The sequence below is a fragment of the Eucyclogobius newberryi genome, unplaced genomic scaffold (assembly GCF_026437365.1).
Source record: "Eucyclogobius newberryi isolate DKJ021-1_F unplaced genomic scaffold, fEucNew1.0.hap1 SCAF_11, whole genome shotgun sequence".
NCBI lineage: Eukaryota > Metazoa > Chordata > Actinopteri > Gobiiformes > Gobiidae > Eucyclogobius > Eucyclogobius newberryi.
Window position 1 is genome coordinate 31,110,460 of NW_027315735.1, and position 70,641 is coordinate 31,181,100.

The window sequence follows — 70,641 nt, forward strand, 5'->3', positions numbered from 1 at the left end:
AAACACAACAACAAAATAATACATCAACACAAAGGACACACAAATAACAATATGTATGAGAACACAATTCCAACAAGGTTAATGTTTGTTTTCCTCTGGTTTCAGTGTCTAACAAAAGGGTTTCTCTAAACATGACGAGGTTACAGGTTGGATGTATTATATTATTATTATATTATGTTACAGGCGGGAAAGGGCTCAGTCTCAGTCGCATGGGGTCGGGCGCCGCCTGCTGGTTGCGTTCTGAACAGCACTCGGCCTCTGTGGTTGAAAAGGTAGAAAAAAGGAGAGACGTGGGTTTTATTATCGGCGGCGGAGGGATCTGGAGCGGAGAGCTTTCTTTACGTTTGTATACTAAATTATACAATCGTTTAGATCTATAGGTCGATCTTCAGGCTTTGATGAATATAAAAGTAGCTCGTGAGCCAAAAATGTGTGTGCGCCCCTGATCTACAGCATGTCAAGTCATCCACACACCAGTTAATTCACTCTACACAGAATTAAAGTAAACTGTGGTTTAAATGAAATACAACTCATACAGACACGCACTATGCTTGAGCAAATAGTTTTAGAAAGGCCATTTTCCTGTTGTGAGAAGACAATGAAATGTATTAAATGCATGAAAGGTCAAAACTGTGGCTATTTATCAACCTGCTTCACAGGTGGAGTGGACAAATAAAAACAATCTCTGCAGCAACAGAAAAAAACAAGTGCATGTATTTGAAAAATTACTCATTTATAAAATTTAAAAACATATATTTTTTTTAATTATGAAGAGTATGAACAAACAAACAAACAATAGTTGACGAACATGTAAACCATAAATTTAGTTGAGATTTATTGACTGAATTTGTTGTAATTAAAATCCTCGTCCGAATCCTGGTATTTAAAAAAACATGACAAAATGGGATCTTTCCTACACTTTTAGGCGTTAAATAAAGAAACAAAGTGATATTATATTTAGTGAAAATCTACCGTCTTAATTATCTTCTCCAGGGCCTTTCACCTGTCATCAGGAGGGACGTACCAAAAGGGCCTTTCACCTGTCGTCAGGGTAGGATGCCAGAGTGTCAATTCAGGGTGTCCATGCCAGATACTGTGCAGCCACGCCTTCTGTGATGTCGGTCAAGCGGGCCCAGTAATGCAACAATTAGTCCTTTATCAGAGCATAAAATAGTAATCCATTTCTACTGACATTTTTCACCATTCTAATCACCACACTGATTATAAAGACCGTTAGTATTCAAAGGAGACGTTGAATGAAACAAAATTAATGAACTCACCAAGTTCCTCTTGTTTCTTCAAGCTAAGTTGTGACTTGACAATATATCATCGCATGTCATGAAGTATAAATACATTTATCTTCGAAATCAGGTCCAATATTATAAAAACAGCCAAATCTGAATATATTGCTTCAAACGTAAAGTTTGTTTCTTGTAAAACTGATATTGATGACAATAGCAGTACTATTCCAAATGAATATAAAGACGAAATACTTAAGCTAGAAAAACTTTTAATTAAAAAATGTAATACAAACACAGCTGATTTTAGAAAAATCAGGAAAAAAACATCCGACTGGAATGTCTACCTCGAAGAAATTAAAGATTTAGCAGCCAACAGACCTTCTCAAAGTCCAACAAAAGCTAAATCTAAAACAAAGAAAATAAAAACAACATTCAAAGCCAAACCTACAAAAACACCATCCAAAACACCATCAAAGAAAAAATCCAAATCAATGCCTTCAAAAACATCATTAGATTCAGCCCTTAAAGAGACCAACTACATCCATTGTTATGCGTGAAGCAGTCATTTCAATGTTTACCAATGAATGTAATATTCCTGATATTGTTTGGAATTTAGGTTTAAAGAGATCCACAGTCTATAACATTGTTATCCAGCCGCTGCTCCTGAGGGACAAGCTGGAGACAGCTAGTATGACCTGGCATGTTTTGTGACCTTTGTGACCTTAGTGATTTATGGGATCGACCTAATATATACTAGATACTCAACAGTTTGTTTAGCTTTGTGATAAAAATGTTCTGCAATATTTTGTTTTACTTTTGACACATGTTCATTTTACACAAATTACATGCTTTAACCCTTCGGGGTCCGGAAATTCTGTATTTTTAGAGTTCAGTAAACTCCTATTAAAAGCCATTATAACAAAGTCAAATCTTCAAACTCGGGCCCAGAAAAACGACTAAGTCCAGCGTGAAAGCGAGAACGTCCCACTGTGACGAGAACTCACCTTTTTGTCGTAGACGTCCTGCCAGTCGACCGTGTTGAAGTAACTGTGCCGCACCCTTTTCACCGACCAACAAAGCTGTTGTAGAATTTTTATTTGAAAAATACAAGTTTAAAGAAATTCATCTTGCATATGACTTTGTATTGAGTTATCTCAAGTATTATGAAGGCAATGATGCTCTTGTAATTAGCATGTCACACTCATATGTGTTTGAAGCATTTATCAAAGATGATCAAATTGAGTTTTTACAGAAAATACCATTTGGTGCAAGTGATTTGATTAAATACATTAAGCAGTCAATGCTAGTTTTAAAATAAAGCAACAATAATTTTGTGATTGTTGTCATGTCATTGCAGTTAGAAAGAAGAAGCCTTAATACATCAATGTAGTTTGTATCATCCATATACGAGTTGTGCTTATTGTCAGTTATTGAAACATCTTTAAGTTGAGCCAACAGGTCAGATTATATTTGACATGGAGGGATACAAATAAAGACATGAAAAAGACACGAAAGACATTAAATAAATTAATCTTTTATTTAATTGTAGAAAAAGCTTCAGTTGTCGTCATCTGGACTCAGTTAGAAAAAATAGACGTTTCGACTCTCATCCAAGAGTCATTGTCAATAAAAGAATTTAGGTTGAGAACTCCGATATTTATACTATTCTGTGGTAAGTCCAGCCCATTGGGCGGAGCCTTCCTGAAGAGGAAAGAGTTGTTTGTTTCAACAGAAACTTACCCTCTTGGTATCTACCGAGCCTATTCAACCCTTTAATGGGCTATTAGTATCCCCTTTGTCTTTGTGAGACCCTGGCTCACCCACCCCGAGTACCTGATTAGCATCTAAATGTCCTGGTACTAGTCCTCTACCTCTCCAGGGGTTCAGGATCCCATTGCAGACTACAGGAAGATTGAACCTTAGCCCTCCGTTTCTGTTTAAAGAAGGTTTTTCTTTTTTTAACAAAAATAGCTTCCTTAACTCCTCTTTCAAACCATCTTTTCTCCCTGCTTAAAACCTTCACCTCACCGTCTTCAAACGAGTGATTAGAGGCTTCAAGATGGAGATGCACGGCACTCTGAGGTCCTGAACTAGTATTTCTTCTGTGCTGATAAAGCCTCTTGTGTAGAGGCTGTTTCGTCTCACCTATGTACCGTTCTTTACAACTTTCTTCACTGCATTGGATCGAATAAACTACATTGCTCTGTTTTTGAGTCAGCAACTTGTCCTTAGGATGAACCAGTTTTTGTCTTAAAGTGTTTCCTGGTTTAAAATAAACAGGGACTTCGTGTTGTCTAAAAATTCTCTGCAGTTTTTCCGACAGGCCAGACACATAAGGGATAGAAACACCCTTCCTTCTCTGTTCAGTTTCCCTTTTGTCCTGCTTTTTGGTTCTCTTCACTCTGTTGAGAGCCCAAGCGGGGTAACCACAGGCTGAGAGGGCATTTCGGACATGTTTTTCCTCTTTCTTCTTGCCCTCTGAGCTGGTGGGCACACCTTGAGCTCTGTGTTGTAAGGTTCTGATCACACCCAGCTTGTGCTGTAGTGGGTGGTTGGAACCAAAGAGCAGATACTGGTCCGTGTGTGTAGGTTTCCTATATACTTCTATTTGGAGTTTCCCGTCCTCTCCTCTGATCGTGGAACAATCAAGAAAGGCCAAGCGATTCTCCTTAGCGTCTTCTCTTGTAAACCTGATATGTGGGTCCACAGTATTGATGTGATCAGAGAAGGTTTCCAGCTCTTGTTTCTTGATTGTTACAAAAGTATCATCGACATAGCGAAGCCACAGTTTTGGGGCTATGCCTGAGAATGAGGCCAGTGCCTTCTTCTCAAAGTGCTCCATGTACAGGTTGGCCACTATGGGAGAGACGGGCGAGCCCATGGCACAGCCATGAATCTGTCTGTAAAATTGTCCCCGGAATTGAAAGTAAGTGGTGTTCAGACAGATGTCCAACAGTTTACATATGTGTTCAGGTGTCAGTTTGGTCCTTTCCTGTAGGGTGGTGTCTTCCTGCAGTCTGATCCTCACTGCTGCTACTGCATCAGAGGTCGGGATGCAGGTGAACAGGGACACATCATCATATGAAACCATGAGGTCATCTGGGTCCAGTTGGAGCTTTGGAGTTTTATTTAATTAACGTTAATACACTTATCAATACTACATTAAATGTCAATAATAATCCAATAGTGACATAATAAAGCTACATTTTTGTACTGAATATACTAAATAATCCAGTGTCTCTAAATGTGATCTTAAAAATATATTTGAGTAGTCTAAGATATTCTTATACCATGTGAATAAAACTATCACTGCAAGTGTAGCCAAAAACAAACAAAAACTCAAAGCAAGAAAACACAAACCCAAGCATTAAACACGTTATAAATACACATGAAAATAATAAAATTGATAAAAAGCCAAAGAAAAACAACAAAACTAAGTTTATGCAAACAGCAAGTAGCTCATCTGTTAAAAATTCATCTGATAACAATCTGGTAATGTTCCAGAAGTGCACATTGCACTAAATAAAAAGGCCAAAAAGAACAAGAGCGACGCAAAACAAACAATGAAATCAGATGCAATTAAAGACGTGTCAATTCATTCATTCAGAATCTGAGACAGGAGGGAATCGAGATAGACCACGTGAGACCAGATCAACTAAAAAAGAGAAAAATATGGGTACATTTATTTTGTGTTAGACGAACGACTGTTTAGAAAAAAGGGAAATATACCGCAACATAATTATCGCTGGAGGTGAAATTCTTGGACCGGCGCAAGACGGACAAAAGTGAAAGCATTTACCAAGAATGTTTTCATTAATCAAGAACGAAAGTCGGAGGTTCGAAGACGATCAGATACCATGGTCAGTGATGTCTGCAGCCATGTGGAGGTGGTTGTGCTCGTCAGGCCAGAGAATGAGAAGGAGAAATGTGAAAACTTCCGCAAATGTGCGTTAACATTGGTCCGAGAGCGACAAGAAAAGGATACCCGGTGCACAGAGACGATTTGAGAAAGAACAGACTGAAAATGAAAGAAAGAGGAAGGCATCGATTGCGGCATTGATCTCGGCTAACGCTACAAACCTAAAACAACGCAAATGAAATTGAAACTCTTTATCGGCTCGGCTGGATGTGAAATGAATTACTGAGTGTGTTTCTAGTATTATTCAACACTTTTATTGCTGCGGGGATGCGTGCATTTATCAGACCCAAAACCCATGCGGGGTTGCCCCTCGGGCTCCCCGAGTGAGGGCTCGCTTTGGTGACTCTAGATAACCTCGAGCCCAGAGGCAGACGTGTGTGTGAGGGGCCCGAGCTTGAACAAACGCAGTTAAGTTCCGCAAACTGTTGTCAAACACAATGGGTTTCGTAAATAGTGTCAACCTGTGACTGATAAGCAAAAATGTATAAGAGTTTAACCATAAAATTTCAAGAACGTGTCATACCAGTGACTGATTAAGAAATTGGAAAAAAGAAAGAAAGAACACATAAATGACATAGTAATTGGGGTTAGGGTAATGGTATATGTTGGGATAAGCTATCTTGAGTCCAATTGTCTTATAAGTTGGGATATTTCTCATAGTTCTATGGAGACGTTGGAGACATTGGAGACATGTACTCCTCCTTCACATGCTGGTAGGCAGGTGGCAGGGGAGGGGGCCCGATTTCAGTTTGCGTTCCTATGGTTCTGTGGGGAGGAACCCCTCTTTTCGGCAGACCTTGAATCAACTGTTGGGTTGGGTTGGGTTGGTTAAAGTAATATTCAGTTGAAGGCATCTCCCACACGTGTCCATCCTTCTTGGCCAGGTTGGAGAAGTAGGAGATGGAGGAGGTGGGTCAGCTGGGGGGGAGGAAGAGGCACAGGCGGGGGGAGGAGGAGGCGCAGCCAGGGGGAGGAGGAAGAGGGGCAGCCAGGGGGAGGAGGAAGAGGGGCAGCCAGGGGGAGGAGGAAGAGGCGCCACCAGGGGGAGGAGGAGGCCCCGCCGGGGGAGGCATTTGTAAATCTGACTGAAACCTCGCTTGTGGGAGGGGAGTGCAGATGAATTAGCGCGTCACAACATCCACTTCTTTCTTTCACTAAAGCAAATACAGTAAGTACAGTCAGCGCCTTCGCTCTTGCTCCAGGTGGATCACTTGTGCCTGGAGCGTAGTAGTGATTGTGGCTCTTTGGCCGTCCACCTCCTTCTGGAGCGTTTGAACCTGCAGGAGGAGGTGCAGAAGAATTAGCACGTCACACTTCATATCACTCCAGCTACTTCCTGCTAAACAGACCAACACAGGAAATGCCATGATCAGTAATCAAACCTTAATGGCCTCAGTCTCCTGCTCCTTGTTCTGCTGCTGCTGCTTTTCCTTCGAGGAGGCGCAGCCGGAGGGGGAAGAGCCAGGGGGGTGAAGAGGCGCAGCCAGGGGGAGGAGGAGGCGCTGTCGGGGGGGAGGAGGTGGCGCAGTCGGGGGGTGGAGGTGCACAGTCGGGGGGAGGGTCTACTCCGAGCTCCCCCCGTGTGGCCGAGCTCCTCACCTTATCTCTAAGGGAGCGCCCAGCCACAGGGCGGAGGAAACTCATTTCGACCGCTTGTATCCGCGATCTTGTCCTTTCGGTCACTACCCAAAGCTCATGACCATAGGTGAGGGTAGGAACGTAGACCGACCGGTAAATCCAGAGCTTTGTCTTTCGACTCAGCTCTCTCTTCACCACAACGGTCCGATGCAGCGACTGCATCACTGCAGCCGCTGCACCGATCCACCTGTCGATCTCACGCTCCATCCTTCCCTCACTCGTGAACAAGACCCCGAGATACTTGAACTCCTCCACTTGGGGCAAGGACACCCCACCCACCTGAAGAGGGCAAGCCACCTTTTTCCGGTCGAGAACCATGGCCTCGGATTTGGAGGTGCTGATTCTCATCCCAGCCGCTTCACCCTCGGCTGCAAACCGTCCCAGTGCATGTTGCAGGTCCGGGTTTGATGGAGCCATCAGGACAACATCATCTGCAAACAGCAGAGATGGAATCCTGTGGTCCCCAAACCGGACACCCTCGGACCCCCGACTGCGCCTAGAAATTCTGTCCATAAAAATTATGAACAGAACCGGTGACAAAGGGCAGCCCTGGGGAGTCCAACACGCACTGAGAACAGGTCTGACTTACTGCCGGCAATGCGGACACAGCTCCTGCTCCGGTCATACAGGGACCGGACAGCCCTGAGCAAAGGGCCCCGGACCCCATACTCCCGGAGCACCCCCCAAAGGACACCCCGAGGGACACGGTCGAAAGCCTTCTCCAGATCCACAAAGCACATGTGGACTGGTTGGGCAAACTCCCATGAACCCTCGAGCACCCGATGGAGGGTATAGAGCTGGTCCAGTGTTCCACGACCGGGACGAAAACCACTCTGCTCCTCCTGAATCCGAGGTTCGACTATCGGTCGGATTCTCCTCTCCAGTACCTTGGAATAGACCTTACCCGGGAGGCTGAGGAGTGTGATCCCTCTGTAGTTGGAACACACCCTCCGGTCCCCCTTCTTGAACAGAGGGACCACCACCCCGGTCTGCCAGTTCAGAGGCACGGTCCCCGACCGCCACGCGATGTTGCAGAGGCGTGTCAACCAAGACAGTCCTACAACATCCAGATACTTTAGGTTCTCAGGGCGGATCTCATCCACCCCCGGAGCCCTGCCACCGAGGAGTTTGCGAACAACCTCAGTGACTTCAGCTTGGGTGATGGATGAGCCAGCCTCCGAGTCCCCGGTCTCTACTTCCTCTTCGGAAGACGTGACTGAGGGATTAAGGAAATCCTCAAAGTATTCCTTCCACCGTCCGACGACATCCCCAGTCGAGGTCAGCAGGCCTCCATCCGCACCGTAAACGGTGTTTGTGAGGCACTGCTTCCTCCTCCTGAGGCGCCGGACGGTTTGCCAGGATTTCTTTGGTGCCGACCGATAGTCCTCCTCCATGGCCTCCCCAAACTCCTCCCAGGCCCGGGTTTTTGCCTCTGCGACAGCACGAGCTGCGGCTCGCTTGGCCTGCCGATACCCGTCGATGACCTCCGGAGACCCACAAGCCAGAGTGGCCTGATAGGCCTCCTTCTTCAGTCTGACGGCATCCCTTACTTCCGGTGTCCACCACCGGGTTCGGGGGTTGCCGCCACGACAGGCACCGGAGACCTTGCGACCACAACTCCGAGCAGCCGCATCAACAATGGAGGCGGAGAACATGGTCCACTCGGACTCAATGTCCCCAACCTCCCCCGGGTCATGGGAGAAGCTCTCCCGGAGGTGCAAGTTGAATACCCTACTGACAGAGGGCTCCACAAGACGTTCCCAACAGACCCTCACAATGCGCTTGGGTCTGCCAAGTCTGTCCGGCTTCCTCCTCCGCCAGCAGATCCAACTCACCACCAGGTGGTGATCGGTTGACAACTCTGCCCCTCTCTTCACCCGAGTGTCCAAGACACGCGGACGGAGGTCTGATGACACGACAACAAAGTCGATCATTGACCTCCGGCCGAGGGTGTCCTGGTGCCATGTGCACAGATGAACATGGTGTTCGTTATGGACAATCCGTGGCTAGCACAGAAGTCCAATAACTGAACACCGCTCGAGTTCAGATCGGGGAAGCCGTTCTTCCCGATCACCCCTCTCCAGGTGTCACTGTCATTGCCCACGTGGGCGTTGAAGTCCCCCAGTAGAACAACGGAGTCCCCGGTCGGTGCACTGTCCAGTACTCCTCCCAAGGACTCCAAGAAAGCCGGGTACTCTGCACTGCTGTTCGGCCCGTAGGCCGCCACAACAGTGAGAGACCTGTCCCCCACCCGAAGGCGGAGGGACGCGACCCTCTCGTTCACTGGGGTAAACTCCCAACATATGGCGGCTGAGCTGAGGGGCTATCAGCAAGCCCACACCAGCCCGCCGCCTCTCCCCGCGGGCAACACCAGAGAAGTGGAGCGTCCAGCCCCTCTCGAGGAGATGGGTTCCAGAGCCCAAACTGTGCGTGGAGGTGAGGCCGACTATATCTAGTCGGTATCGCTCAACCTCCCGCACAAGCTCAGGCTCTTTACCCCCCAGCGAGGTGACATTCCATGTCCCCAGAGTTAGTCTCTGTGTCTGGAGATCTGGTCGCCAAGGCCCCTGCCGTTGACTGCCGCCCAGATCTCTTTGCACCGGCCCCTTATGGATCCTCCTGCGGGTGGTGGGCCCATGGGAGGGCGGCCCCACGTCGCTCCTTCGGGCTGTGCCCGGCCGGGCCCCGTGGGGTAAGACCCGGGCACCAGGCCCTCGCCATCGAGCACCCATCCCAGGCCTGGCTCCAGGATGGGGCCCCGGTGACGCCGATCCGGGCGACGTAATCAGCCTTGTTTGTGAACTCCTCATAAAGGGCTTCTTTCTTTCTTTCTTTCACTAAAGCAAATACAGTAAGTACAGTCAGCACCTTCGCTCTTGCTCCAGGTGGATCACTTGTGCCTGGAGCGTAGTAGTGATTGTGGCTCTTTGGCCGTCCACCTCCTTCTGGAGCGTTTGAACCTGCAGGAGGAGGTGCAGAAGAATTAGCACGTCACATTTCATATCACGCCAACTACTTCCTGCTAAACAGAGACAAACACAGAGGAAACGCAATGAGCAGTAATCAAACCTTAATGGCTTCAGTCTCCTGCTCCTTGTTCTGCTGCTGCTTTTCCTTCGAGGAGGCGGTGCCAGGGGGAGGAGGCGCTGCCAGGGGGAGCAGGCGCAGCCAGGAGGAGGAGGCGCAGCCGAGAAGAAGCGCAGCCGGGAAGAAGAGCCAGGGGGCAAAGAGGCGCCGCCAGGGGAGGAGGTTCCACCGCCAGGGGGAGGAGGAGGCGCAGCTGGGGGGAGGAGGCGCCGCAGCCGGACTCTGAAACCTCACTTGTGGGAGGGGAGCGTAGATGAATTAGCGCGTCGCAACATCCACTTCTTTCGCTAAAGCAAATACAGTAAGTAAAAGGAACATTAGTAGAATTAGATTGATTTGTCAAAGCCTAAAATACACCCACAAACCTACATTATGTGACCAGCTTTTATAATATTAACCAGTGGCGGCTGGTGGTACAAATTATAGGGGGGGGGGGCTATTGGATATAACCGTGTTTTCTTAATTTTATTTTAAATGTCCAAAATTGAATTAATTATTAAACACACTATTTTATTTCCACTTTTGCTAATGATAATACAATTTCTTGGAGGCAGATTCCATTTGTGAGAAAATACATATGGGCCAAATTTACATTTTACTTTATAAAATGAAAAGATCAAATCAAAAATCTCAGTGATACTGTCACTTATAGTGCAGAGTAGACATTACTACATTAAGAGGAAATAAAAACACAAACAATTGTTGGTGTTTCATAAAACAGCTTTTAAGTGGCATTACTTACATGTGTAACATTTAAATTTGTATATTTAATCACAGACATTATTGCTGTATGGAAATAATAACAAAAGCATGTTTTTATTAATAGAAGTTAAGCAATACTTGCAAGTAATAAACTAAAAAAAACTGTGCGTTTGTTGTCATGGTAATGGAGCACAGGGTTTGACAGATCACATCTTGGCTCGGATTGATACGAAATCAGCCTCTTTCATTTCAACACAAATAAATCCAGCAAACAGTTGAGCAGCTCATTCTGAGTCGTTTTGGACTTACCTTTTGTCACAGACGTCTGTAGATGCAGTTTTAAGACGGAAACACGGCGTGTGTGGCACTTCCACGTAGGCGCGCGCACATGTCTGTGTCGCTAGCGTAAAAAGCATAGCTCCATGGCGTAACTACTACGTTCAAAAGGGCTTTCTGGAGCGCCCCATAGTCACTATTTTCCTATGGAGAAAGCCATAGTGACGTAGTCACTTTTGATTGTGATTTGATTGGCTAAAAATCCCCATTGATTTTCTATGGGGCTCTGGAGCGTTTGAACCTGCAGGAGGAGGTGCTGAAGAATTAGCACGTCACACTTCATATCACGCCAACTACTTCCTGCTAAACAGAGACAAACACAGAGGAAACGCCATGATCAGTAATCAAACCTTAATGGCCTCAGTATCCTGCTCCTTGTTCTTCTGCCGCTTTTCCTTCGGAAGAGGCGCAGCCGGGGGGGAGAGCCAGGGGGAGGAGGAGGCGCTGCCAGGGGGAGGAGGAAGAGGAAGAGGCGCCACCAAGGGGAGGCATTTGTAAATCTGACTGAAACCTCGCTTGTGGGAGGGGAGTGCAGATGAATTAGCGCATCACAACATCCACTTCTTTCTTTCACTAAAGCAAATACAGTAAGTACAGTCAGCGCCTTCGCTCTTGCTCCAGGTGGATCACTTGTGCCTGGAGCGTAGTAGTGATTGTGGCTCTTTGGCCGTCCACCTCCTTCTGGAGCGTTTGAACCTGCATGAGGAGGTGCAGAAGAATTAGCACGTCACACTTCATATCACTCCAGCTACTTCCTGCTAAACAGACCAACACAGGAAACGCCATGATCAGTAATCAAACCTTAATGACTTCAGTCTCCTGCTCCTTGTTCTGCAGCTGCTTTTCCTTCGAGGAGGCGCAGCTGGGAGGAAGAGGCGCAGCCTCGGGGGGAGGCCTTTGTAAATCTGACTGAAACCTCACTTGTGGGAGGGGAGTGCAGATGAATTAGCGCGTCGCAACATCCACTTCTTTCGCTAAAGCAAATACAGTAAGTAAAGGAACATTAGTAGAAATAAATTGATCCGTCAAAGCCTAAAATACACCCACAAACCTACATTATGTGACCAGCTTTATGTATTCCATCTCTGCTGTTTGCAGGATGTATGAAGTAAAAAAGTTTTGTAAAAACACGCATCATTTTAAGAGTACAGAATATATTTGAGTCAGACATTTACATAACATGTTTGAGGTTTATGCTTCTGAAAGTATTTTTATTGTTCAGTGACATACACACGTCTCCTGCTCCTTGATCTGCTTCCGGTGGTTCAGGTGGAGGAGGCGGCACATGGCACCCATGATGTATTATCATATCTGGATAGGGTACGCCCCCTCTGTCTCTGTCTCCAAATTGAGTAGTGGCCACTTCGTAGAATGCAGCCTTTTGGTCGGACCATTTCAGGAGTTCGGCCTCTAAAATTACCAAACATGCTAAATTGTTTTTAGTCTAAAAATAAGAGAAGGAATTTCACTCTTTGACTGTTTCTAAAATAATTTAAAAATACAATTTAACCTCCCGGTGAACGGTGTACGCGCACCGAGCGCGCACGTCACCCTCATGAACGAGCCTCGGGAGAACATCGGTATGATTTTCAGCCAGGTAGGAAATGCGAAGGCGCGGCTTGCGGGGGTTGGTGATCTGCGTGTGAGCCCGTCGGTGGCTTTGTCTGCTATAGCTCCGTGGAAGTTTGTCCCGGCTCCTGTTGATGTTAGCTTGCATGGCAAGCTTAGAGGAGTCGCTGGGAGGGCACCGCAGTTTGCCGTTCAAGCGCTCATCGATAAGCACTCAGGTGATGTGTTTATTTATACCGACGGGTCTAGGGATCCTGAGAGTGGGCGTACTGGCGCCGCTTATTTTGTGCCTGACCTGGGGCTAGCGGTCAAGAAGAGGTTGACAGATCGCCTTTCTGTTTTCACGTCGGAACTTATAGCGATACGGTTGGCGTTGGAATGGGCGGAATCTGCTTTGCAGTGTTGCGGCATTGTGGTGGCCTCTGACAGTCTTTCTGCATTGCAAAGCATTAAATCTGGGAAATCGGATTGCAGACAGGATGTGTTGAATGGCATCTTCTGTCTGATGCTCTCCCTGTCCAGGAAGGATGTGAGGGTTTCCTTCATTTGGGTCCCTGCGCATGTGGGGGTGGATGGTAACGAAATGGCTGATGCACTGGCTAAACGTTCCCTTCGGCGGCCATCAATTGATGTGGCGGTTGAGTTAAGCAAATCTGAAATCAAGCCTGTTATCAAGAGTCATGTGGTCGGCCTTTGGCAGGAATTTTGGAGCCACTGTGTTACTGGACGGCATCTCTATCACATACAGGGTAGTGTGGGTCCTTGCGGGTCTATGGGCAGGAACGCGTGGGAGGAAAGGGCCTTCGCCCGCATGAGGATTGGCCATACTGGACTCAATTGGTCACTAAGTAGGATAGGCAAACATCCGACCGGTCTGTGTGGTCACTGTCGGGTGCCAGAGACTGTCGAGCATGTGCTGATTTGCTGTGAGGCTTATGATAGGGAAAGGGCCGGGTTGGCCTTGTGGTTTCGGAATAATGGGCGGGAGTTCAATCTGCGGAACGTTCTGGCGATCCAGTCACAGGGTTTGTGTCAGGCTGTGGTTGCTTACTTATGTAGCACAGGGCTGGGTAAACGTTTATAGAGGTGGGGGGTGTTGGAGACTGAGCCGAGGATGAGGAGCAAGAGGATGTTCTAACGCGCTTGGACTTCATGGGCCTAGAAACGCCAAAGTGATGGAAGAAGGACTTCTAAAGGATAAAACGACAAAGACGTCCCATGACCTCATGGGCTTTGTAAAACAACAAAGACGTCCCATGATCTCATGGGCTTTGTACTTCCAAAGCACCGAACGTCAAAGAGGGCGAGGAAGGTGAAGAAGAGTCTCCCTGGAATAAAGCCGGTTGGTCTCTGACACAACAACTATTCTAGTCACAAAAACACATCATGACCTCATGGGCTTTGTAACGCCAAAGCGATGGGAGGAGTACTTTTACGGACTACGACAGAGTCTGAGGACTACGAAACGTCTGAGGAATAAAGTCTGGCGGTAATGCAACACTCGGATGCCAACCGCCATAAAACAACAACAACAACAACAACAACAACATGTGACGGAAACTACACAAGCAGAAGAAAGAGACGAGACGAGACGAGACCACGATACACGTAAGTTGTGTTTGAATGTCATTCCTCACGTTTCACACATCGTTCCATATGAAGTGTAAATCAACAATTACACAGTTAACACTAGTTAACACAAGCTAACACAAGCTAACGTTTAGCTACACAAAAAGATGCATTGGAGCTACACGCCGTGATGGCTCGTGCTTCTGCACATAAAGAACTCATTATTATTATAGACAAAAGGTTAAGCACAGATCAAGGAAAACTAAAGGGGAAATTTCCAATTCAAAAACTACCAATAATTCAAATATAACCTGCTGAAATGCGTAATATCTTACATATATAAATGTCAAGTGACAGTCGTGTCTCACAGGGCTGATAAAGACGACATTTGAGGTTTTATTACCCATTTAATAATGAAGTGTGCTGTGTTTAAACAGCAAAGCACACGCTTGTTTTCTATATGAATGTCATGGATTTACTTCCATGGAATATGTAGAGATTTAGCAAACATGTGAATTATGTTCGAACTTCTAAGGTTTAAACTTATGCATACGTAAACAACTTTTGGTTCTAGCTTTAAATCAATGAATGTGAAAGGAGGAACTTTTGTGTTACAGAGCGAAATGTAAATCTGTCAATAACATATTCCAGCTTTTCTCTGTTAGATGTACATAATATATCAATGTTCTAATGAGTATCTTTCTCATCTTCTCCAGAGCGAAGCAGCCGTCCAGAGCAGAGCTGAGCTGACCGTCCTGACCAGTGAGTTTAGTTTGTCTGTGCTGTCCAGAGCTCTACAGGTCACAGCAGGTCACTACAGGTCACAGCAGGTCACTACAGGTCACAGCAGGTCACTACAGGTCACTGCAGACCTAATCACTGCAGACACAGAATCATCTCAAGTAAACTCCTGACGACTCCTCAGCAAAAGGTATTTTAATAATAACTTGTGCCTCGACTAAAAGTAAACTGTGAGTAGAATCAGTACTTTGAATTTATAAAATGTTAGTTTTGTTATGAGCAAAAAAACTAAATGATAATTGTTCTTCAAAAGAGACACTGCTGTGTCACACGTGTCTGTAAAACAGCTTCAGGACAAACATGTGAAGTGTGTGTTATGACTTGTATAATCTAAAGCTGTGACATGTTTGTTTGTCTCTCAGTCAAACGATGGAGCTGAACGGAGGAGTTTACTGAAGTCCTTTTCACCAGAAGACTGCGTAGCCATGGAAACAAAGTCTTGTTAAATACTGAGATATTCAGTATTTAACACAATAATGTCACATTCATGTGCATATAACTGATGTATATGCACAATTCTTATTAGGAAATGAAAGGTTCTGTTTATAAGAGTTCTTCTATTAAGAGTGTTTTTTAAACTTCCTATAAGTTATCTGTCCTTTTCCTCTGTATCTACTGCGTTGCAACAACGAAATTTCCCCATGTGTGGACAATAAAGGAATATCTTATCTTCAGTTTGTTCTATTTGACTTATACAGGTTGTTTTATCATTGTTCATTGTTTTATGTTGCACTGAATCACCAAAGCAAGTTCCATTGTTTGTGTATTCTGTTTTTTGACAATGGAATAAACCTTTTGATTCTAATAATAATGATAATAAAAATAATGAACAGTGCAGACTCAAACTCCTTCATAAGGAGACCATTTTCTTAATAAGGAGACAATTTAACCACATTGTAGCTTTAAAACTCATTGTAGCTTTAAAACTCAACTAAAACTGTGGCTAAAATAAATGTATCATTTGTAGTTATAATCAGATTTACGTTTATTGAACAAGTTCATTATTCTTATTAAATACATTACTAAACAAATGTGTTTTGTATTTATTAAAGATTGACATGATACAAAAACGACACAAAAGGAAAGTGAATATAATTAAATACTGCTTAACTCCATTATGTAACAGAATTGATGATTATGTTTTATATTTCTTCTCATTTGATTAAAAAAAAAAAGCTTATTGGCCAAATTATATTATGTAAATTAATAACTGAAAAGTTAATAACAAAGGACGCGCGGGAGGAGGCTCGTGGGAGAGGAGGCGCAGGGGGAGGGGAGGCGCGTGGGGAGGGGGAGAGGAGGCGCGTGGGGAGGGGGAGAGGAGGCGCGTGGGGAGGGGGAGAGGAGGCGCAGGGGGGAGAGGAGGCGCGTGGGGAGGAGGCGCAGGGGGGGAGGGGGGAGGAGGCGCAGGGGGGGAGGGGGGAGGAGGCGCGGGAGGAGGCTCGTGGAAGAGGAGGCGCAGGGGTGGAGGAGGAGAAAGGACATGTTCAACAGGACTGCAGTAGGCGCAGGTGGAGGCATTTGTAAATCTGACTCTGAAGTTTAGCATGCTAGCAGATTATGTGCAGATTATCATTGTCCGATCTTAACTTCTCCTGTTGCACCTTTAATGAGTCAATTTCATTTTCTCGGTCCTAGAGGATCATTCTCCATTTTCTTAACGATGTTTTACAGTAGTTTTGCATCTCTCCAGCCTCAAACGCAGGTGCGGTGCGTGCTAACATTAGCATGGAGACACGTGCTTGTGTCTCGAGTTTAAGAAACACGAGACAAAACACACATTTTACAAGAAAAGTTCTCAAATACCTGTTTCAACTGCCACGAAATGTGATTTTCAGGCCGTAAAATGTCAAAAAGATGGCAAAAACAGAAAGAAACAATTCTAAACTTCGCAGTTTTCTGTCTCTTCTCCAGTGCCAACACCGCTCTGAATGAAGCCACGCCCTTTTGCGCAGTGCCTTCTGATTGGTTGAGAAAGTACATAGTGGGCCGTCAGGGCCAGCAAGGCCTTCTCTGCTGGCCTAAATATAATCAGAATATTATTAAATATATATATATATATATAGTCCCACAAATAGTAATTAAATTCTTCCTCAGAGTTATACTCTTCATTTCATGGCTTCACTCTTGGTTGCACTGCTGCCAGCCCCAGGTTGAGATTTGGAGGGCTGGTCCAAATCTCAACCTGGACCTTCCTATAAGTTATCTGTTCTTTCCTCTGTTTCTACTCACGTTATAACACCAAAATTTCCACATGTGTGGAAAATAAAGGCCTATCTTATATTTTTTATCCAATCATATTCAGACATCATGTGTTGCCAGGGGTCTAAAATCTGCCCTCAGACCTTCAGAATCAACAGTGTGGGCGCTTGTAGTTTGTAGTGAATGGGAATTAACATTTAGTGTCAACCAATAAGCTTAGAGCTTCATTCAAAACATGTCACTTTACTGACAATGCTTGTGTTTGGAGAATAAAGAGGACTCAAATATTCAAGGATCAAACGTCTAGCAGTAAAATGAGAAGAAACAATTATATGTTTAAAAGCTCCTAAAGGTCAATTTTGTATGTTGGACCACCCCCTGCTTTCGGTTGGAGGGTCCAACACCTGCTCATTTCCACGGAGACACTCTGAACTGACCTGCGTTTCGTTCGGACACACAAATTCACAGGAGTAAAACAAATAACGTGACACACACAAACATGATCAAAATTGCAAATGCCACTTTACTTTTCTGCTAATTATTCAGCACTTTTGGCCTTTTCTAGCTTCACGCAACCAATTTATCACATTTGCAGCAAGTTCTTCAGGGATATACGAAGTAGAACCACAGTTTACAGCCATTTTGTATTTTGTCTTCAAGCACAAAAGGAGACACATCCATAGTAGTAGTAGTAGTAGTAGTAGTAGTAGTAGTAGCAGTACAAGTAGCAGTAGCCCACTTTCACCACACAAAACATAAAACTAACTTTATATATTCTATGTACATACTTACAAAGCATCAAAACAATAAGTTAAATCTTTTCTTACAAATGGCAAAGGAAAAACGGCAAAAAAAAGCACAATAGTTTCAAATGGTCCAGTGCTTGCATTTTCTCACTCCTTTCATTCCATTTAGTTTGAAATAAATCCAAACTTGCACCATCAAAGTCTCTCCAAATAGCAGCTGGGCGTTCCTAGGCCGTCCGACAAGTGACCGATCAAGGTCACTAAAATCTACTTGAAGCAAAGCCGAGGGTCCGGAAGAACAGAGGAACAGTGGCGAGGAGGAGGAGGCGTGTCCATGAGCGTCACTTCGGCGACAGGTCCTGGAGCGAGGCGAAGGGCGAGTTGCTGGAGGAGGAGACGCCTTCCATTTTGCCCGGCGAGTCCGCGGAAGAGCCCAGGCTGCTCAGGCTGCCGTCCAGCAGGTCCGGAGAGTGACTGCGAGAGAGCGACGGGAGAAAGATCTGATCATCTTAACTTTCCTTTTCTCTTGCTTGGTTCTAATAATGTTCAGTTTCACAGCGTCTCAATTCCAATGTTCGCCATTAGCAAAACGCACACACTGAAGTAACACCAGTCCCATTCAGACGAGACCCCATAGTCTAAACACAAATACAAAGTGTGGTTTTGTCCTGAATGTATAGAAGTGACTACAGTACATTTAATCATATTGATATCATCATATCCTAACTAGATATTTCATCAAAAAAATTTCCTTCCTTCCTTACTTTCATTCTCCATTTCACTAAAACAATCACATTATGCAGAAGTAAATCACATTAAAAATGCATAATCCACCACATACGGGGTATACATTTTTATTCAACATTCTTAATTCTATTGTCATCAAAAACTTCCAGTAGATTTTGTTCTGATTTTGTTTAAATCCGTTATAATAAAGTTGTTTTTCTTTTTTAAATGTCCCCACGGTGTGATCCTCTGCTAATCCAGTGGGATCTGTGCATGGATTCAACACTGGAGTGCAGCAGATCCCGTCAGAGTCTGTGTTTTAAATGGCCGTTTGTCATGAAGTGTCTGAAGGAGAAGCCTGTGTTTGTCTTTACCAGGAGCCGATGTCGGACACGTCGGAGGAGAGCATCGTGGTCGTGCCCTGGAACAGTCTTTTGGGTTGGCTCTCCATCTCCATCTCACCTGAAGAGAGAGTCATTTATAGAAAGAAGAGCGAGTCCAACATGGCGACAAACACGACGTTATAAGAGTATAATCTTAACATTGAACAAGTCCTACCTTTGCGTTTGATTGGCCCCAGTATGCTCTGTCTGATGCAGTTGATTGGACTTTGACTTCTTCGACTAATGAACAACATGGGCAGAACATGTTAAGGAATCAAGCACAAAAAATATAATACAAAATCGAATAAATGGGTTTATAATCACAAAAAAGAAAAAAAAAGATGGGATTTTTTATTTTATTTGTGCTATTGAAATAAGCCAAATAGAAAATAGAATTAAAAAATGTAGTAAGAGAATAAGAATAAAATCTCAAAACAGTTTAAATAATTAACTGCAATAATGCTTCAGCCATATTGTGGTACATTTAAAAGCGTATGTGTATTAAAATATGCATTGGTTTCGGCAATAGAAAATCACCATTTGGAATTTTTGTTTTGCCGCTTTGATGCATTTGGAAGAATAGTCTCTTTCATACAGCTCTGTCTTACCTGAATCGTCTGGTGGGGCTGGGGATGGGGCTCGGCGTCAGACCGTTGCTGCTCACGAGGATTTGCAGTGAAGGAGAAAAGCACTGCTGCTCAGAGTGGAAAAGGAAAAAAGATGATTAACAAAACCATTATCAATGCTTGGGCTGGATTTATACACTTTGTTTTTTTTTTCTCAGAACTCAGTTCTGTATAGTTTTATTTCCCAGTCCTAGACCAAAATAAACCAGAACCAAATTACGGCTAAATGAGACGAGTGCCGAGACTAAACCAAATCTAATTAAAGACCATGGACCAGGACAGAACTAGGTTTAAACTAGGATTGAGCAAATTGTACAATCTAGACTAGGATTGAAAAAGGACCAGCTCCAACCATATGGTACAAGCAGGACCAAGAAGGGATCCATAACTAGGTCAGAGACTAAACCAGGAGTAATTTAAGTCTAAACTGGCTCTAACTTACGACTTAAACCTGGTCCAAGCATTACACTAGAGCATTGTGCACAAACAACCTCCGTACACATTCCTCATTACGTCGATTAGCTTGGTGAGCTGCTCCACTTCCTTTTTTAAATCAAATTGCGTTGAGGACAAACGCACCTTTTTTCCGATGCCTCGTGTGGGGGAAGGAGCCGGGGAAACGGGAACAAAGTCGATCCTTTTTGGAGAGCATGATGCGGACTTTTCCAAATCATTGTCGCTCTGGAAACGAGAAAAAGGCATGTCGTTTTAGCATGAATAGATCACGCAGTGGACAGACAGGAAAGGAGATTTGGATTGAGGAAATCTGAAAGTGCTGGATTACATGAGCTCTTAGTAGTCCTCTAGTCTTACTGTGTTCTGGGTCTAAGGTCCTCCATCTTGGCTCTAGTTGAGTCGTCTGCGTTAGTACATCGTCCCCCAAAGTCGAGTTTGTTTAGCTTTCTATTTTTTGGAGAATCTTGTCACAAGTCTAAACCGGAGTCTAAAAGTATTGATACTAACAACAAAAAATCATATAAACAGGACAAACGTGACCGGTCAACAGTTTTAGAATGATCTTAAATCAAAAATAGAATTAGATAAGCTAATTCTTTATTGTCCACACATGGGGAAATTTCATTGTTGCAACGCAGGTAGATACAAAGGAAAAGGACAGATAATATATAGGAAGTTTAAAAAAAAAAAAAAGGACCACAATGATTATTGAGAATGTTTATCCGAGTCGTTCTATAGTCTAATCCCTAATAATCTGAGCCTAGTCCCCAGTCAAGTTTGATTAAAAAGACAAACGTTTTCGCTGGCGCTTCATAATGTTTGTGAATCAATTCTGTCTAAAAAAACATAAGCGTATTAAACATTTAGAAAAGACATGAATCAGTTGTAGTAGTAGCGGTGTTAAATGAACAACAATAGAACTGCATCGATGAAGTGTAGGAGTATTATACTACCGACGCAGCCTGTACTTGACGACTGGCGGCCCTGATAACTCCGTTGTGCTCGTTCACACTTTACTCTAGCATGTTCTCAGGCGTCTGCTCCCACACACGGAGGAGCGCGCAGCCACAATCTGAGGCCAAACATGCAAAAGGGTCAAGGCCATGGGGAGAAACTAAATCAAATGGTGGTTTACCAAACTGAGGCTTTCTTCCCAGGACTGGCTCATTTGCATCGCAGCTTGTACTTCACTGTAAAAAAACAACAAGACAACATTATTACAGAAATGATACAAGAGCAGGGCTATATTTGTGTGACATTTTGTCCACTTGGGCAGAGATCAATTACAAGAATAAACATTTTGAGCAATAATATCAGTTGTTGTTATCACTTTATAATAAGGCATATATTTAGATCATTTATTAAATATGCATTAATCATGGAATAATAATAATTCACTAGGGTTAATAGGGCTAGTTAATGTAGACGATTAGTTTACTTTTGATGATGATTAGTTAAAGACCTGCCTCATGCCCTAATGTATCAGTCAATCTCTATCAAAACCAAGACTAAATCAATGATCATTTTGAATTTTTGAAGAAAAAAGCATTACATTTTTTTTAACTTTAACGTTTTCATTATTAAAAAAAGGAAAAAAAAGTCTGCGATATCTTAAGCAACCCAGATTTGTGTTTGCATTTTGTAGGCAGTACTCAGAAAACATTATATGCAGTTTCCGTGAGGTCTTGTGTCCAAATTCATTAGAACATTTGCTGAAGTGTAAACGCATATGTAATTCTAAGGTAAATCAATACAATACAAATACGCATCTGATCAACTCACCGCTCATGAGCCGTTTCTCTGTTCATCACATCCACCCCTTCCTCCTAAACACACAAATAACACTTTATTTTATACACGTTTTCTAAAGACACAAAAGACAGTCACATCTATTTTAGGTCAAAATCATCAAAAACTTGACTGAACTAAATGTAATGTGTTTTTTTTCTTTTCTTACGATATTAAGAGTATGATATAACCGGTCGGTCATCTCTAGTTGACCAATGACCCCGTGATGGCCCCGGTGACCGTTGCCATGGCCACCTGCATTTACCTCAGAACACGGGCGAGTTTTACCTGTTTTATTTGGTGAAGCCTGGTACTAGGCACTCGGATCGGCGACGACGGGACCTGAGCAGAGGAATGTCAAAGATATATTTCAACATCAAGAGAAACGGTATTAATCTTCCTCACTGTGAATCCCAAGTATAGTTCACCCGCACCATAAAAGATACAAAGATATAAAGTGTATTTTTGGGTGCTATCGCGCTTCTTTTTTGGTCCTAAATTGAGCTTGGTTTGGCCCTGGTTTAGTCCTTCATTTAGTCCCTGGTTTAATCCCGGTTTAGTCCCACTTTTGATGTGGTGAAAGCGCAAACGCACCCTTTAAGTACAATGTTATACCACGTAATACAAACCCCGGAAAGCCCAACGCTTAACCCTTACTACAACATAATTACGTCATCGCATGTACAGTGGAATAAAAAAAAGGGGAAAAAATGAGAAAAAAAAATCTTTGTCACACTTTTTACGGTTTGCTGCATTATTTGTCGGCTAATGGTGTCATTTGGGTCACATCTGCCCCGGGACAGACACACAATCGCGGTGAACAAATGAAGTTTCCATTAATTTCAGGCAAAACGGTGTTGGGAGATTCCTTGACACATTGTAGGGCAAAAAGTTGTACACATTCGTATTGATAAATCACTTTTTTCTTTTTTTTTAGCTTTCTTTCTTATTAAAAAATATATAATTCTTTCCTGAAAACAAAAAAATTGCAATTTAACATGGTGCCTTTCTCTGAACTGCTTTTACTGACAGGATTGGCTGCAGCCATTTTGATTAAAAACAAACAAACAAACGTACCGACGATGATAAATTACTGCATGTTAATTATTAAAATGTATTGCACAGCCCCAACGCGTTCAAATTGAGGTCAACTGTAAGACAGAGTCGAATTATCAAAGTGTGGCCATAAATCTCACCAAACACCACCACTTTTGCGCCTTAACTAATGTAGGAGTTATATACTACCGACTCAGCCTGGGCTTGAAGACTGGTGGCCCTGATAACTCCTTTGAACAGTTTAATCTAGCTTGTTTGTAGCGTCTCCTCCCACAGAGAGAAGAGGAGCGGACGTCAGACGCCCTAAAGCCAAAGCATGCAAACTTATTTGTCAGGTATTTCGCATCGCCGGGGTCTGAACGTAAACGCCACGCACCATGTTGGGCCGGTTGACGACCGTGGTGCTGTTTCTTCGACTTCGTAGCACCTCCCTCTGGAAAACCTGCGAGTTATCACTGCAATGACAAATTGGAAACAAGAAGCACGAGTTAATAAAGAAGCAATTGTGTGGTGGATCCATAATTGTGACGGTTCAATTCACAACATGATAAAAGACCTAAAAAGGAATACAAAGAAAATTCAATCTATATGCCTAAAAGTCTGTTTTTATGATTGTGTACGTCTTTTGTGTCATAAAAGTGGTCACGTACAAGAAACATTTTATCCCATTAGACTTGTTTGGTCATGAATTATCATAAAACATTTCTTCCAACGAAAATCTGGTTAGACATTGGAGAATTGATTGGAGCAGAAATCCAAGAACATTTCAGAATAAGGTAAATATTGCATTAATGTACCTTCAACACACAATCAGTGAATGACAGTAAGACTTTAGATTGACACTCGCCAGGCATGAGAGGAAAACTGTGATATTCATGCAAAATCCTGGGGCAACACAACAAACGTGCCACAAATGCAAATAAGCCACGTTGCACTTTCAAATATTTGAGTCCTTGAGTTTTGGTCCTTTCATTCACACTAGATTTTTGCTGTTGCATGGATTTAAGCCAATAAATTATGAAAATCAAGCCATGGAGACCACTGCTCGTTCATCTCGCCTCACTGAAAAGGGGGAAATGATAAAGATAGTTCTCGGTGGTTGGATCAAGTTAGATTAAATAGAAGGCGTGCGCGATAGTGACAAAAACGAAATATTCAATTATTTTCCCTGCATCATCGCTAACAATATATCCGGATGTGCTCAAATGTGCCTGTAAATGTCTTTGCTGAGGTTTAAATGTGAACGGACCATAAAATTAACCAAACGCATCACATTTTACTCTTGTCTGGGATATTACCCTTTCAGACAATTTTTGAGGTCATTTTAACAGGACTATATACTCCATCCAAATCTCAAACAACTATTGCCACATTATAATTTCCCCCCAAGATACATCTCCCACCTCTACTTCAGTGCAATTGGTTTACACATATGATTTTCAATGCAAACCACATTGCTACTGGTCTGGGTATGGCCTTTGTCACCACCACCACCACCAGGGTCAACTGCAAACTCACAAAACAGCCAAAAACACAGATCAGATTTGACTTATTGTTCGATATGTATGTGAACCACCTCAGGCCGTTGATCATAGGCGCGCTGTTGGCCCTCCTCAGGGGCCCCTCAGTCTGAACCAGCGCGGATGGCATCTCCAGATCAAGCTCCATCTTTTCTTGTTGCATTACAGAGTTGTTCATTTCGACTGCTGCAGCTGTTAATGTCCTCCACAGACTTTCAATGCAAAATGCTCTAGATCTGTGTCGTTTACATTGTTCCTGCTGCAAAAAAATCCTCCGTTTTTCCACTTTTAGATGTTTTTCGTGCACATGATGGTGCGTGCTTAGCCAAATCAACAGCTATCGCAACTCCACAGGCAGAGGCCTTGGTTTGCACAATTCTAACTTTGTTTTTAATAGCATAACAACAATAAAATATCACGTTTACATGTTATACACACATAAACGACTACAACTGACTGGTAAAACCATTGCAAATGGTATTAGAATAGTATTTTTAACTTTGCATTGGTCGTTTAGCCTGCTACACACTGCACAATGCCTGGTAACAGAGAGCTTCCCTCGGATCCATCCACAGCCAAGCACTGCACTTAAGCGCCACAATTCTGCAAAGCTTTGTGCCAATTTAGTCCGGATACAAAATGAACATCGGTCTCAAATTAAAAGTAGACTATGTTAAACTTCACTGCGCCACGGTTGCAGTCGGCATAACACGAGTTAACCCACTTGCTAACACAACAGTGTTGCTAAGCCAAGCTACTGTGAAGCGCTGTGCAGCGTTAGCAGTAAGCTAAGTTAGCGTTGATGCTCCTGGCCTGTTTCGCGTCTTCTACGAGGTCCATCGCACGGTTTACATCTCGGGGCTCCATGAAAAGGCAAAAAGCACTTGTCGTTAAAATATTACAGGTAGCAATCTTGTTTTTTGGGTTCTGTTTGGCCTCGCGGAAAATGAACAGAACTGTCACTACCCAATCTGCGCCGCTAACGCGAATGCATTGAAACTATCTGGACGCTGCCCGGTTTGCGTCGAATAAAAAGTACTCTGCGCATGCGTGAGCCGGTACACCATCTTGACTACGGTGACATGATTAGGACAAAAACCATGATAACATAAATCAAACAAGTTTACGTTTTAAATAAATTATAGGTCAACTATTCAGAATGGGCCATCATCGTTATAGATGATTGGGTTTGTTATTAAACCATTTATATCGTTGTGATTGAACAAAACAATTAACCAAATTGGGTCGCTTTTCGCCCAATGAGTTCTAACCATCAATGTGTGATGTGTAATTTTACATTGTTATTTACCATCACTGCTAGTCACACACCATGTCTCAAGCACATAATAAACAGCAATAACAATGTCTTACCCCCAAAATGTGTCCCGTTAGTGGCGAAATAATCGGGGTTACTTAGCAGTTAGCAGCAAACTTCACGGCCCGTGTGTGTGTCTGTCTTGTCCAATGAAAGAGCTCGGTTCCCCGGTGTGCGGCCGCTGCTCTGGCTCCCGCGGCTCCCGGAGAAACCTTTAGGCCCCTGGATCTTCCTCTCCGTGACCTGAGCTTCCCTCCTAATGCCGCTAAACGCATTTACTGGCCGTGTGCGCGCAGGGTTTGCTGCACTCACATGCGCACGCAAGCCTCGTTTTGAAATTCAACAATGCGGTCATAAATGCAGGCCCTAATGAGCATAATAATGAGCTTATTAACGAGCCATTTGGAACAGTTGGTCCATAGGATTTCTCTGACTCACAGGTGTAAACACATAAACAACGTGAATAATTGAGAACCATAGAGTAGACAATGTATTTATCAATTAGAAGGCTATTCATGGGGCCCAGCTTAGAATTGCCATTACAGAATAAACAATAATTAACTTGTTTTAAATTATGCTGTGGCAACAGCGCTATATTGTCATCACTTTGAAACTTAACTAAAGGCTTACATTTTTTCAGATCAAACAAGATTTTCTGTAAGCGTTTATTTTAAATCCATTTTTATAACGCGGGTACCAGCAGTGTCTGCCATCATACATTTATATATCCATACATTTCCTTCAATTTGTGGAGTTCAAATGTAGCCCTTTAGCTCATCGACTATATTTCATATTTTAGCAGTAATAGTTACTTTATGGTCATAATACAAAGAGCAACCAAGTGTTATGCTTATGTATGTCCCTGGTTATTAGTGGAAGCATTCATAATTGTAGACAATATACTTTAGAATAGTCCAAATGTCCACATCCGTCTAACCAGTGGTTCCAAATAGCGGCAGGTGCCTTCTTCCCTGTTGTTCTTAAATTGTTTTCAGCGGCATCAGCTTGTCGTGGTTGTATATCAACAGTAAAATGAAAACAGAATGGCAATGTATGCATTTAATGTTTGGTTTCACGCATTCCTTCAACAATAAGAGTGTACAGCGGTGGCACCCTTCACTGACATGTTGAGAGACCATTTGAAAAGCAGCATTGATTATATAGAACAGCATTCACATCAGTTTAACGGACATGTGAAGTTGCACTGTAATGACACTTGTACATAGAATAATCTTTTTATGAGGGACATCACCGAATATTTGTGTTCACTTTTACAACTTAGCATTAAACATTGACAATTAATTATACAATAAGTAAAGGTTTTTTGTCCCAAAATATACAAACAGAATTAGAATATAGCACCTGCTTTTTGTTAGATATCGGTACAAGTAAAAAAGAATTACAATAAAATCAATATAAAACGGGTCCTGATACTCTTCTTTATGGTATAGCAGCACTGCACTTAATAAATTATCAATTGCTTCAAAATAATCATTACATTGGGGCAATAAAAGTGTTAGTAAAGTCAGGGCTACGGTGATGTTTCATGCATTTGAAACCTTTTTGTGATTGTGCAAGAGAAAAAGTGTTGTCTCTAAAACTAACTGTAGCTAAGTCGAGGAATAACGGTCTGTTAACACAAAAGTACAAAAGTACAGTCGTAAAATAAAATAGCTGCAAAAGAAAAAAACGGTGAAATGTTGTAAACCCGGTGTCGTCTTCATGCCTTGTACTTCTCCTTCCCCGTTTCACTAATGACACAGATATGCTGAAACAGACAAGAAGCCACACTGAGCCAGTTCATATTATCAAATGTATCAAAAATCAGATGTGTATTGATACTAAAACTAGATTACTGGAGCCATTTGACCTGTAACTCTTTACGTCTAAAACAGATGTTTCTGGTAACAAACAAAACAGCTGCTACTTTAGTTTTTATTTTTCTGCTGCTGCATCATGTGTGCTCCTGAGCTTGCCCCGCCCCCTTCCCTCTAGCCTGACTCCTATTGGATGAGCTGTGCCAGCAGCTTCATCGGTGGCTCTGGATTTCACTCAGGTTTCATTCTTTATGTCCAGATTCAAGCAACACGAGAACCTAAAGTTTCTCAGTTTGAATTGTTTGGTTTGGTCAACTTAACTCCATAGTTCAGCCGGGTTCTAACACCGGGGGCCACAGTGGAGCGGCCGGTGGACGTTGTGTCTTAACTCACTTCGTCTGGTATGAATGTGGTGAGTGTGAGCTGTGGCTACAGTAGTTTACACCACAGAATGTTTTTAGTGTCATGAAAGGCGCTGCCTAAATCCAATCCCATGTAACAACCTGGTTACTTAAAGATACACTATTATTTCCTCATTGTGTGGACAAATAAAGGCTATCTTATCTTACTATGCAACTCGTCTGATGTGGGATTTACTTACGTTTAAATCTCTAAAATACTCGTTGTAGTCAAGTGCATATCCCACCACAAACTTGTCTGGCACTTCAAATCCAACATCTGTAAATAAACAATAAACAGATTAAAGTCCACCGTTTATAATTAGTTAGTATTAAAAGTTCTGAGCTCACAGTCAGGTCTGTAGCCGACGCTTCTCGGTGTCCTCTTCACCAACAAACTACACAGAGGGAGAACAACCATAAGAAACACCACAAAATGCCCAGACACCAATTGTTTAAAACAGTTTTAGTATCATGTATCAACAGTTACAGAGTTATTACATAAATAGGACAAAGTAAGGCCTTTCCTAGAGTTTTATGATGGTCTTAATGAATATAAGACTGAATGAATGAATAAAAGTGTGATTGATTATATTGAGGTGCATTTTCATAAACTGAACGCGTCCAAAGTGCTGCATAAAACACACAAAAATAGCTTTAGCAAGGCCCATAAAGTAATAATCACATTAAAGCCAGAATCAAGGCTTTGCCACAGTGTGACATTTTAGTTTCGTGACAACATTAGTTACTTTATTATAATCTCTTACCTTGCTACTTTAACCATTTTAGGATTGTACTGTTTGAGAAGTTGAAGTAACGTCTTCATCGTCTTCCCCGTGTCAATGATATCCTACAGGAACAAAATGTGTTATGTTTTAATCAAGAACATCTAAACACAACTTAAAAGAACAAAAAACATTTAAACATTTACGTACCTCTACAATCAAAACATTCTGTGTGGAAAAAGAATCAGAAGGTTATTATTAATGAACAAAACTGTGCAAAAAGAGGAACGGCAGTTTAGTGTCAGAATCAGAACCATAAAAGGTTTATTTCCATTGTCAATGCAACATAGGAACAATGAAAAATAAAATAATAATAATAATAGCAACGTTTATAGTCAGATTTGGCTAAGAATGTACTAATAAAATAAGGTAAATAAGGTTTAAAAAAAGGTAAAATTCTTTAGGTCACAATTGCAGATGAAAACCACCAAGCAAAAAAAAAGCTGGATTTTTAAGTAAGAATTATCTTTTGTCAACTTTAAATGTTTAAAGGCATCACGAAAAACCTCAGCTAGTTTTAGAATACCGTATTTTCCCCGGACTATAAGTCGCACCTTTTTTCATAGGTTCGGCTTTATTTGTGATATTATTCGTTATTTTCACACTGACAACCACAAGAGGGCGATCTAGGCTCTAAGCGAAGCAGAAGAAGAATCTGCACTTCCTCTTCCTCTGGAGTTTGTGGAGTTGTTTAGAAGTGACACAGAGGAAGAAGAATTCAATGGATTTAGTGATTTGGGGTAAAACTGATGCTTTGGTAAACTTGTTAGCATGTTCTTTATGCTATAGTTATCTGAAGAACTGTTCATATGTTACGTTAACATACCAGACACTTACCACAGTTCTGTCTGTGCCTCATGTAGCTGAAGGTGTTAGCGTTAGCATACGTACACCTATTCACCATGTTCTCTAATCTCTTATTATTTTAAAATTAAATGTCTGTCCTTGGTCTTGGACTTCAGCAAATACATTTCCCCAAAAATGCGACTTACACTCCAGTGCGACTTATATATGTTTTTTTCTTCTCTCTTATACATTTTTTGGCCGGTGCGATTTATAATCCGGAAAATACAGTACATTTCAGTCTTACTTTTCCAGTCAACGTTGACAGATCGTCTCCACCGATGACTTTGATTTCGCCCGTCGACTGGTCGTTCTGCAAAGACAAAGACAATCTCAATTCAACACTTGTCCTTTCATGTCAATTTCCTCCATACAAACGGTCTCGAGTCGCCTTTTCCTGTGTGTTTTCTAGCGTGTGCTCTGACAGTCGTGTGGTATTTACGTAGTAGCTCTTGAGGCGTATGAAGTCCACGGTCATGGGGATGGAGCGGTCGCTGTTCCGGTTCAGGGCCTTGATGTAGTCGAGCAGGTCGGCGAAGAACTTGTACCCGCCTTTGAGCACGCACAGGGCGACGATGTGGTGGCCGCCCATCTCCTTCATGATCTCCCTCGCCAACCGCTCCGTCCTGCGCGCGGCGAGAGAGGGCACAGGGCACACGTTTTTACGTCTGGAGCGCAAAGGCGTGCGGACTTTGCGTCACCGCGCGACCCCCAACTTTGAGAACGCTGCTGTTGTAACTGAAGGAATTTAGTGCATTATTCTTTCTTTTTTGTATCAACTCTTTACTAACTTCATTCTTTTATTAATTTATTTTCATTTAACTCGGGCCACGTTTAAACGCTCAACAAGCAAGACATTTGAAAATCTGCTCCAAAATGCTTCTATTCATGGATTTAGTTTTAAATTGCTACAGCGACAGTCCTAATTTAGCATTATTTTGTATTTATTTATTTTCTTCTTTTTTTTTAAACTTCAATTTTATAAAAAAGACAAATGGAACAAAACACAAATAGAACAAAACACAAAACGACCAGACAGTACAAAAAAACATCAACTAAACGCACGTACAGACAAAATCACGGCATATTTAAATCAAAATAAAAGTCAAATTTGGTCCAAAAGTGGTCAGATTTGTCCATTTCCAAATTGAGCCTATGAGAGCATTAAGTCATTCACTGCGCAGTAATATTCTCTGTTATTATGTCATTGTTACTACAATGACTCGGCACACGACCAAAGCCTCAGAAAAGACAATTAAAGGCTTGATCCGCAGTTAGTGTTGCCGCGCTGCTATGGTTACGGGGTTTCATGTGACAGAAGTGACGTCATTCACTCCGCCGTTGGTTAGAGTTAATCCCCGCTTGAGTTTTTTTTTAATCTTATGATAAACCGGTGCGTCTAGAAAAGTAATGCAGTTCCTCGTATTGAACCAAACATACTGCATTGCAATAGAAATTGACTTTTAAAAATGCATTATGGGTAAAGTATAGCGATATCTATCAATATCGAATTGCAATATATATTGTATCGAGCCCTGTTTATCGCGATTGTATCATATCGTGACAAAAGTGTCCCAGACTTAACGTGGCCTTATGTTAGTTCTGACCATTTCAAATCTCGTCAGTAAATGCTCAGTTATGTGTTATTACTGTCATTGCTTCCATCGCTCTGGTTTCGACATCAGTTATAGAATCGCTCAGTGTCCGGGCATGGACTTTGCGACCGGGTCTCGGCGACGGCCCCCACCTGTCGAGTATGAGTCCGTGCGGGATGTAGACGCGCTCCAGGTCGGCGGCGTAGTGCTTCGGTATGCAGAAGAGGTCGAGGTCGTAACCCTGCTCCTCGTCGCTGATCTGCAAACACAAAAGCGTGTATTTAATAGCTGCAAAACCCAACGAACCGCTCAACTTTGCAGAGAACTTTCGCGATAACATAAAGCCGCATGCGCAACAACGGCCGGCTCGGATTCGAAACATTATCATCAGAATAAGACACGGCACTGAAAAGCACTGCAGCCGTTATTTAATGCAGTGAAAGTGACACGCGCCTGAACTCAAGACGGTAACGAGTGTCATGTGACGGGAGGGAAGGAGCGGCAGCCTCAGCAAACGCACACGAGCGACTGCAGAGGTTTGAAACGTTCTTTCACGTGCCTATAATGCAGATTTACAAGGTTTTATCTCATGTTTATATATCATTTCTCGCTTTTGAGGTGTTATTATGTAGAGGCGATCAGCACTGAACTCATGCTCGGTTGTAAAAGTGTTAATGAAAGTAAGTTGTGCTCGACATAACTATTTATTTATATGTTTATTACTAGGGATATGCAAATCTCGCGGTACAATATGATGACGGTATTCTTTTGTTTACGGCGATGTTTTAGACACTGTTTTAAGAGTAAATATCCTGAAACACATACAAATAAAACATCCAATGAAACAATCAATAAAATGGACAAATAGCTAAAAACACACAAATACAAAATGGTATAAAAATCGTTACATTTAAAAAGTCTTATCTGCCCTGAAATGGAGCAAAGGATCATGGTCTATGTAGTCCGACTCCTCGTGTTTTTTTTTAGCTCTTGCTGCAACAATTTAAGCATTTAAGTTTATTATAATTGATTGAGACACAGAAAAACGTGTGAACCCAAGGCTCGTCAAAGAATCTAAAATAATCGTCGGTCACTAATTGATCACCGAGCATTAGATACTCATTTAAAGCATCACAAATACTGAAAAAAGTACTTATTGTTTTTGACAGAATTGTATCTTTTGTGAACTGTCGTCGAATGATCTTGAGATTCATCATAAAAAGCTCAAGACCACGTGATAAAATTGAATAAACGACTCTTCCTTTGTGTTGAAATTAGATTCTATTGTTATGGAAATTGATAATAATGGACTAAACGAAAGGTCAAACTTAGACCAAACCCTGATAATGCACACAAAACACTGCGTACGATTATGACCCACGAGAACGTTATTTAATCTTGACCACTTTTTACCAGCACGCACAATCTTTTCAGACCAAAAGTGATCGTTTTCTAATCACTTGTAGATAAGACGCAGCCCTAAAATCTGTTCAAAAATAAATAACACATTCGTCCTCTGCCATACGGCCATTAACACAAAGCGATCTACAACTCCCGAGCGAGCTGTTGAGTAACGAACACCGAGCGGCAGATGTCTCATACATTTGTTCTTTTGTTTGAGCTTGGAAAAGGGGCAAACTGTGGGGAACGTGGCCGGGGGTCAGTCTGAACGTGAGGTTTCGGCGATAACAGAAGTTCATGTTTGACCACTGCAGGCCACAGCGGAGAGATTCGCACCAAACTCGCCGCAGAAAATGACCAAAGTGGGATCGATTTCGACTTAAAACTGTCAAGTTCGCCCCGCAATGTGAGCCTGAGCATGAATCGCGTGCATTTGAGTGTCATAAAAGGGGTATAAAAGGTTTAAGCGAGATTAAACTGCGGACGGAAACAAGTGTCGGGGCTCGTTTCACTCCAGCCACATCCTCTCTCCACAGTCGACACTTCCTCCTTTTGACGAGTGAAATACAGCTTCAGCAATCGACAAAAAACGTAGCATTTGTGGGGTGTTTTCTCTCTCGAATGGGTTGAAGATTAACCGGCCTTGGCCTCGTACGCGCGTGGTCGCTGTGTCCTTGGCGAAGCTCCATAAACAAAAGAGTGATTTCCACCTCCAGATCACGAACGGGCCGACAACGGACCGGGTACGACGTGGCAATCCAGGTCGACATTGCCGCGACAACGTCAAGAGTTTATTTTAAGGTTGGCGCGTTATAAAAAGACGACGGGTCAGTTTTGAATCGCTTTTCAGACACGCTGCAATCGGGAGCGTCAAGATCAAATGCAACACAACACTTATTTATGCCTTTTCTCTCTGCATCTACATGAAAAAATACATTCATAGCTACAAACAACATTTTGGAGGCGAATACTAGTTTGCAATAGTACAATTTCCCATTAAACTGGAGTGAAAACCATCGATACAAACGACACAAACGAGTCAGAATCAACAGCAGTTCACATCTTTTCCCCCCCGGTTGATACTTTAATGTTACTTCCAACACATTTTAATTGATATTACAGTGCATTCAATTATTGTTGGCGTTCTAGAGATTTTTTTATTTATTTAATTTTTTAACTTTTCCACGTTTTGTTTGATATTTGCAGGACCATGTCGAACGTAGAAAGAAATCAAAGAGACGTTCAATTGGTTGTGCCTTTTCTGAACACTCCAAACGGTCATCGATGAACTGATGTTGCCCATAGCGACCGGGAGTAGCACCAATATCTTCTCATAATAGCCTTTTCATCACTTTTTCCTTAGGTGAACCTGAAATTGCATCAGAGAATCGAAGCTGACTGCACGGCCCGTTTCACAGTAAATAATAGATGTTTTCATGGCTCTGCAACTTGTGTAATGCACGCCACAGACTTTAAGCTTCTGAAATATAAGATAAGATAAGATATTCCTTTAGAGGTAGATACAGAAGAAAAGAACAGATAACTTATAGGAAGTTAGAAAAACACTCTCAGTAGAAGATCTCTTATAAATATATAAATACTGACAAACCACCATTTTTAGTAGTTGACTATGCATCTTTCTCAATTAGTCGACTTGTTAAACACTTATTTCTATTGTACATTGAGACTTTTAAAGCACGTTTTAACCAAATAAAGGTTAAATTATGGCGAGTGAAGGCTTCCAGATGGAGAATATCAACAAATAAAATGTAGTAATGACAGAAATCAGAAATCGTTCGTTCTTTTTGGGGCGTTTTGATTTAATAACACACACTGTCTTTGATATAAATTGTGTTTTATAGAATCTGCATAGTCCATTAGACCAGTGCGATGATCAAAACACGATTACGCTTATGTTATTTATTTATTTTACAGCCGACTATTCCCGATTAGTCGACTGCTCGTTGCCGCCCTATTGTGCAGCGCTCGTTACTAAGGTATTACGGCTCAACGCACGTGGCTCTCGTTTGCGTCGCTCGTTCTCACGTACACAAAACGTGTCGAGCGCGCGCGTTGTTTTGTCTAGTCGACACCGTTGTCACGCCGCAACGCGGAACGTGCCCTCTGCGTGACTTTTACGCACGGCGATTATGCAACGACGTATGGCGCGTATCGTATGTGGGAAATAATAATGACAACGCTACTGTACAATACTCACAACAACACAGGAGCCGGAAGTCGCCATCTTCGTGACCTCAACCGTGAGACTTGCACGGAACGGGAAGAAATAAAGGGTCGTGGGCGCGAGACGGTCTCCGCGGATCGTTTACCCTTGTGACGGCTGCGGACACATGGGAAACGCTGGCTGTTTGAGCAGAAGTGAGTCTTTCCGGCGGCTGCGGCGGCGGAGGCGGTTGACTTCTGGGGGCGTGCCGTGCGTGCTGCTGCGGGACGTCCCCCCCCGGCCAATCAGCGAAGAGAGGAGGAGGAGGAAGCCACGCCCACGTAAGGGCAAGTGAAGCCGCGGGGGTTTTGTGACGATGGCGCCAGTTCTACGTTTTTACATAGTTTTAATTCAACAACGTGACAGTTAAGAGTTCATTTCTTCGGTTCACGCACAGATTATTATTGCCATGGCAACCTACCAGCTGCCATGTTGTGACTGTAAAATTGTACTCACTGACTCGTGCAAACTAATCCATACTATTTATTAAACAGTCAAATGTGAATTTGACACTGAACCTTCCTGGTCATTTTTATTAAAACTTAAAGCTGGGACTTTAACTCAAAACCTTTTGGCAGGATGTTACCATGAACGTGCAAAATAAAACAACTCCTCCTTTGAAGTATCAAAAAAGTACTTGTCAATTTAAGGCAGAGTATAAAGTACACGTCTGCTCTCTGATGTGGTGGAGTAAAAGTATCCAAATAACAATGTACTAAAGTAAAGTAGACAGTAGTGAGGGAAGTGCCTGAGGACACAATGTGAAAATGCCAATGACTATATAGTATCTACAGCATGTAAAATCATCCAGTTAATTCACTCTACACAGAATTAAACTGTGTCTCAAAACAATATAACTTATACAGAAATGTACCACGCTTGAGCAAATCGTTTTTAAAATGCCATTTTCCTGTTGTGAGAAGACTATAACATGTATTTAAAAATGCATCAAGAGTCAAAACCATGGCTATTTATCAACCCCGCTTCACAGGTGGAGTGAGCTTTGTTTTGCATGTGTGAAATTCCTCACCTTTCAAAGCTCACAAACTGTCTTCATTCAACTCACTTCATCTCACATTACTTTTTTTTTTCCTTTTAAATAAGGGACTTGAAGCGATGAGTAAATGTGTAAAATAAAATCTTTCTATTTCCAATCATGGATACAATCTTCAGATACAAGTACATCAAGTAAACTTCACTTAAAAAGAGCTCTACACTGCCCCTTAGTGGCCAAAAAAAAAAATCCTTGCAACAACAGAAAAAAAAACAAATGCATGCGTTTGAAAAATGACTCATTTATGAAAAAGAGTACGTACAAAGAAGGAGAGAGGCTAACATGAGGCTTAAGACATGAGTACACATACAAAAACAGCACATTTATAGACACACTGGTAACAAAACGCTCAATATAGAGTCCTTTAGGAAACAAGAAGACGAAGATTATTATTATTTTGAATCCGTTGGGGACCAGGGCGGCCATCTTAATGTCCATTAGTCCCAATATCTGTGGCATTATTGATGTGGGTAAAATAAAAAGTAAAATAGTTTGGCTTGTGTTCGTTTCAACCCGTCGGCGGTCAAGAGGACGTAGAGTTCACGTGGAGGAGTTCAGGCGCGCTCTGGAACATGTTGTCCGCTTCAAAGACCGGTGGTGGTTTTTCAGATGGTGACTTGCAACACGTATAAAAAAAATATGTCCTCATCTTTGCGGTTCCTCCATCACCCACTGGTCCGGTCTCCTGTGGGACGACAACGGCATTGGGACACTTTGACACGACCGTTTCTGCATGGCATTTCAAGCATGTTAGAATATCCAAAAGGAAATGTATTAAGCCTGATCATATACTAGATTAAGCTTCATCTTGTAGCTTATATTGCTACGTATAAGGGGAAAAAAAGGTTTACAGTTTGTCAATGGTCAGTGAGAAGGACAAAACTCAATCTAAACTAGGAATAAAAGGACATATAGGATAATAATAAGGATAATAAATGGCATGACACACAATGATGTAGACTTGATTTAGTCCATGTTTACTTTAGGTTGAGTTCTAATTTGAATGTGACACTTGTGCAACTCTAACCAAATGTTTAGTGGTCAACCAACAAGGGATGTCACGATTTCACATTTTAGTCTAAAGATTATTGCGAGATTTAACGATTATTCGCAATTATTAACACCACGGCCAAAACAACACACACATTTTGTTTCCTTCACACATTACCGCTCCTCAGAGTGCGACCTGCGTTGTGAAATCAAACTATTAAACGATTAAATTGAAATAAAACGGCAAGATTAAAAAAGCACATTTGAGTTGGACTTTTTTTGAAGAAAGGCTAAGCGTAAAGCACTTAATTTTGCTTCTAAAATAGTCACAATTCCTTTCATTGAACTAAATACAGACTTGATTAAGCTTTTTTTCAAATCAAATTTCTATCCATTGAATAAAAAAAAAAAAATCTACTTTTCTTCTTAAAATGTCAACGATAATTAATTTTTTTGTCTTTACGATTATATTCTGAGCTAAACAATCACAATTATCTATTAACCCGATAGTCTTGACATCCCTACAACTATTATTTTTGGGATTATAAATGATTTACACATGAGCCTCGGTAGAAAGGAGAAGCCACGTGAGCTGGCTGGAGTTTTCGGAGTGAATCGTGACTTTTAACCTCGCCTTTTACGCGCGAAAAGGCCGTTTCCTGGTGCTTTTCCCAGTAACCGCTTGCGACTCGTGGACTCGGAGCGTTACCTAGTTGTTGCCGTTGACTTGTGTCGCCGAGGCTTGTGCGTTGGCCGCTCTCTCCCTGCGATTCTCCCGCTCTTCGTCCTCCTCGTCCCTTTCCTCGTTCCCGCTGTGGTTTTTGCAATAAAGTCTGGCGAAAACAACGCACATTTGCATCAGTCCCGCGTTAAAAGAAAAGGTTACGCGCTGTGTTACACAGACGTGGAACGCACTTGTAAATGCCGCGCGCCATGTTTTCGATGAATTTGGCCTTGTCCTGGAGACCGCAGTGATAATGGTAGGTTTTCACACACGCTTTGATTTCACAGCCTATCGTTGCCCCCAGCTGACTGCACAGCGTACATTTCTGCAAAAGATAAAGTGTATTTGGAACATTTTAAAAAACACTAACTGAGGAATACTGCTCAAGGTTGACAACCATGTTATTTACCATTCTCTTCCCTCTTTTGATCTCTTGAATGACTGTTTTGACGTCAAAGTTTCCAAACTCGGCCCGAGACGTTGTGGTTAGCTGCACTGTTCCGGAGGAGAAAAGCTGAAATGATAATATTAGACATGTTTATTTTGGACCGCTTTATTTGAGTGTAGTTCAACAAATAATATAATTTGCCACAACCGTTCTGCCATTGGACCGTTTGACTATACCAGGGCTATACCAGGGCTATACCAGGGCTATACCAGGGCTATACCAGGGCTAAACCAGGGCTAAACCAGGGCTAGACCAGGGCTAGACCAGGGCTAGACCAGGGCTATACCAGGGCTATACCAGGGCTATACCAGGGCTATACCAGGGCTATACCAGGGCTATACCAGGGCTATACCAGGGCTATACCAGGGCTATACCAGGGCTATACCAGGGCTAAACCAGGGCTAAACCAGGGCTAAACCAGGGCTAGACCAGGGCTAAACCAGGGCTAAACCAGGGCTAAACCAGGGCTAGACCAGGGCTAGACCAGGGCTAGACCAGGGCTATACCAGGGCTAAACCAGGGCTAGACCAGGGCTAAACCAGGGCTATACCAGGGCTATACCAGGGCTATACCAGGGCTATACCAGGGCTATACCAGGGCTATACCAGGGCTAAACCAGGGCTAAACCAGGGCTAAACCAGGGCTAAACCAGGGCTAGACCAGGGCTAGACCAGGGCTAAACCAGCTGCAGACAACTTTCAAACCAAAATATCCCCTTGTGTCCTAATACTGTTTACACACACACAGAGAGAGAACTCAGACTGCGCTCAACCACCAAACTCGAAACATTTTGGACCCAAAACCGGCCAGAACAATCATGTCCCAGTCTACAACAGGTCAATTCGTTCGATCGTTTGGGGACGTCTAGTAATTTAAACATTGTAGCTTTCATTCCTAATAAAAGTTACACATAACCACAATTTGATATTCAAACATGAGGATCCGTTTTCTCACCTCGTGCAGTCTATACTCCATTCGAGACTCAATCGTGCCCTTTGCAAAATCTGTTTTAATTTGGACTCCGGGTTCCCTGGCCTGCACGTAAGCGTAGCGACCGATGCCATGACGCAAAGCTAATCAAGTCTAGAGCGTATAAACAGAGGCCGGTCCAATGCGCGCGTGCCCGGAAAGCCTCACCATGCACTTGTAGTGAGCAGCTACTTTCTTGGAGCCGTCCGTGTGGAGGACGCCTCTCGTTTGGTTCTCTTCGTCTCCAGCGTGACAAAACCCACAGCGCTGAAGTCCGTCTGCTGGGCTGGACCTCAGGGGCGACCGGTCTCTCTGAAAACGCACGAAAGATTAAACCTGACGCTACGTTCTGAGCCGTTACAGCAGAATAAAGATGAATACTGTCACTGCCACAACCGCTTCTGTGTAAGAAACCTCTGATCCGCTGAAGTGTGAGGAACAGAGCGTGTCGTTGGAAATCAATATAAAAACAATATAAAGCAGGGAACGCCAAAACAATCCGGGACTCGCACTGCCAAACCAACTTCACGTTCATGATCATTTCCAGTTTCAAAACCATTCAAATTAGCTTTGGTCGTGTTTATGTCAGTGGCTTATAAAGTAAATTGACATGATTTAAAAACATATACATAAATGTGTGTACATAAGCCTATTTTTATTCTTATTTTATATCTGGTGCAATATTCTCTGTCCATACAACAGCTGTAAATAAGAGTCATTATTATTAAGAGTATAATAGGTTTTCTACAAGAGTGTTTTTTTAATAAGTTATCCGTTTTTTATTATTATATCTCTAGACCTAATCTGTGTTGCAACACTGGAATTTCCCCATTGTGGGACAAATAAAGGCTTATCTTATCGCTTATTGTCATTTTTTACCCCATAGCAGATTTAAATTGTTTCCCTTTGACTTGTATTAGGTCGTTTTATTAGTGTTCATTGTTTTATGTTGCACCGAATCACCAAGACAAGTTCCTATGTTTGTGAAAATGGCAATAAACCTTTTCACTTGAGCGTTACTGGACAGTGGCGACGTGTCATGAGGTCAGACAGGTGCAAATTCAGCCGTCGATAAACCCGAAGCTCCAGCGTGTCACGCTTTATAAATACTACTCTCAACACGAGACGGAGGACAGCAAACGTGTCAGGAAATCCGAGTATTGTGTCATTAAATGGTAACCTCATGAAATAAATCATGTTCTGTCATAGTCTGGTGAGGAATAACGCTTGAGATTTTTCGTTGTTTGATTCTTTGTCCTTTTTTAACCAGATAAAAAAACTAATTGTGGAAATAAGCAAATAAGTCTGCTTCTGGATTTTTTTTCTCATTTGTGTCAAAATGGGATCGCGGCGCTGCCAAATCCTGCATATGTCACCGTTTAAGAAAATAAAGTAAGTAAATATGAGTGACACGTGGAGCAACGACGACTTGTCCACAGAACAAACAATGGGGATTTATCACCCACGAATCACTCCGAAATACAACTTCCGGTGGTTAAATGAGAAGGGGAAACCACCTTAATATGGTTAAAACGCTCCTACAAGTCTGTTTTGCATAGTTCTGCACAGGGTTTTAGATGAAGACCTGTCCAGGCATTTTCGAGTGCAGGGATTAATAAATCTTTGGGGGAAAAAAAGGGAATATTATCATTAAATCGGGCCAGGAAGCGTTTGACAATAGTCCGCCATTACTGTTTACAAGTAAAAATGTGCATGCTGATCGACGATTTCGTCGACAAAATTTGTGTGCTTGGCTCTGATTGGCTACCGAGCCGTGGTCCGGAGAATGGCGAAGCTACTCGTTTTTTCGCATAGTTGGCCCCCGGGTGTTTTCAAATCCCATCTAAAAGCCTGGTTCTGTAGGTCTCCTTTAATGCACTTGCGATGGAGGAGCTACTGTGTCCGAGTCATTTCCCCTGTGGATCAATAATGTTTGTCTAAGTCGATAAAGGAGTCTCCGCGTCGTTGCGCTGACGTCCTGCAAACAATCCTGGTTCATACAGACTCTACACCACTCTTGTCCTGGCAATGTTTACATCCGGGCTCTAAGCAGTTCCGTTTTGTGTTTGCTTAGAGCTTGAGCGGCACTTTTCTCTTGTTCTTCATGCTTTTCTGTGTTTGCGTTATGATTTGAACCCATCGTGTCTTTGCGTGCGGAGCGTGACTTGAGCCTTACGTGCGAAGAGCTCTCGTCCTCCGCCGCCGCCTGCGAGGACGTGGACCGGGACTCCTCAGACTGGCCCCTGGACCCGCTCTTGGTCCTGGACTTCTCCACCCGACCGCGGCCTCTGCTCTGAGGAGGCGACGAGTCCGAGTCGTTGGCCACGGCCTCCGCTTCGTCTGCAAAAGACAAAACGCAACACAAGTGTGATCAAATGTGTCACCTCGGCGTGTGGATATGAGGTTTGTTTTGGTCGTTTTGAAAGATTTCTCCTCTCCGGTGTGGTTTTGTCGTCATTGTAAATGGAAAAATGGTAAGCAAAAGATGGGATTTTATAGATATTGCTCTTTTGAAAAACAAATCAAAGTGCTACAGTCAGTTAAAAACACAATAGAATAGACAAAATATCAACAAAACCCAGAAAAAAAAAAGAGATCCAGACTAAAAAATATTGAATAAATTGCATATAATAAAGCAATCTATTTACATTTTAAACCAAAATGTAGGAAACCAAATGTATTATTAGTAGTTTGTGTAGGACTATGCAAAGAAATCACTCGCTGCAACCCTCCAGATACATGCAAATAATACATCATGTGCTTTTCTTACCTTCTTCCGCGTCCTCGAGTGACGCATCCCGATGTTTGCGACAGTAAATGCTAGAATCACACACAAAACGGGAACACATTTCAACCATTAAAAGCCTCGATTTTGCCATATTTTGCCCGCGTTTGAATCGCTAAAGTGGCTCACAGGTAAATCCCTTGCGATGCGTTCTCTTTGGTCTGAGCCTTGTCCTTCAGCGCGCAGTAATAATGGTACGTTCTGCGGCAGGTTTTCACGTCGCAGCCGATGGTCGCCCCGGGACGATGGCACGAGGAGCACATCTGAGGGACGAAAAAAAGAATTGGGGAAGAAGTCTGAATGTCAAGATTTTGGGTTTAAAACGTGAAGCGTATTCCCTTTCTGCGGAGGAACGTCATTTTCCTCATCGTATCTAAACACTCACCAGTTTATTCCCCCGTTTGATCTCCTTCTTCACGTCGTCGAGGGAAAAGCCCCCGATGCTCTCGCTGTCCGTAGGAGACGACACCAGCGCCGAGGAGAACAGCTGCACGGAGAAGACCAGACAAGCTCGAGTTCACATTTCGTTTGAGCCGCGTCCGATTCAGTTGCGGCGGCGACAAGTGTTATGATCCGTTACAGGTGGTTTTTCAGCGGGTTTTTAAACAGCTTTCAATCCTAAACATCAGATTACGAAAGTGGGCTTAGAGCTTGAACGTTGAATGATTTTTTTTTTTATAATCTTCATTTTCTGTGCAGGAGGAACAGCTGAATGGTCACTAAATCCCGGCACCTGCATCAATTATGAACTTGGCTGTGTCTCTGGCTTCAGGTTAAAGTCTATATGACAGATTAACCTAGACATTTCACTAAAACACAGTGAACACAATTATATTTCAGAAGTCACTAAACATTATACCAGTTTGTCCCGAGTTTTGATCATTTCTGCAAAGTTTATAATTGTACTTCCTGGTTGGACATGACATGAGCAACAAACGTGACACGGGTAGAGGTGATTCCACAACTGTTACCTAGCAACCAGACTGTAAACAAGAGCCAAGATCCATACAAATGACACAACTGTTTTGATTTGACAAACAATACCACAGAACAGCTTTATTTTGTTGAATGATCGTGTCAGAAAAGTTTGTCAGTTGCGGGTAAACTGTCCCCGCGCTTTCAGCGGCACGTCGCACATTGATGACATCACAGAGGGATACAGTTTTTGAACTCGAATCGACTTCCGGTCATTTGAAAGCTTCTATTTTTCTAATTCTTTTTCACAAACTCCAGCTTGACAGACGTGAAATTATGATAAATAGTCACCACAGATTCAATCCCACCAAACTAAGTCATGATTAGAAAAACTGTCATATAAACTTTAAGGCTCTGGAGTCACAGGTTCAGTTGTGATTGTAGGAAAATAGCATATTTTAACAAAAAAAATTAGAAAAATGCTTTAAGTTTGTCTCCTGTGGGCCATTTCGTGAAAGTATTCTTTAAGATGAAGTTTGAACTGTTGCACAGATGTCACTAAAATGCACTTTCTCCGCTTTTAAAACCTGCGTGTGCTCACCATACACTTGTGATGTGCTGCCACCTTCTGGCCGTCGGACAGGAGCAGCTGGCCACACTCTTTGTCCCGGTTCATTCTGCAGAAAGCACATTTGGGGAGACGGAGCGACGCGCCTTTCCTCTGACCCGACATGACCAGGGCTTCTTTGGACTGCGACGCGCCTGAAACGGACAAGAACAGAGACGATTAAGTCATAGAGCCAGAGCAAAAGCATCATTTACGACGGCAGAAAACCCTTTGCAATACAATAACCTCGAAGTAATGCAGACAAATATGGAAATGTATGAGTGACTTCAGTTTGGCTTCGGGCTTGACCAATTGACAAAGATTTTATGCCATTTCAAGTGACTTATTATGTGGTATTAACATCAAAATATAAACAGGACAAAGAACAATTATAAGCTGTTCATCCGGAGTGTTCTTAAAGATGTTTTGATCCTTTATATATTCTAAATGACGTGATATTCACATGAGAGAGGGCATCATGTAATAAATATAACACAAATTCAACTGCATTTTAAGATTGTGGTGCTGCAATCAAATGTCAGTCACACATCCTCTTTTTAGCATGTAATTAATTGGACTTTCAATAAGGGTAAAATTACAAAAAATATATATATAAATGAAGCAAAAAAACTCAAGTTTGTTCTAATTAGTGAATCATTGAACTGAGTGAACTTCATGCTGCACATTTCCTCATGACACGCACCCATGAGATTTAAAGGTGCACTATGTAGCTTTTCTGGAGGCGTGTAAGTCACCTGCTTTTGTCTCCATGGAGATGTCATTATTGCTTTTGCATGAAATGTTCCAGTTTGGCCATAAACTTTAAATACATTTGACATGTATTCAATTACCGTATTTTCCGGACTATAAGTCTTTTTTCATAGTTTTGGCCCGGGGCGTGACTTATACTTATATTTATACTTCACACTACATGGCTGAATACAGTTGCAAATGTGACAAATGCTTCAGCTAAAAATACCACTGCGACGACATCGACTACATCCCGTTTCATTTATCGTCCACGCGTCGTCCAAACCTTTTCACGATCACGCGGAATTAATATAATGTAACCCCAGGGCCGCAAATAACGGTCATTTTGCTCATCGATCGAAGACACGCAATGAAAAGATTCCTGTACTGAATTTGACCCGGATGAAGCTGAAGTGATGCGTTTGACGATCCTGGTGAAGCACATTTACGGACTAAAGAGTGTTTTCATCAAATGCACTGAGTTTACACATTTTACGCGTCATTTTCAGGCAATCCTCTATGACTCAAATTGAGTTTTATGACTCAATCTGAGTCATAAAACGTATTTTCTCAGCTCATGGCATGTTTTGGAACCTGTGTAAAGACATGTTATTGATTATTTAAATAACCAATTAGTTGAGATTAATTAATTAACTTGTAAACCTAATGTAATTATAATTATTTTATTAGGGCTGCAAATAAGGATTATTTTAGTAGTCGAAGTCTTTTTTCTAATAGTCAACTTGTCAAACGATTATTTATAACGTACATTGTCACTTTTAAACCCATTATCGACCAAATAAGTGTTGAAATGCGATGACTGGAGGTTTCTGAATAGATAATATTTACATAATTGAGCATAATTAATGAAAATAAGAAATGTTTAATACATTTTTAACATTTTTGATTCAATCTGCATTGTCCAGATAACAATTATCCCAAAAAATATATATGATTTTTTTTGTGTGGACTAATCCTCACTACTTATTATTGTAGTCTTTAAATTAAGAAGTTCATTTTAAAAGCAGCAATAACATAAACACAGAGGTTAGGCTCCATTTAAGTCACTACTTTTACAAAATGCTCGACTGAAATCTAAATTAAATTAGTCTATAACGTACTGAAAAGAGAGTAAACGACATTACAACCTTTAAAACAAGATAAAACAAACAAAGATTAGGACAAATCCAGAATAGCTCCACTGCGGCTGCTGCACTGCACTAAACACAGGCCCCATCTGTGGCAATAAGACCCCACAGTCTCATCTTACTTGTCAAATACACGTTTCAATCTTTAAATCTTATTCCACAGCAACAATGGAAACGTCCCCCGTGAGCAGTTCTCCTGAAAATGATGCAACACGTTTCCAACCCAGCAAACAGCCAGCTCTGGGCCTCCTCCACAACCTGCACTGCCCAAAACTTTTAAAGCCTCTTTTCTGGGGGACACAAATACACAGAAAATGCACAATTCGGAGTCTGTAACGCCTGTTTTATAAGACACTGAGAGGAAACGGTTTACTGCTCCACTTTCATATCACAAGACGCCCCTCAGCACACTCTCACACTTCAAACCGCACATTTATTTCATCAAATATTCTCCAGAAACATGTGTTAAATGTGCGATGATATCAAAAACATACGATCTAGAGGAGAGGAGGAGAAGCAACTTGCAGAACGCCGGTGTCGATTCGCCACACACACCAAAACCAAACAACCCGGTGGTGTTTGAAAACGAGACGTATAAATTTAAAATGATGCTCGGGGATGCGCGGTGGATGTTTAAAATGCGGGAAATGCACACTATTCCTGCGTAAATCCACGGCAGATTTTAAGTGCGACGCGCGGCACTCCATTTCTGCCCGTGACGATCGCAGGGCCGAGGCTTCCACTGCGGCTCCGGCGGCGCAATCCTCCCGCTGCCGCCGCCGACAAAACCCTCCGCCGGAACGACAAAAACGTGCCAATTCCCCGCGATGTTTACCGTTCCACCCCGCGACGATGGCACGTGATAACATATTTGTCTTTTACGCGGGGGCGACCGTGGCTGGAAACCCCCTAAAAAGAAAACAAAACCGTATTCCTCCCTGCAAAGTTTTTGAATTAAAGGGGGTGTGTTGCTCTCGCTTTCCCCCACGCTTTAAAAACTCCAAATCATCTTTTGTACTACGCGCTGTAAAAGTGCTACAAAGCGTCCCTAAGGCCCGCAAACGTGGCTAAACAACCGTCGCCCGTGCGGAACGACAACCGTGGGGTGTTAGTTTGGCGACACGGGTCCGGGATGTTTGGTTATTTTGCCTTTTAAATGTGGAAATGGTCATGACAGGCGCGGGTTTTTTTTTTTTTTTTTTGGGGGGGGGGGGGGGGGGGGGGGGGGGGGGTGAGCAAAGAGCGCCATACGTGATGTTTCCCTGCGCGGAGGCAGAACGACGCGAGCGACTACGGCCCGAAACGACAGCCGGGGGACGCGAAACACGGCTCCGGTCTCACGGGGAGATGATCGTCCCCGCCGTCATTTACCTGGTAACGAGGCGGATTTCGCGTGGAACTGGCGGACCGGGTGGGAAACTGCGCGGGAGCTCGGCCGTGTTTCCTTTCCGTCCTTCAGAAGTGATCGTGTGTGTGGATGGCGAAGCGCTAAAGCTAGCATCAACGCTACGCTCACCGGAAACGTAGAGATTGAGACTTCCGGCGAGCGCTATCGCAATAATAGGGCCCCCGAGTGAATTTGTATGCGTTTGTTTAAATGTGAAAGATAAAAGACGTCGTTGAGGCAGAGGAACTGCATAAATTGACAAAGAAAAACCATGACAATAGCTATTTTATTATAAATGCAAGATTAGGTGAAAATACACTATGCGCATAGAACTGGAAGAGGTCAAAGTGTCAGCTCAACCTAAATTCTAAATCACTATCATATATTTGTGCAAATCATTTCAATATGCTCTGTTAGATTAGGTATAGAAAAGAGCTGCATTTTTTCTTCGTTTTTGTTTAAATGTATGCATATTTTCAAGTACAATTCCACCTAATAAAATATAGGTTTGTTTATTCTACAATTGCCTATGTAGTTCATGGGTCTCAGCTTCCTGTTTATAGGTGATATTCACTTTTTTGCCCATTCAAAAGACATATTTTGTTTGTAATTGGTCATTGCAATGTCAACCGTGCTAGATTTTCATCACTCTCAAACCACAAATCAATTTTAAACGCCTCCAATTTGTAGGCGAGCACACGCTGCACCACCTGCCACTATTGATACTTTTCAGTGACATCACCCTGCACTTTGGAAAATGGGGTATCATCAATATTACATATGAAGGTTATTTTGTGTTCATACAATTCAAACTGTACTTGGAGGATTCAATGTCTATAAATAGGGTTAAAACAAAATTGTGCTACATTAAATGAAACATTTCAGTGATTAAGATATTTATAGTTATGCCATCAATATGATATGAATAAAACAAAAAGAAGCATATGCAATAAAACGGTTTATAATAATAATAATACAAATAATAATAATAATTTACAGTAATTAGAATAAGTACATATTGTTGTGAATATCAGCAAGATATGTGGTAACATTAACCAATGGTCACAGCAATATATTTAGTAGAAGATCCCGGAAGAGTAGCTGTGGAAATAACTAATGGGGATTATAATAGAATACAAATTTACACTAAATTATGTCTAAAAACTCCATTGTTTGCAACAAGTAGGCCATAGTGTATTTATAAAGCAACATCAGCCTCTGCATAGTTGAAGAGGAACTACAGGTCGCTCAAAAACTTAAAACAGCTAATGTCACACATTTCAAAAGTCCAGTTAATAGTCAGTTAATGTATGCAGTATAAACATTTACGAGTGAGCAACGTTTCTTTTTCTGTTTTGTGTGTACATTTAGGACCAGTAGCTCCAACTGTAGCTGAAGGAGACATTATCTCAAATCACATGTTAACAATACAGAAGCCAAACACTGGATAATCCTCTTGTTTATAAGGTAAATAACAATTCAAACTAATATTTACAATGTCAACCCAATTAATACATGATGGAAAGTTCCACGTGGATCATGGATAGGCCTACAATGAAACCATAGGCCTATATTATATGCTCAGGAGCTCAAGTTACACAGAATCATTGACAATCATATTGGACTTATCTGGAGAATTATCCATGGTTCAGTGTCATTTTGGACCATGTTTAGCTTTAATTTAAGACCGGTTTAGACCTGGTATCATAGGTGGTACTTGGTTTTAGAAGCACATTAGTCATTGTGGCTATAGCACAAAAAACACTAGACTAATACTTCTATTAAATTAAATGCATTCTTGACCAATATTGGTTTCTAGATATATCTTTAAAATATATATAATATAACTATTTATATGGTCTTTGTAGCTACTCAAAGCCAACCAATATATACACACTTTATTCCTACTTGGTCGATTTGGCAAGTAAATGCAAATAAATAAATGAATAACTAAATACATAAATATATAAATAAATGAATAAATACATAAATAAATATATAAATAAATGAGCCGCCGGGAGGCTGTGGCCGCGCAGGTCTTTTCTCGCATCCGATTGGCCGAGCGCCGCGTCCGTCAGCGCGCGGTGCGAGCACAGCCCCGCCCCTTGTCCCTGGGATGATCGGAGAGGACAGAGCGTAGTTTTCTGCACCGAGAACAGGGAAATAAGTTGTCAGACGAGCTGCTCCCTCCACATCCAGGCGGCCAGCAAGTTTGGCGACTGTCGGGCGAAGACTTCAGACCTCCAACTTTACATGGGGGGATCCGAGTTATGACGGTCGCTCGGTCGTGGAAATAGTCGCCGCGGTTAGTCTGTACTCGCCAGTGTTCGGGCATCAAGATAAAGCTTTGGACCAGAAACGGGGGCGAAAAGAAAAGTGGATAAACTTGTTAGCTCGCTAGCCAAGCTTTAGCCGCAGCCTGCTCCGAGCCTCCGCACACAGTTCCAGCCGGTAAGTGCGATCGCTCACGACGTTTTCATCACTTTTGTCAAATTTACAGTTCGTTTGACGCTCTGCGATGGTGATGTTGCGGTGACCGATCTGGCTAATGCTAACTAGGTCACAAGCTAGTTAAAACTTGCAAAAAAACAGTGTTGCCGCTAACCGTGACTTTTACGTCACTTTTGACATTTGAGGCGACGGAGAAGTTGCTATATTGTTCTGCCGTGATACCGTGATAGCGTCGCGAACACGGCGTTTACGCGTAAAAGTTGAAGCGAGAGTGGTTCGGTGCGGGAAAACCAAGTAGTTAGCGGCTCTTCGGCAAATAGCGATGTATGTTGTTGTGGTATTTTAGCACTGTAACTCGGTACATGCAGTCAGTCAGCTGAACTAATTGTGTTTTTTTAATAGGACAGCGTTTAAAATGTCATTTCCTGGTACATAAAACTACAGGAAGTTCATTGAGCGATACACTATTATAGTTCTTGTAGTTTTATTGAGTGATGTTGGTTCTCATAGTGCATTATTACGCAGTCACTACTTCACAGGTCACATTTTTTGCCTTTCAAAGTTCTTTTTGTAGATTTACTGTGTATATATATATATATATATATATATATATATATATATATATATATATTTATTTATTTTTCAAAGGTGGCGTTGCTTTAGGTATTCCTCGTTTTTTGTTTGTTTTTTGTCGTACTTCCGGGATTCGTCGTGAAAAATGTTCCCTTTATCTTGTAGTGGCGGAATGTTGGCGATTGGTGACATCATCACTCGTGACATCATCGTCATGGCGTGACATCATCGTCACGGCCACTGTGCAGAATATGGCCAGGCATAAAACGGTCACTCGCAGCGGCTTCTTGCCCCGGCACAGCATGTAGTTGACTGCCATAATGCATTACGCAGTCGCTACTAGTTCTACCAGTTATTCATGATTTTTACTATAGCAACTTTTCATATCGCAGGTCACATTTCTTGTCTAATTTTTGCTATTCAAAGTTTGCTTAGTAGATCTGTCGTCAAAGGTGCAATTTTTCCATACATCTCAGTGTCGAAATGGCGCTGTGTTTGTTTGTTTGTGTGTGTGGCATCCTCATCGTGGCAGTCGCTCGCAATGGCTTCTTATCGTTGCACAACATCTAGTCGTTTTGTTTGCTTGTCCTCCTTTTGTCTCATCATTTTGTGATTTTATGTTTAAAAGGCTCGGATTACCCGTCCTCCTCACCATGCCTTTCTCATTCGGCAAGTCCCAAAAGAGTCCCGCTGAAACCGTGAGGACTTTAAAAGAAAATGTTGCCGTCTTAGAAAAGCTGGACACCGGCGACACGAAAAAGGCAGAGAAGGCGAGTCACGCACTACTTGGTTATTACACCGTTGTGCGATTACTGACGGTGAAATGTATTTTGTTTTTTTTAGGTTGTAGAGGATATTTCCAAAAACCTCACTTCACTGAAAGAGGTGCTTAGCGGTACCGGCGAGAAAGAGCCCCAGACAGAAGCCGTAGCACAACTTGCCCAGGAATTGTACAACACCAATCTACTCATATCGCTCATCGAAAACCTCCATAGGATTGATTTTGAGGTAAGCGGCGCTGTGGCCCGGTCTTTCTTACATTGTGTAAAAGTTATTGATCACTTTGGGCTGACTGTGATTGCCAGATTGAATGGATTGATGCCCTAAAGCAAAACTGTGTGTGGGTGTGTGTAAAGATATTTTTTTCTGTTCCAGGGGAAGAAGGATGTGGTGCATTTGTTCAGTAACATAGTACGGCGGCAGATTGGCACCCGCACACCTACGGTAGAATACATCTCGTCGCATACGCAGATCCTCTTCATGCTTTTAAATGGGTAAGTTTACCTTTTTACAACGATGTTCTCTACTCTGCTACTTGCTAAATGCGCGCGCCGTCGGTTTCTTTGTCGCCCGAGCATTCAAACGAACCCCGCCTTTTGGCATAATCGCTCACTGCTCGGAGTGATTTTTGTCATTGCCCAGAATGTGTTTCAACAACTCTCTGCGGAGCGAGCGGGAACTTGTCGCGCTTACCTGTGGGTCACGATGGAAAGAGAGTTAGCTGTTTTGTGTGAGCGAATCAAAGTCTGTCGGCGCGGAATCAACTCAAATCCAGGTCTAAAGCATTCCTCGGCCTTTTTGAAATCGAATCACCGCCGCGCTTTTAATTCCCAAATCATTTTCTATGACACGATCGATCGATTTTGATTGATGAGGAGCCTGGTTTGCCACGCCACGGCTGCATAGTTTCTGCCTGGTTAATGGTCAAATTCGAGCTAAAACTGGCACAGTCGACTTGAGTGCGCATGAAATGTTCTGCAATGTCGAGCACGGCATGTTCCATAGTTGTACGTGTCAACTAGAGCCCCTATTAGTTTTACTGTCAGAGACGCACATCACTTATCAGCTGCTGACCGGTGAATTTGTGTGTTGACATGAAACGTTTAAAGATTCAAACGATACAATTTAATGCGTTTGCCCGCGGTTTACACCAAAGCATAGTAAAGTGTGTTATAAATGCATTTATTTTTACTTTATCAAACGACTATTATACAGCACTGTAGAATGTGAAGTGACTAAACACGTGCGCTGAAAATGTCAAAATAGAATCAGAATACTAATATTTTACGGTCTTCGGGTACAGTTATTATTTAATTTGATGGTTCTAAGAATACACTTAAAATCAAAGGAATACTTTTGCAGCACTTGATCACGAAAGTTTGGCTTCACACGGCACGTTATTGGTGAGAAAACGACACAAAACACTGCTCTTGTGGTGAGTGCAGGTGCGAGTTTGTCCTTGGTGATAAATGAATGCGTTACAAAAGCCACAACAAACACGACGTAGGTGTTACTTGTACTTTTACCTTTTGGACACCAGAAGCCACTTTTTGTGCACTTTTCTACATCACCGCGAGGTGCCAGTGGTCTAATCTCCTTTGAAGGGCGTGTCCAGGTCCCCCCTGAATGATACTGAGGGATTAGTATAACATTTGCTTACAGCGTGTGTCATTGATTGAGAAAGGTCATTTCTGTTTACAGTTTACAGTCGGTTTCACACAAAGAAAGCGGGGAAAGGCCGAGGGTGAAGCTGATCCAGCATCTGTGCGGGAAATAATACATCTACCAATGGGCATTCATTTATTTATTTTGGGGGGGAGAGTCTGACAGAGCAAACGCGTATTAAAATGATCAACGCTTTTTTGATTTACTAGACTAGTTGTAGTATTAGTTCCATCAGATCATTGAGAAACGGTTGTATCTGATGCGAGTAATCTGGTTTCTCTAACTAATAACTAATGTTAACTAATGTTGCACAAACCAAATGAACGCAATAATTTTATAGATTAAAAGAGCTATTTTGAAATTCTTTCAGATCTGTTCGGTCTGATTATTCTAGTCTACTATTATTTATTTATATTTATATATTTATATTTATATTTATATATATATATATATATATATTTAGTTTTAACTGTAAATGTACCCACTGTTCAGAGCACAGTTCCCTAAAAGGTTTTTTCATTCTAGTTTATGTTGTCTTTCTGTTGCATTATAATACTCAAAGGCTGTTTACTCTGCTTTGTTGTAGTTATAACGATCAAAGGGCAGTTATTGTCGGACGGAGAATGAATTTCTGTCCTTGCAAAACAAATAGCATAACGTCTAAACTCCTCTTGCATATTGTGTATCATTTGTGTGATATATAATTGTTTTGAATGATGGCTAAACGTACGTGCTTTGCTCCGCCAGCTACGACAACCTGGAGGTGGCCCTGAACTGCGGGATGATGCTGCGCGAGTGTCTGCGCCACGAGCCGCTGGCCAAAACGGTGCTCCTGTCCGACGAGTTTTACAACTTCTTCAGATACGTCGAGCTCTCCACCTTCGACATCGCGTCGGACGCATTCGCCTCGTTTAAGGTGCGCGGACACACCGATGTCTATGGTCGATCATTCCACCTTTTGCACATCTTAATCGTTATAGTAATATTTGTCGCTGCTTCGTTGTTCAGTACTCGTCGTGCTTAATGCTCGCTGTATTGTCTCTAAATGCGTCTCTTTTGTCACTGCAGGACCTCTTAACAAGACACAAAATCATGTGTGCAGATTTCCTGGAGAAGAACTATGACAAGGTGGGTGTGGTCGCTCTGTATTTCCTATTTTCAAACCCGGCAACGGTAAATAAGCAACGATTTTGGAGTGACTCTTCTGCTGGAGCGTCTGCTTGTGTCGATGGAAATGTTGGAGAATGCTTTGCCCAGGCCCAATATTGTATTTAGCATTTTAAAAAGCTCCCGTGGTTTAATATTTAACAAGTGTGACGACCCGAGCTCTATTAGGTGTAAGACCAGAGCAAATAAACGGATGTATAGGCTTTTATTCCACCTGATTATCTGCCTTTGGAATGTCGTGGTGATGATGGGGATTTAATTCAGTATCGATGGAGTTCTAACCTTCTGTGTCTGTTCCAGGTGTTTACAGAGTACGAAAAGCTCCTGCATTCAGACAACTACGTGACCAAACGGCAGTCTTTGAAGGTACTTTGAAGAGAGTTTATTCTGGTATAGTTCTCAAAATAACACTTACAGCACTGGTATTAATTCAAAACGACCATTAACCAGTTTCCTTGTTACTCAGCGTGCAAAAGTCAAGCTGAATCATGATTATCACGGCTTTAGCTAAAGAATTTTGCCACTATAGCTTCATTTAATATGTGAGTCCATGGCCTTTCAATCACTCGTATATCGCTATTGCAATAATGCTGCATGAATAATCTAATTGAAATCACCATTATTTTTAATTATTGTGTTTTTTTAAATATGAAAGTATATAAAAAACAAATGAGCGAAACAAAAAAGTCAAGAGAGAGAACGGTAGACAAAATAAAAAAAAACAGACATCCAACAACAAAAAAATTGAAATTAAGGCACATATAAACCAAAATAATTGTCCCATTCCGTCCATTATTTCTGCATAATTATTATGTGTAAAAGCTACGTCTGACGTGTACAACCATGTTCTAAAAAGCACGTTAGTCTAGTATTAGTTTACACACGCCTCTCAAGTGTTAATACTCCTAATGCTAAACTGCTAATATGACTTAAATATTAATATAATGACAAAAATAGCTTCAGTTTTCACCCTAAGCAGATGTTTCCAGGGGCCACACAAATGCCACGTAAGCGTCCCAACCACAGATGGTCTTTTATCCCTCGTCGACAACCCGCGGACACGCTGAAAACTGGGACAATCGCCATAGAAACCGTTTTGTGTGTTTTGTGTTTCTCAGCTTCTCGGGGAACTCCTCCTGGACCGACACAACTTCACCGTGATGACCAAGTACATCAGCCGAGCGGAAAACCTGAAGCTCATGATGAACATGCTGCGAGACAACAGCCGAAACATCCAGTTTGAAGCATTCCATGTCTTTAAGGTCTCGCGAGGTTTTATAGCGCTATTCGAAATGTCCTGGTACATTCTTGTCTTTTTAGGCTGTGTTCACACTTCACAAACGCCACAACAAATGTTTTACTGAACCTGGACCAGGACTGGAACACTGGAGAAATTTGTGGGGAATTTTGTCCTCTGCATTTGAGCTGTCCTTCAGTGTCGCTGGGGCAAACTGTCGGGAGCAGCGAGTTCCACAGTGTTAATAACGTGTATTAAAAAGATAATGGAGATTATTCTGTCATCTGCATAAGTATCCGCATGGGTGTATTTAAATATCATTCCAACTCTTTTATAAACGCATGCGCACAAATGTGAAGAACGCGCTGTCATTTATGCGATATGGGAAAAATAAATGTCCTCGTCATGGTAGATCTTTACAAAAATATAAACAGATTTTACTTAGGCTGAGCTAAAGAATATGTCTGCTTGCCGTAACCTGACCGACCTGGTATAAAACTAGCCGACTGAAAAAAAAAACGTATCAGCATGTTGTCAAAATGACGCTAAATTATTTTATTTTTCTAATATTTCGCCGATTCGCCGACCGTACTTCTCAATAGCGCCGTGTTGAATGATTTTATAGCGCTGGTAAACTTATCTTTCATCCCAGGGGGCATTAAACGCATTGCATGACGCCGATACGTTAACTTTTTTGGTCCCCCACATCCTACTGTATTTAACAGACCATGTAGGAGGGAACCCTCATTTTAATTTTTTGTATTAGTTTGCCTCTGTCTGTCCACTGGTGTTGCCACCGCTCATATCGTTCTGCATCATGAAGTCGCTTCATATTAAATTTGACCTGCGCTTTGCATTCTGGGACATAAACACGCCCAGCAGCGTAATCACAACAAACATGGCGGCGCCCGTGTCCCCCACATGTTCCCCCTGCTCGCCTTCGCTACCAAAATAAAGGATGATTTCACCGTCATAAACTACACAGGCATTTAATATAAAACACACACAAAAAGGATCATATTTCCTCCTACAAAGTTTGAATTCTGTTCTCGTCCCTGATTGGTCAACGAGTCGTCTTTTCTTATTTGGCAACTTGACCGGGCCCGGTGCAGGTTATTAGTTTAGGGCCCCAAAGTTGCCTTGCTTAACCCATAACACTCATTATCCGACTACAAAATGACTCCTCGGATCCTCTCCTGACCTTTTCCTCCCCTCCTCAGGTTTTCGTGGCGAACCCGAACAAGACGCAGCCGGTGATGGACATCCTGCTGAAGAACCAGACCAAACTGGTTGAGTTCCTGAGCCACTTCCAGACGGACCGCTCCGAGGACGAGCAGTTCTGCGACGAGAAGAACTACCTGATCAAACAGATCCAGTACCTGAAGAAGACGCCTGCTGCCGAGGAGGCCCCCGGGTCCTAGTGCCCAGCTGGGTGGTCAGACGGGCGCTTTTAGGGTTAACGCCGTTTGTTTTCACCCTAAAGCTCGAAAGTACTCGTACGACCGGAGATGTCTGTGGGTATAAAGGACTTCTGAATACTAATCTTGACACAAGTTAAGATTCATTTACTTACAAATCGACATCATTCAACTTTTAAATAAGAAAAATGCAATTAGTTTATCTTATTTCAGTCGGGCGCCAGTGGGATTGAAATAAGAAAACGATCTTGTTCTTCTGGGGGTTGTTTTTTGGCAAATCTGAATCGATATGACGGCGTCCACAGCACAACTGCGAAAACGGCTCACTTTAGAAAGCGTTTGATTGTTTCGTTTTATTTTGCAGCTGATTCGGTCAAACCAAATCAAGATTAACACCATTCTGAAGTCCGTTTTATCTCATGTTGACATTGTTTTTGCTGCGAACGTTTTAGAGTGGTGGGTTTTTGCTGCGAACAGAGTTTAAAAAGACGCGCTTTATTATTGTTATTATTATTAAATATTATATTAACTACAAAATATAGGAAAAGCCTTACTTCCTTTTTGTTGGCGTTCTCCTCCGGAGGCTTTAATGACTCGCGCGGGCCAATAACTCCTCATTTCAGACCGTTCTTAAGCCGTGAAATATTTAAAAAATGCCTTTGTCCGCTCGATATTGGGCGTCAAACTGTTACCTTTTCATTCACAGCCAATGTTGCGTTCGTTCAGGTCAAAGTCCACTCTGTTTTAAAGGAGATTAGCGGCGAGAGAGATGTTATTTTTCTAACGTATCCGTTTGGTAAAGCGTCGAAAAGGCGTTTCTTTGCGCACGTTGCTTCTTGCTTTACACAAGTTCGTAGAGGAGTAGGTTCTGGGACGTTATCGATCCGTACGGTCGAGCGCGGGGCGAAGGAGGCCGGCGTTTCCCCCCTGTTGCCGTGTTTTTTTAAAGGTGCACTGTGTAACTTTGCTGGTGGTCAGACGCTCGCGGGGTCTTCGTGGTGACGGCGTGCGAGGGTGATCGGGCGTGGCGTTCTTTTTAGTTGTTATCTGGACTGCACGGACTCCGAGAACGCGTACGAAAACAAGGACGGTTGCGTTATTAAATCAAAAATGTCAAAAAGGAATGAACTATTTCTAATCTTTTATTTGGTTAAAAATGTTTGTATAAATCTCAACGTATATTCCGGACTATAAGTCACACCAGCCAAAAAATGCATAATAGAGAAGAAGAAAAAAAGATGTATAAGCAGTATGAAATGTGGTTGCAAGTGTGAAAATAACAAATAATATCGCATATAAGTCGCTCTGGAGTATCTGGACTATAATTATAAATATAAGTATAAGTAGCACCCCGGCCAAAACTATGAAAAAAGTTGCGACTTATAGTCCAGAAAATACGGTAGTCTGACTTGTCGACTATTTGGGGGGAAAAATTACGCTGACTTCTCGACTGCTAAAATAATTGTTAGTTTCAGTCATATATAACGCCGCGTGGAAATAGGCCGTCTTAATGCCACATTGCGGGACATTCCTGGCAAACGACGACACGGAGACGAGAACGCATATTTTTATTGTCCCATTTCCCCCCTTCGTTTTGGCTCATTTTGACTCGGCAGTTACCGCAGTAAATCAGTTTTAAGCTGCTTTGTGGAGCTTTTGACATTTATAAACACTGAGGCGAAACCGTTTGGAGAAAATCTGTCACATATTGAGGTTAGATTTGTGATTTATTTTCAAACCTGGGAGCATTTCTAGGAATTTGAACTGCAGCTAGAGTAATACAAGTAATACAAGTAATACAAGTCTTGGTCTAAATGACGACAGCAAGTTTTTACAGTACAATTGCAGCGCTGCCGTTGCCCAAAGACATTCTCGCTCGGCTAAAAGGGAGTGAGAAGAAGGAGGGATGGAGAGTTCAATAATCTGACAAGGTATAGGACCCAAAATACACACAAAAGCTAACGAAACGAGCGATAGCGGCTTTGTACGCAGTAAAGTACTTCAAAACGGCGCGGAAAAGCTGAACAAATGGCCCAGTCGCTCCAAAAAGCTCAGAAGAATTAACTTTTTGCCTTCTCCTTTCTGCATTTGCGTAAAATACTCTGCGGACTCATACAAATGTCGGCCGACGAAAACGCCATCGAACAATTAATTGACTTAAACGACCAAACCCAGTCAATCCACGTGGCTAAAGCACCATTTGCCGGATCCAAACATCCGGTGGCGTGTTCGTTGGAGGCGGCGGCGGGTGGTTTCCAGGCGATAGTTTGAACACATTGCAGGCGGCCGCGTTTTGAGGTCGGATGTTGCCCCGCCGGGCTGTCCTCGCCGCTCCATTAGCGAAAAATCAAAACCAGCGAGACGGATCGATGCGTTTTGTGCGGCGGGATATGTTATTCTGGGGCCGCCCGACGTTGGCGACGCTCACTGGGGGGGGGCGACGTGGAAGCCGGACGGGCCACGGCGACCAGAAAAACGACCAAATTCCGGACTTATTTAGACTCTGAAGATGCTATTGATTTAGTGATTTTGTCATTTTTTTGCGTTTCGCGGTGCTGGGCCAAGAGTCTCCGTTTGTGTACACGAAACATACTCGACCACTGCAAAACGGGACGGACAAATACTTTGAGAAAACCAATAAACGAAGCGCTCCCAGTGTAATTATAAATACTTTTTGAGTGAAATTAAATCGCCAGGGTAACGTAAATAAACGTAAAGTTACACAGTGCACATTTAAATGAGAACGTACAGGTCCAAAACGGGAACGTACAGGTCCAAAACGAGAACGTACAGGTCCAAAACTGGAACGTACAGGTCCAAAACGAGAACGTACAGGTCCAAAACGAGAACGTACAGGTCCAAAACTGGAACGTACAGGTCCAAAACTGGAACGTACAGGTCCAAAACGAGAACGTACAGGTCCAAAACGAGAACGTACAGGTCCAAAACGAGAACGTACAGGTCCAAAACTGGAACGTACAGGTCCAAAACGAGAACGTACAGGTCCAAAGTCCAAAACTGGAACGTACAGGTCCAAAACGAGAACGTACAGGTCCAAAACGAGAACGTACAGGTCCAAAACGAGAACGTACAGGTCCAAAACGAGAACGTACAGGTCCAAAACGAGAACGTACAGGTCCAAAACGAGAACGTACAGGTCCAAAACGAGAACGTACAGGTCCAAAACGAGAACGTACAGGTCCAAAACGAGAACGTACAGGTCCAAAGTCCAAAACTGGAACGTACAGGTCCAAAACTGGAACGTACAGGTCCAAAACGAGAACGTACAGGTCCAAAGTCCAAAACTGGAACGTACAGGTCCAAAACGAGAACGTACAGGTCCAAAACGAGAACGTACAGGTCCAAAACGAGAACGTACAGGTCCAAAACGAGAACGTACAGGTCCAAAACGAGAACGTACAGGTCCAAAACCAGGTCTAAGGGCAAGGACTGGGACCAAAGCAGGGTCAACAAAGGTGGTTCAACAATAACTCCTCCAAAACGGCTTCCTAAATGACCACGAAAGCCTACGTTACTCAGACGCAGTTTGCACGTAGTAATTGATGTACCAGCTGCTTTTTATAATCTATCTTCTTAAGACTGCCCCAGATCGAAACTCGAACAAGCACTTTGTGGGAGATCTCGTCTTGGTAACGTATTCTTGAGCGGTAATGCAGGAACGATGTCATGTTCAGCTTCTGGACGTTTGCACCCGTCTTAACCCTTCAATTTGTAAACGTAATTGTCCTTTTGATTCATGTGATGCAGTAACGTGACTCGCTGATTCCTGGCGCTTATGATTAGAGTAAACGAATGACAAATTAGCCTTGTGTAAAATACTAATAGCGACAAGCAGTTTTATCTGTAGAACTAGTTACAATTTTCTTAGTTTGAGGAGACATTTTTGCTGAATAGATTGGAATGGTCAGGATAAAGGAATAGTAAATGCAATGGAGTCCTGGCTGAACCGATGACTAACATTCACGTGTATTTTACCATCGCCTCTCGCCATTTCCCATGTATGAGATAGTCTGAAACTGGTATGCCTGGTGTGCATCATGATGATTTGCTGATTGGCTGTGTGTTTCATGTCATTTTGTTTGTTCAAATGCTTGCTGTTGTGGTAGGATTTCCCAAACGTTACGTTGTGTAGCTTTAAAAGCACTTGTGGATTTTTGCCTTAATGAAACCTGCTGCTGCCCCCGTAATGGCATATTAGAGATGGCGAGGCGATGTCTGTGCGCACAGTTCTTTAGAATATACCTCATGGGTTTTGTGTTTGCAAATGCTGATTTTTCTCCTTTACTTTCCTCTGATGTGACACAATGATCAGGTCTAACATTATAACGAGGCGTAAAGTGTTTTGGCCAGAGGTTCAAAGCGGGAACATGTTGGAAGCAAGAGAAATGGGGGGAATTTGAGAACGTTTGACAAAGATGGTTAGAATCAAATCATCTCCAAAACTGCAGGTGTAGCCGGGTGTTTAGACCTGGTTCAGACCCGGTTCAGCCATGGTTTAGACCGGGTTTAGACCTGGTTTAGATATGGTTCAGACCTGGTTTAGACCCGGTTAAGCCCTGGTTCAGCCAGGGTTCAGACCGGGTTTAGACCTTGTTCATGACCTGGTTTTGACCCGGTTCAGACCCGGGTGCAGACCCAGGTTCAGACCCGGTTTGGACCTGATTTAGACCTGGTTTAGGTGCAGCCTTTGCGGGGTGTTCCTGGTCTAAAATGATCTGTATCGATGAAAAATGCCACAAATATGTATGAAACATGTGATTCAAGTATAGACTGGCCCAAAATGATTTCCAAAAACACTTGAATATTGTTACACCTGATCAGTGTATTTTATTAGACATTTTACATACACGTTGATTTGTATGCATGCCTAAACTTGACACATATATATTTGTTCAGACTTGAACTGGGACTGCATCCTGGTTTTCTCGATGGAAAACCAGTTTTTAACACGTAAATGCCCCGTTGCGCGGTGCCACTCCAAATGTTAATTCATACTAAATTGCAGCGCGGTGCCTTGCGATGGGAGACTTGCCTTATTTAAATACATTTAATAGTACATTGTAAAGATTTCAAATTGCAGGCCTCTTGATTAGTTTTTAAACCAAAGTGAATGCAAGAACTGGGTCGAAAACGTTATTCCAAGTGCTTTAATATATCTTCACTGTGGCTTAGATTAAGACACTTTGGACTGACTTGGGATGCAATTCTTATTCATAATAAAGTGATGATATTGTATAATTATTTACAGGTGATAAACTGCAGTTAGCTCGATAGGAGAAAGCAACAGCAACAAAACAATAATTCATTGCTTTACTTGAAAACACAATAAACAATAAATAAACCTGAATTTATTTTTAAAAAGTCAAAATTGGGAACAATATTGCGCTAAAAATGTTTGACAAAAGCAGTTTTTCCATTCCACTGACAAACGGTACAGTAGAAAATAATGATTAAAACAGAAACATAACATTCAACAAACTAAAACAATGACAGTGCATCCCTCGTCAGTCGACGTCGCGCTCACCAAATTTAGTTTTATTCAGTTCGTCTTAAAATATTGCTTGGTTTTGTTTTAAAAGGTCAATATATTTTTTAAGATCCTTGACATTATTAACAAACGTGCTGTGAATGTGGTGCAACAGGAGCCAGTGGTCCCGCTAAGGCCTCTGCTGGAGCGTGTGTGGACTGGGGGCGGGGGAAAGTTCTCTATATTTGCATATTTTGGTTTAACTGTCAACTACTTTAGCTCTGAACGTGTTGCAATGCACCCGGACGACTGCCGGGGGGCGCTGCCTGCACCTACTGGCTCCTAGTGACCAATACAACGCGAGCATTTCATGTCTAAAAACCCTACCTCCAACTCATTATCACTAGTAACATTTCAAATCTCACACACACACACGCTCTTAAGATCAATATTTTATTTGATGTAGCCGTGTTTCCATTTTATTCCTATTGCCTTTTTTCCCCCCCCTTTTTTCTTTTTTTTTTTCTCTCCACACTTTACGGATATTTTTCCTTGTTGTTGTTTTCCGGGAGCAAATGATATGTACATAACTTTATAAATATTAAAGTGTGAGCCTTCATGAGAATAAAGTTTTACGCAAATGTCTTAATCCCGTGTGGTTTGTGTATAATGTTCTCCAGGTTTGAGCCGTGATTTAAAGCTGGATCCATCGATATTCAAAAATAAATCTTTATCTTTAGGTACTCGGTGTGAAACGTCTCGGTGTAAAATATACATCCAGGTTATGGTTGGATCACGACTGAGGGAGCGTGAGATTGGCGGTTGGGTCGGTTGTCGTGGCGAAAAAGGAAAGGCAATAAGCGCTCGATTTGCCGGGACGGTCTGCGCTTGTCCCTCACCTGTGGTCATGAGCTTTGGGGAGTGACCGAGAGGAGCCGCTTACTCCTCCTCCACGTGCTAGAGGAGCCGCTTACTCCTCCACGTCCGAGAGGAGCCGCTTACTCCTCCACGTCCGAGAGGAGCCGCTTACTCCTCCACGTCCGAGAGGAGCCGCTTACTCCTCCACGTCCGAGAGGAGCTGCTTACTCCTCCTCCACGTCCGAGAGGAGCTGCTTACTCCTCCTCCACGTCCGAGAGGAGCTGCTTACTCCTCCTCCACGTCCGAGAGGAGCTGTTTACTCCTCCTCCACGTCCGAGAGGAGCTGTTTACTCCTCCTCCACGTCCGAGGAGCTGCTTACTCCTCCTCCACGTGCTAGAGGAGCCGCTTACTCCTCCACGTCCGAGAGGAGCCTCTACTTCTCCATGTCCGAGAGGAGCCGCTTACTCCTCCACGCCCGAGAGGAGCCGCTTACTCCTCCACGTCCGAGAGGAGCCGCTTACTCCTCCACGTCCGAGAGGAGCTGCTTACTCCTCCTCCACGTGCTAGAGGAGCCGCTTACTCCTCCACGTGCTAGAGGAGCCGCTTACTCCTCCACGTGCTAGAGGAGCCGCTTACTACTCCACGTCCGAGAGGAGCCACTACTCCTCCTCCACGTCCGTGAGAAGCCGCTGCTCCTCCTCCACGTCCGAGAGGAGCCGCTTACTCCTCCTCCACGTCCGAGAGGAGCCGCTTACTCCTCCTCCACGTCCGAGAGGAGCCGCTTACTCCTCCTCCACGTCCGAGAGAAGCCGCTTACTCCTCCTCCACGTCCGAGAGAAGCCGCTTACTCCTCCTCCACGTCCGAGAGGAGCCGCTGCTCCTCCTCCACGTCCGAGAGGAGCCGCTGCTCCTCCTCCACGTCCGTGAGAAGCCGCTGCTCCTCCTCCACGTCCGAGAGGAGCCGCTACTCCTCCTCCACGTCCGTGAGAAGCCGCTTACTCCTCCTCCACGTCCGTGAGGAGCCGCTGCTCCTCCTCCACGTCCGAGAGGAGCCGCTGCTCCTCCTCCACGTCCGAGAGGAGCCGCTGCTCCTCCTCCACGTCCGAGAGGAGCCGCTGCTCCTCCTCCACGTCCGAGAGGAGCCGCTGCTCCTCCTCCACGTCCGAGAGGAGCCGCTTAGTCCTCCACGTCCGAGAGGAGCCGCTTAGTCCTCCACGTCCGAGAGGAGCCGCTTACTCCTCCACGTCCGAGAGGAGACGGTGGAGCTCTTCAGGAAGCGTCTCCTCCTCAAACCGATCCTCCAACAAAAGAGTGTTTTAAATGTGTTGATAATACAACAGATGCTGCTTAAACTAAAGGGTCAGATCCTTTAACACAAATGGATTATGATGATTTTTAGTTTGTGCAGCAATTAATTAGTTTGTAAAAAGAGAGACGGTAAATATATAATTGTGACTGTTCATCTGATTTATACATTTCATAACAAGACATTCTGAGAAACGTGAGAGAGGTTGGAAATAACTACGGTTTAAGTTTCTTTTTGAAAAGTAGCAGGTACAGTGCACGTGTTTTTCAGAGATCACGCCGCGCGGGCCCCATTGAGATGGTTTGTACCCGGGGCCCAGAATGTGGCGCTCCAGCCCTGAAAAGTAGGTCACCAAAACAAAAACGTCCAGGGTCCAATTAGGATCTCATAAACGCCACAAAAGCGCTGCTTCAAAGGAACAAAAAAGCAATAAAACCATGAATATTTTTGATAAGGCTTGAAATTGCTCTGGAACAACAAACAGAAGCGGTTCAAAGTGCAAACATGAACCTAATCACGCGTGAACCCGCCACATCTCCCGCCGCGGGGCCCGTGATCAGCTGCGGTGGACGTCCACGCGCGTCTTGTGAGGCTTTTGCGGGATTATTGCGCACCACACGTGACCACCACAGTCTTTTCTTTACGTCCACCAATCACAGCTGACTATAGGCGCGTGGAAACTGCACCATGGGAAAGTGGGCCAAAGTTCACCCGGGGAAGGAGGCATGTGAGGCTACGGCCGCTCCCGGGCCCCGCTCCCGCCGCGAGCCCCGCGCCCTTCACGGAGGCGCGGAGAGGCCGGTGTTCGAGAGAGCGTGAAATAAAACTTAAACGTTGACGCTTTTGGGACGCGTTTGGCGCAAAAAACGCGTGCGGTTCGCGGCGTGCGCGTTGCCGCGCGTTTGTTTTGGGCGCAGCCGCTGAGGGCGGGCGCGCGCGCGCGGAGGCGACGTGGGGGCAGGGTCTACGCAGAGGTTAGAGGTCAAGATACAAGCCTGAAGCTCGTTGTTCAAATGAGGACGGCTTTATCTTCACGCCAACACTTTGCAGCGAGTGCGGTTCAAGTGGCGGTTTTGGCGCAGCAGCTCCGCGCGTGATCGTGGACGCGGGTCAGAGGAAAAAGCGGGTTTGACTCATTCAGGCCTTTTTGGACTAAGATCTCCTCAAACTGAGCTTCTTCCGCCGCAGCCACCGCCTTCCTCCAACCCCCACAAAGAGAAACGCAACAAAAAGATCCTCTCTCAATTCCACGCGTGGTCAAAGTTTCCCCGTCTGCAGAAGTGCGGAGAGACCGCGACTCCGGGCGCGCGCCACCCGCAGATGAACCGGTAACGTGCGTGATCCGACTTATTTACACGTTTGTTTGCGCTGCACTTCCATCATCAAAGTGTGAATTGTGCAGATTTGCGTGCGTTTTGAGCATTGCAGTAGCACATCGTGTTCTGCTGAAAGTAAGACTTGTTTTCTTTGTTTTTTGGCTGATTTAATAATTAAAAGAGGCCGGTTAATGGCGCTAATCTGCGCCTAAAGTCTCCTTTGCGTCTCCAACTTTAGCATTATCCCGTCACGCCTCGTCCATTGTTGCCCGCAGTAAAACGTGACGGGTCGTTTCAGGTATAATCTCCTTTTTGCATGTAAACTGCGTGAATTAAACAGAAGTGCGGCGCGTGCTCCCCCCGGTTGAGCGGATGTGAAATCAAACGCATTCTTTATTTGACTCCGCATCAGCCGCTTTTGGCGCCACTTTGGCTCAGGAGAGGCACGCGCTGGAGCCACAAGCGCCACTCAACTCCACGAACTAGTGCACTTAGTTGACTTGGTTATAGTTCAGTTATGAGTTATGTTTGATGGTTAGACACGTTTTAATTGCAACTTTTCTTATAATAAAAGTTTGAAGCAAATTGTGCGCTTAAAAAATCGCATATTTCACTCAATGTTTAAGTCTATAAAATGAGTTAAATGCAATTGTAAGAGACTTCGGAAACACCTCAATCTTAGAGGGCTTCACGACTACTGGCTAGTTCAGTAGAGTTGTAATCGCGCATCGGTCAGAATGCACTGAAGCAGGATGGATTGTTACTTCCCTTTATTGAAGATAATGAGCGTACATAGGTCTCTGTGTGTGTGTGGTTCTGTAAACAAAACAGATAAACATAATATTAGAACAATTTCCATATAAAGTAATCCAGTAGCCATAACACAAGCAGTGCTCTGATACTAATAATAATAATAATAATAATAAACGGTGATTACTTAAATGACAATATATATATATATATATATATATATATATATATATATATATATATATATATATATATATATATATATATATATATATATATTATATATATATACGTGTGTGTGTGTTTCCAACAGGACTCTGCAGCCTCATGAAAAAGGGTAGGCCTCAAAGCCTCTACTATTAATCTATTCACAAATAATAATCAGACTACCCTAATGGCATCAAAGGAAACATACTCTAAAGGACATGCATATAAGGCTGACTTATAAATACAGAGGCCCAAATGATACCAGCAAGATCTAGCAAAAGAACACGGAATGACAGGTTATCTTAGCATTAGCGTTAGCGCTTAGCTCTTAGCTGGAAGCTAGTCCAGGTAATATGCAGGTTAAACCTCTGTAACAACACCAAGCATTCCGACTTTCATCTCTAACCCCACAATAAAGCACAGCAAAACACCCACCTGCCTCATGGACGCACACTAACTAATAACACACAAAAACGGGGCTAAAGGGAAGAGCTAACAACATCTCCGAGGCACAGATCAAGAATAAAAACACAAAGAAAGTTCGTCTGCTCATTAGGCGGCCGCGCCCCTAGTGGTCGGATCTGGTATTGCAGCCTGACATGGTAAATTCACCATTACAACCATGCCTTCATAACAGTAATCTACACACTTTTCATGTGCCTGAATTTTAAATGTAAATAACCTTCATTAATTGGTCTTCAAAGTAATTGTTAGTGCAAACAATGACCAATTATGACCAAACTAGATGCTCCTTTTCACCATTAGTACATCATTCAAAGCTGCATTATACAACTGCATTTTAGAACAGTGTGATTTGGAGATGGGGAAAGGACACATCCTCTCCCCATTTAGGACTAGTAACTATATATTTTTAATTCCCTTTTTTCTAGATTAAGATTGCACCTTCTCCTTTTGAAATTGTTTGACATATTTTGTATTGTGTTGCTCTAGTGGTGTTTGATTGTCGTGTCTTTTCCAGGCGCAGCAGACCGAACGTCTTTCCTGAAGTCTGCTTGAATCCCGGTCACTTCTCCTGCTGCTGCTCCTGTGCTTCTCCAGCTAAGGTGCATCTAGTGTAGTTAGTGAAGTTAAGCATCTACTGCCCTGGGTGCTCCTTTTGGCTGGAGGAGTCGCTCAAAACCCGATCAAAATCACCAGTGACGACGAACTGTCACTACAGACCAGGTTCATGCACATGTTAGATTCATTTTGCAGCATTTATTTGAAGAACTTGGAACATTTCTTGACTCTTTAACCTAGCCAAGCTTTGGAGAGGTGTTTTGGGTGTTTATTATACATTTTATTCACTTTCCTACATATTTATTGACATCTCCATACAATTGGACGCTGCAGTGTCAAAGTGCTCACAGTGCAGATAGTACTTTTCAGATCTACTGCAGTTTGTGCACTTCAGGTTTTGCCCGTCTTTTTTTTTTGCCCGTCCTCGCCTCCCGTCGCCTCCTCAAAACCAGACACCTGGTTTTGGGCCCGGAGCTTTGCTGGTTTGCTCTCAGCTTGTGGTTCGGTGCTGTGCAAATCCATGCAAAGCTCAGAGCTCACCAGAAATGTCCACAAAATCACCCCAACGATTGCCCTTTTGTAGCTCTTTTCTTTTTGCATAAACATCTGCCGTGGTCAGTGCGCCGTAACGTTGGCAGTAATTCTTTTTGTCTTGCTGTTTTCGGGTGGATGACTTCGCAATTTCAATAGTCGAGTGAATGGAAGAAATTGCACAGTATCCATCTGCAATCCGCCAGATGTTAAAAACAGCTAAAAACTGTTGGTCTGTGTGAAAAAGCACCTCATTGTCTCCTGTAATGCCTGTGTCCTACCGCCAACGCACGCTAGATGGCGCCATTTGACATGGTTTGCGCCTCATGTTGTGGCTCCTTTTTGTAACTGATACTTTGCAATAAAAAGTCTAAATCTCATTATTTTTGTCAAACACTTGAATACTTTACAATCGATCTAATGTGAGACACTGGCTACCCAAAAATCTGATTATTATCTGATTTCTAGAGTTATCCGATTATTGAACGTCATGTAATCTGACTCTGGTGTGACTGGCGTGAGTGATCCGATTTGTGATAATGCTGCAGGTTTTGACAAGGACATCTATGCAACTAATATGGCTCAACTTAAAGACATTAATTCATCAAAATACAAAAATCCATTGATAAACGTGTCTGGGTTTGATCAGATTTCTCTGGTGCAGGTTGAAAACACCAGAAAGATGATATTAGTTTACCACATTCTTTAATTTTGACTTGCCATGTATAAATCTTAAATCTCTTTCTTCTGGCGCTTTGAGCCTCATGGTTTGATTGTAAAATTGTCCCACCCGAACTTTATTCTAGGCTAAATTAAATATGTTTAATGCCTCAACATGAACCTACTGTTTTCTATTGTGTTCTAAAATGAGAGTTTAGGCTTTAACCTTTAACCTTAACCCTAGTTTGTTTAAGCACTTTGACATAACCCGCACAAATCATATAATAAACGCCTCTTCAGCACATTTCCCCCGCACATTTGTTGCATTAAACCGCACTGTTGCCGCGCGCCCTAATTGCTTCCCGCGTCGTGTCATGTCTCTGCCTCTCCACACCGGTCCTCCCGTGGATCCACCGCGGGAGGAGGAGGAGGAGGAGGAGGAGGAGGAGGAGGACCGCTCTCTGCATCCCGAGCCCTGACGTCGTTAAAGAGCGGAGATCTCTCTCTCTGAGCGCGCGCGTCTGATGTCGAGAGCGCACGCGGGCTCGACCCTCTCCAGAGCGCGTGTCACGAGCGGCCGGAGGAGAGCGGCTCCAGTAAGTTGACTTGGATCCTTCTGAGAGACCGAGGATGCTGACCTAACCGGATTTTTTTTTCTTCTTTTTTTCCCTCTGGATGCGATTTACCTCCCATTTTATGCCTTTTTTTTGACTACTTTGCGCACATTTTCCCCTCCTCGACATGGTGGGGATGCTGGTCCTGGTCCCTCTCCTCCTGTCTCTCCCTCTCCCGGGCGGAGGACACGTGCAGGATTGCCAGGAGGTGCGAGCCGTTTTTCACACTTTCCATCCCGGCTCCAAGTGGGTCCCCGAGCACCCCGTTTCAGGTAAATGACGCACGCGAACATCACCCAACTGCACCCCAGGCTCGCGCGGGAGGGGGAAAAAAACAAAAAGAAAACTGTTAAAATGCTGTGTTTTTATTGCCTGTGAATCAGCACTGCAGATTATTCCTGACGCGGCGCGAATTCGAAGTCCAAATTAAATGTGATTTTATTTTTGACCGTGAGCGTTTTGTCGGAGCGCGTGTGTCGCAAGTGAAGTGATATAACTTTGCAAACTGCTCTCTCATTTTGGTGAAACTTCACGCAGCAAACTGGCTTGTTTGTATGAAAGTCACAGTGTCTTCAACTGGCCAATAAGGTTATTAAAAGTTTCACAAATCAAACTCTCCTTCATATTTGAACTTTATATATTTGGGCGTAAAATGACAAACTGGGTATTTTTCTCACCGTTGTATTTGCCCCATTTTCCTGATTTCCATGCCCTCCTTTCACTTTATTAATTGTAGTTACTAGTCAATATTTTTTTTATTTTTTATTGTTCACTCTTCTGGTTTGTGCCCATGTTGGTCCTGATGATGTGGACTTGGTCTGGTCCGGGTGAAATCCTGGTGTAAAGTCTAGTCCAGCTTTAATTCCTCACAGTTTGACCACCTCTTCCTCACATGATGACACATTTACACTAAAAGATGGCGTTAAAACTAAAATGTTCAATGTTTATTCCTTAAAACACAATTGAAATAGTAACAGATCACGTGTCAAAACCCAGAAATACAGAACACTATGAAGCTGTCGAGGAATATTTGTAATCGTGTTTCCTGCGTAAATTTATACCGTTTACGTGTAGAGATGTAAAGATGATAATTTTAGTCAATAATCTGGATTGTTCAGGTCACAGTACAATTGTAAGAACTAAAAACTGACTCTGTATTTGGGCTCGAAACCCCGGCCGTGGACACAAGCGGCGGATACGTCTGGAATGTACTTTAGACGGCAGGAAAAAAGGAAATCGCAGAGAAACACAAACATCAAATCAAATCAAATCAAATCAATTTATTTTTGTAAGGCCCAAAATCACAACAACAGTTGCCTCTGAGGGCCACAGGGAGAAATGAATCAACAATGTCTGTGGTGGCGATGGAGTCAGACAATGTCTGTGGTGGCGAGGGACGATGTCCCAGGGTCCTCTGTCCTTAGACTCTCCTTCTCGGCCAGGAAAAACTACAAAAAAAACCTCTTTGGGAAAAAAGCGTAGAAACCTGGAGGAGTTCCAGTGAAGGAGAGATCCGACTCTCACAGACGGACAGACGGACACGAGGAGACTGGAGCTGGACCCACTCTTCAGGCAGATGAGGGACCGTCTGAGTCGAGCTGGACCCACTCTTCAGGCAGATGAGGGACCGTCGGAGGCGAGCTGGACCCACTCTTCAGGCAGATGAGGGACCGTCTGAGTCGAGCTGGACCCACTCTTCAGGCAGATGAGGGACCGTCTGAGTCGAGCTGGACCCACTCTTCAGGCAGATGAGGGACCGTCGGAGGCGAGCTGGACCCACTCTTCAGGCAGATGAGGGACCGTCGGAGGCGAACTGGACCCACTCTTCAGGCAGATGAGGGACCGTCGGAGGCGAGCTGGACCCACTCTTCAGGCAGATGAGGCACCGTTTGAGTCGAGCTGGACCCACTCTTCAGGCAGATGAGGGACCGTCCACACAGGGCAGGGACCACTTCACCAGGGGAGGGGCATCTGGGCCCACAGGTCCTCAGGAGTGAGAGAAAGAAAAGAAGGCGGTGAACAGTTTGCAAGTGGAATCAAAAAATAAATATTGTTAGATAGAATAAGTAGTCAGAAGA

At 43.1% G+C, this 70,641-nt stretch overlaps 5 protein-coding genes and 2 non-coding genes across 7 annotated transcripts in view; 2 read left to right on the forward strand and 5 right to left on the reverse strand.

The window, feature by feature from the left end:
• Positions 1-17,943: 17,943 nt before the first annotated feature.
• Positions 17,944-25,364, reverse strand: pabir2 (PABIR family member 2). The gene is made up of 10 exons (XM_072439902.1): positions 24,422-25,364; positions 23,222-23,300; positions 22,078-22,131; positions 21,784-21,827; positions 21,137-21,191; positions 20,125-20,226; positions 19,528-19,613; positions 19,095-19,159; positions 18,911-18,998; positions 17,944-18,284 (listed from the first exon to the last, which is right to left on the reverse strand). The coding sequence occupies exons 1-10, from the start codon at positions 24,541-24,543 to the stop codon at positions 18,152-18,154; spliced, it is 828 nt and encodes a 275-aa protein (XP_072296003.1). The 5' UTR covers positions 24,544-25,364; the 3' UTR covers positions 17,944-18,151.
• LOC140354860 (small nucleolar RNA U109) lies at positions 20,933-21,091 on the reverse strand. The gene has a single exon (XR_011926005.1). It is a non-coding gene; the product is annotated as a small nucleolar RNA U109 (small nucleolar RNA).
• Positions 23,013-23,157, reverse strand: LOC140354859 (small nucleolar RNA U109). Its single transcript, XR_011926004.1, has one exon. It is a non-coding gene; the product is annotated as a small nucleolar RNA U109 (small nucleolar RNA).
• A 1,366-nt stretch (positions 25,365-26,730) lies between the features above and the next one.
• hprt1 (hypoxanthine phosphoribosyltransferase 1) lies at positions 26,731-34,938 on the reverse strand. Its single transcript, XM_072439903.1, has 9 exons — positions 34,738-34,938; positions 31,271-31,377; positions 29,966-30,149; positions 29,771-29,836; positions 28,831-28,848; positions 28,663-28,745; positions 28,247-28,293; positions 28,099-28,175; positions 26,731-27,448 (listed from the first exon to the last, which is right to left on the reverse strand). Exons 1-9 carry the CDS (start codon positions 34,762-34,764, stop codon positions 27,401-27,403), a joined length of 657 nt encoding a protein of 218 aa, XP_072296004.1. The 5' UTR covers positions 34,765-34,938; the 3' UTR covers positions 26,731-27,400.
• A 926-nt stretch (positions 34,939-35,864) lies between these two features.
• Positions 35,865-46,525, reverse strand: phf6 (PHD finger protein 6). Its single transcript, XM_072439904.1, has 11 exons — positions 46,505-46,525; positions 43,230-43,390; positions 42,099-42,200; positions 41,843-41,976; positions 41,699-41,748; positions 41,105-41,268; positions 39,097-39,240; positions 37,921-38,025; positions 37,703-37,836; positions 37,497-37,620; positions 35,865-36,482 (listed from the first exon to the last, which is right to left on the reverse strand). Exons 2-10 carry the CDS (start codon positions 43,359-43,361, stop codon positions 37,497-37,499), a joined length of 1,089 nt encoding a protein of 362 aa, XP_072296005.1. The 5' UTR covers positions 43,362-43,390; positions 46,505-46,525; the 3' UTR covers positions 35,865-36,482.
• A 3,648-nt stretch (positions 46,526-50,173) lies between these two features.
• Positions 50,174-55,845, forward strand: cab39l1 (calcium binding protein 39, like 1). Its single transcript, XM_072439905.1, has 8 exons — positions 50,174-50,314; positions 50,388-50,552; positions 50,700-50,818; positions 52,737-52,905; positions 53,058-53,117; positions 53,457-53,522; positions 54,275-54,418; positions 55,614-55,845. Exons 1-8 carry the CDS (start codon positions 50,198-50,200, stop codon positions 55,812-55,814), a joined length of 1,041 nt encoding a protein of 346 aa, XP_072296006.1. The 5' UTR covers positions 50,174-50,197; the 3' UTR covers positions 55,815-55,845.
• Positions 55,846-68,660: 12,815 nt separating this feature from the next.
• Positions 68,661-70,641, forward strand: part of LOC140346404 (glypican-3-like) — a 191,692-nt gene continuing 189,711 nt past the window's right edge. Inside the window, exon 1 of the mRNA XM_072432446.1 lies at positions 68,661-68,835. Within this exon, the coding sequence (XP_072288547.1) occupies positions 68,691-68,835 (145 nt within the window). The 5' untranslated portion in view covers positions 68,661-68,690. The remainder of the gene's footprint in view (positions 68,836-70,641) is intronic.

Bases quoted from the DNA above. Each gene is read 5' to 3' on its own strand.
- pabir2 (XM_072439902.1), bottom strand. From the start codon at position 24,543: ATGAACAACTCTGTAATGCAACAAGAAAAGATGGAGCTTGATCTGGAG. The intron at 21,828-22,077 runs GTAAAACTCGCC...TTGTGTGTTTAG, and splicing joins GGCTTCACCAAATAAAACAG to GAGGAAGGGGTGGATGTGAT. The intron at 19,614-20,124 runs GTGCGTTTGTCC...CACTCTGAGCAG, and splicing joins CACGAGGCATCGGAAAAAAG to CAGTGCTTTTCTCCTTCACT.
- hprt1 (XM_072439903.1), bottom strand. From the start codon at position 34,764: ATGGCGACTTCCGGCTCCTGTGTTGTT. The intron at 31,378-34,737 runs GTGAGTATTGTA...TTGTGTTTGCAG, and splicing joins CTTCCGGCTCCTGTGTTGTT to ATCAGCGACGAGGAGCAGGG. The intron at 28,176-28,246 runs GTGAGCTCAGAA...GTTTATTTACAG, and splicing joins CGTCGGCTACAGACCTGACT to ATGTTGGATTTGAAGTGCCA.
- phf6 (XM_072439904.1), bottom strand. From the start codon at position 43,361: ATGTCGGGTCAGAGGAAAGGCGCGTCGCTCCGTCTCCCCAAATGTGCT. The intron at 39,241-41,104 runs GTAAGGCTCAAG...GTGCGTTTTCAG, and splicing joins AGGACGAGAGCTCTTCGCAC to AGAGACCGGTCGCCCCTGAG. The intron at 37,621-37,702 runs GTGCGTTCCACG...TGTTTTCGCCAG, and splicing joins ATGGCGCGCGGCATTTACAA to ACTTTATTGCAAAAACCACA.
- cab39l1 (XM_072439905.1), top strand. From the start codon at position 50,198: ATGCCTTTCTCATTCGGCAAGTCCCAAAAGAGTCCCGCTGAAACCGTG. The intron at 50,553-50,699 runs GTAAGCGGCGCT...TTTCTGTTCCAG, and splicing joins TCCATAGGATTGATTTTGAG to GGGAAGAAGGATGTGGTGCA. The intron at 53,118-53,456 runs GTGGGTGTGGTC...TGTCTGTTCCAG, and splicing joins TGGAGAAGAACTATGACAAG to GTGTTTACAGAGTACGAAAA.